Here is a 72,089-nt window from a genome sequence, read left to right on the forward strand (position 1 = left end):
AAACAAAGTGGTCAGCTTTGCTCCACTTCCAAGTAATGCTGCCAAAGCTGGATATGCCATCAAGCAATTTGACCTCAAAAACGGCACCTGAACCACAGCCATAGGTTGAGCAAAGCCCACGTATCACCATCATATTTTCTTAGGGCAGGTCTGCACACCGTCCCTCCCCGAACATGCACCCTTAGATATCTGCCCCTTCTCAGGGTGCTTGAAGCTGATGGCCTGGGATACTAAGAAGGAGCTACAGCAAGGGCCACAGCCCCCAGACAGCAGGATGTACCTCTCCCCAAAGTCTAAAGGCAAGTTCAAGAATGTCCAGTGTTAGGACTCACCCTCCATATCTGGGATCAGTGATTATTGGGAAGGCTTCCTAATGACATGCAGGCATGTTCCTTGTAGACTCTCAGGAGTCAATCAACCCAAACTTTACTACAAGCCAAAGTTTTGAAATACAACACAGTGACAGATGGATGTAGTATAAAAGAAACTGAAAATGGAGAGTAAGAACTTTTCATTTCTTTGTCTCCATAGTTTTCTGGATGGGAGACACTTGCCATCTACCTTTCATCTTTATTATGCTTTTGTTAAGAAATTGATATTTGGGAGTTCCTGTCATGGCACAGTGGGAAAGGAATCCAACTAGGAACCATGAGGTTGCGGGTTCGATCCCTGGCCTTGCTCAGTGGGTTAAGGATCTGACGTTGCCGTGAGCTGTGGTATAGGTCGCAGATGTGGCTCAGATCTGGCATTGCTGTGGCTGTTGTGTAGGCTAGCAGCTACAGCTCTGATTAGACCCCTAGCCTGGGAACCTCCATATGCTGCCAGTGCGGCCCTAAAAAGATTAAAAAAAAAAAGAAAAAGAAAAAGAAATTGATATTTGTACAGTGTTTCCAAATAAGACTTTCATCTCTTAGGTTCATGAGTATGTCCAATGCCTCACCATTAGAAGAGTTTTCATTCATTTAATCAGTCTGTATCGTGTGCTGAATGGTTGCCAGGTACTGTCCTTGGCTAGGTTTTCATTTCTGGAGTAGTTTCCTTCATATGCAAATAAGATGCAGATGATCCCCATTTCTACCCTGGGTCCTTTGGGTTGTTTTTCCCAGGAAGATGCCAGACTTATTTTGAACCACCTATGCTTTTCCACTTGTGACCGGGACCAGACATTTATAAGATCCCTGGTCCACGTTTGAGATGGTCTGTGTTCAAAGACTAGAACTTTCTTCTTCAGAATAGAGCTTAACTCTGTGCAGTGCTGGAACACTAGGTTGAGCTTTTAGCTCTGTGTGCTAACAAAATGAGATCATCATTCAGAGGGAAGACACTATATCTAAGTAGAAATGATAGGGCTCTTCATCTGAAGTGGAAAAGATTTCTGCAGGTCATAACAATGAAATAACAAATGTGAGGGGGTAGTCCTGCAGGGATGTGGCCACTGAGGTAGCTGACGTCCTGGGAAACAGTAGGATGGAGCAGACTGTGGGCTGGTCCAGAGTCAGAGCCTGTGGTGCTGGCTTTTCAGCCATTGTCCTGAAAAGATATATTCTTTCTGGCTGACATAGTCCTTCTTGTGGGGGGAAAAAAAAAGTATGAGGTGGTTGCCACATAAGAACCTTGTTCTAAAGTGTTGCATGTACTTAATCATGTTTCCATGGAGTATTCACAAAAGCAAGATTCATTAGGTCAGCTGAAAGTGGCTGCTTTCATTTTCCTAGTTGACATCAGAGTACTGATCTGCCATTTCTCTTTGGAAATATTTTGGAAGGGAAGATCATGAAACAAACATTCTTTTCTCTCTGCTGTTTTCATCCAAACTTCATTCTGAGGCTTTTCAAACAAGGCGTGAAGACAAGGAAAGAAAAAAAAGAGACAGACAAGGGGAAGGAGGGATGTGACACCTCATCAGAGAGAGACGGAACCAGAAACCATTGCCCCACCCAATCAAGAGAGTAGACTTCAGTGTCTTATGTACTATGACTCAATATTCCCCTCTTTGTAGATGACAATGACAAAGCCAGCTTACCTCCTTAGGGCATTAGGAGGTACACTGACACAACTTAAAAACCCCTTGTCAACAAAGTACGGCTTGTGTGCTAATAGTCACAAGTAATATTAGTTGCTTCTTACAGGAGTGGTAGCGGTCCCCAAATAAAGGTCTAAACCCATTCTTCCTGCAGGAGCTCTGCCCGAGCAGCCCTGGCTCGGGAGGCAGGGTGGTCTGCCCCAGGGTTCATTAGTAAGAGGACCCAGTGAGCCTCTAAGGCTAAGTTGAGGCTGAAGGCTGGCCTCCAGTTTAAGACGACTAAGCAAGTCAGCACGGATGCTCTAGTCCAGACAGTAAGGAGCTCAGGAAATGGCAAGATAGTCTAGGAATTCTTGAACAAGATGGCTCATGGGCTGGGGTTCAGGTTATTTCACTAATTGGGGCCACAAGTCAGAAAATACCGTGAGTGTGTAGGTTTCTTTATATTCATAGACTATCCATATACTATTACTAACACTAATTTATATTTAGATGTATCACAGCCCCTGGAGGGCTGACCCTACTTCTAGCCCTCACCTGCCATTTGTCTCCAGCAGAGCTTGGAAAACCAGGGCTTATTTTTGTGCAGCCCAGGAGCTGAGAATGATTTTTACATTTTTAAAGGGTTGTAAAACACACACACACACACACACACACACACACACACACACACACACACACACACACACACACACAGAAGAATGTGCAACAAAGACCTTATGTGACACACAAAGCCAGAGATATTTACCACCTGGTTCTTTGCAGAAAAGCTTGCCCACCGTGGTCTCAAGGCCTTATTGGTCTGTTGAGTACAATAACATGACTTAGACAGCTGTTCTTTCATTTCAGCCTGACAGCCACCTGTGAAGTAAGTTGGACAGTTGTTGGGATGCCCATTTTAAAGGTGAAGACACAGAAACCTGGAACGGTGGTTACATAACTACTCCGAGGTCACGGTCACGGTCACGGTCACGGTGGTGAAGCTGGGAATAGACCCGAGGTCCATAATTTCCCATCCAGGACTCTTATGAGGAGTCCTCAGAGAGAATCACTGACCCCACTCACCTTCACGGGGTGACGGGGGGTGGGCAGGTTGAAGTGCATCCAAATTTGTTGAAGGGTACTGGGTCTGTCCACCCTTTCCTAGCAGGCAGCTCATTGGGGGAAAATATCATGAACAGTCTTTGGAAATATGAGGAATGTTTAACTAACCTCACTATAGATTTTGGCAGATCGGGCAACAGAGGTTCCTACTCCCTGGCAGCCGATGGCTCAACTATCCGAGCTGAGGGCAGCCCTGCAGGCAGATCTGATGGCTGCCTTCTCCCCTGCTTTCCCCTCTCCCATTCCTTCACCCCCTCTGTGCCCAGGAGCCCACACTGTGTGGAGCAGCTGGAGGGATGAATGCCCACATTATCCGCCCCCAGCCTGTCAGCAGCCACAGACCCCGGGCAGCTGGTGTGAGCCTCTGTCCCCATGTAAACAGCCGGCCAGCCTGAGTAGCGGCTTGTTCTCTTTGCTGTGCCTGGGCCAGGTCTCATCGACGCTGGGACCCCCCCCCCCCCACCACCACCACAGCCCTGCCGCCCCAGGGCTGAAGAGGGGCTTTGTGCCCTTAACTCAGACCTTAATCCTCTTGAATGCTGCTAAGGTAGAGACCCGAAATAAAGACACAACGCCCGTGATAGGCCTCTGAGTCACCCACAGGCAGGCAAGGCTGGGGGCTGCCAAGATACAGCCTATCTGCCTGTCCGGGAGGATTTAGGAAGTTTAGGTACAAATGGTCGGAGGCTGACCTGGGTGCCTTTTAGGGCTCTTCTAAAAACTTAACAAGTCCTAAATATCTTCCTGCCAGCCTGCTGGGGAGTGACAGAGTGCACTCTTAGAGACAGGCCACCAAGAGGCAATCTGCGTGGTCACTATGAACTTAGTCATTTGGGTCATTTGGTAATTTAGTCCTTATTAGGCAGAGATCTTGTTTCTGGGAGGGAATTCAGAGAGGGGAAAAGGATGAAGACAGGCAGGAGTCAGGCTCCGCTAAGTCAGAGCCTGAGAACCCTGAGACGCCCAAGAAGACCAGAGGGGGCGGGGTCAAGGTCAGAGAGGGGAGGCCGCAGCTCGGAGGGGCTCTCCTTATATCCAGCTTTGATTTTTCCTCCAAGATCCCTTCACAGTGACTCAACCCTAAAGAGAGCTTGTCCCTGCATCCTTGTACGTGCCATCGTCTTCCTATTGCATCCCAGCCACTGCCCATCCTCCATCCTCCATTGTCACAAGGGTCCTCTGACACATACCAGTTGCAAATCTGCAAGTCTTATCAGGTAGAGCACACTGATCTTTAGCTTCTTTTGCAGGACTTGTCCCTGCCTTGCATTTCTCATGGCCCTTCCTTCTTTGGTCCTTGAATTATAGTTTTCAGAGCCCTGTCCTACTTCCATCACTAGTCTGAGAGGCACTGAGGGAGGGACTCTGTCTGACTCAGCAGCACCAGCACAGTCCCTTGCCCCTGGGAGACGTGCAATAAATACAGAGCCACAGCAGTATTCCCTCGTCATTCTTCCGGTCAGATGCTAAGGAAAAGCTTTTAAAACCCTAGGTAAGGGCCAGCTAGGGGATTCAGGGCAGCTCCAAATCTAAGAGAGACACTCTCTACACTTTGTAGTCCAGAACTTTTTTTTTTTTTAATTAATGTTATTTGGGACACCAGGTTGCATCAGACGCTAACAGACATTTCCAAACTCCTTGGCAATCCACTCATCCTGTAGTTCTGCCAGTGCAAACACTGCCAACGATGGGGGAGAAGAAAGAGCCTTCTTTTCCTTTCAAAGTCATTCACCTCTAAAGATCAGTTAGGACTGACAGAAGACCATGCTCACAAAGGTGCTCACGATGCTTTAGCTCCAAAATCACATTTTTCCTTCTCAGTCCTATGCTCTGAGGGTCCCTGATACTACCTGCCAAGAGAAAACCTGCTAGATCTGCTTATTGGCTGAATCACTGCTGATTTAAACTCAGTAGACAACAACAAAAAGCTGTTTTAATGAGATTTGAATGTCAGCGGTGAAAATTGAAAATCGGTACATCAGACCACACAACACCTGAAAATATTGCACAACAATATTCTTGTCACTTGTAGGGATTCTATTTCTGGTATATACACCAAACCTCCTTTATCCATTCATCCACTGATGGACACTTAGCTTGTTTCCTTATCTTGACTATCGTAAATAATACTGTGATGAACGTGGGAGAGCAGACACATCTTTGAGATCCTGTCCTCATTTCCTCTGGATGTACACCCAGAAGAGGGATTGCTGGATCATATGGTAATGCTATTTTTAATTTTTTGAGAAATCGCTATACTATTTTCCTTAATGGCTGCACTGATTTACATAGAAAGTGTCTCTTGATTTCCAACTAAATTAGGTTAAGATAGGAACGCCCCACCCTTCTCCCCATACCCTTCTCATTTTCTGACATCTGGAATTTGTTTTCACACTGTCGAGGATGATCATATTACATTTTTTTCCCTATAACCATATGTAGGTCTTCTGTGTTCTATTAGGCTGAGTCTCAAGGTTGGAAACCAATAAACTTTATGTTAATATAACCTGAAATCAGTAATACATTAATCAGTTCTTTCCATAAACACTGAGGAAGGCACCGAGCTAGGAGTATACTATGGGCCCAATGTCAGGAAGCATGTGCTATGTCCTTAAGTTAAATGGATTCCATTCCTTACTCTGCAGTGGTATCCTCCATGCCACCATTGAATAGGGCTTGTTGATAGGAGGCTTCACTTTAGTTGAGTAGAAAGAGGAGTCTGACTAGGAGGTTCTCAAATGTCAAAGAGCTGTGGGTGGTGGGAGTTCCCGTTGTGGTGCAGTGCAAACGAATCTGACTAGGAACCATGGGGTTGCAGGTTCGATCCCTGGCCTCACTTAGTAGGTTAAGGATCTGGTATTGCCGTGAGCTGTGGTGCAGGTCACAGACGTGGCTTGGATGCTATGTTGCTGTGGCTGTGGTGTAGGCTGGCGGCTACAGCTCCGATTAGACCCCTAGCCTGGGAACCTCTGTATGTCACGATTGTGGCCCTAAAAAGCAAAAAAAAAAAAAAAAAAAAAAAAAGGCTGTGGGTGGTCACACAGGAGTCCAGAGTCCTAATTCTAAAAGAGAAAGTCAATGACTATAGAAAAAAGAGCTCTGATTTTTGCCTGGAATTTGGCTGCCAAGGCTCCAAACGCAGGGGTGGGCGAGGAGAGCGTTTGTGCCACCAACTGGCCAGTGCATCTGCAGTTAATTAAAATTGTCTCTTCAACCCCACCCCTCCACCCTCTACCATTCTGGAATATTGTTTCCAGGACCTGATTATCCATCGATGGGCTTTTATTTTCTTTACTTGTTCTGAAAATAGATTGGGGTCTCTCCTCCACTGTCTCCTCCAATTATCTTGACTGTTGAGCTTACCCGCCATGTTTTTATTTAACTGGGATCTCTGGAAAGAGGACAAAGGCACAGTCATCTGCATATTTTATTTCATTCCTGATTATAACACAGTTCAGTTTTATTATAAAGAAAAATTTTGAACAATCCAGAAAAATATGCAAAGCAAAGGAAACTCCATAAAACCCTGCAATGTGGGGGTAACCCCTATTAACATCTTGATGAAAATCCTTCCTGAATTTACTAGCTTTTCCTGCTCTGTTGAATTTCCAGAGGGAGGTCGCCTCTGCTTTAATCTCTGATTCTTCACTCCTCAGGGATCCATTAAGCCAAAGGTGGAAACAAATAGTTAGAGGGGAAAGCTCGTTACTTTTCAGCCACAAACCAGAACTTTGCTGAAAAAGGAAACAGTCAGAATAGGCAATTTTTACCAAGGATTCTTCCCTCCTTCTCTACTTTTCCTGCTTCTGATTTTTCTGAGCATTTTATAGTGGAGACATTGCATCCTCTAAACATTCTTTGCAAGGACAATCTTCTTCGAGCAGAGTCTTTTGGATTCTTCTTTCTCCGGGTAGGCGTGTGGGCATATGAAAACTCAGATTTGTTGTTTATGAAATTCATGTTTCACAATTGGGTCAGGCTCCGGAGTCTTCTTGTGATCTGATAAAACATGCCCCCAAACATTGCCCATTTCTCTTCCTTTTTGCTGTTTCCCTGAATGTACAGGTCCTGGAGTGGAAGGGAGACAGCACAAGGAGAGCTTTTCCATCCTTCTTCCTTTTAGGAACAAGTTCGTTCTCTTTTTCCTATTTTTTGCTAGAGTTGTGTTTGCTTGCTTGCTCATGAGCATGAATTGTTTTGAACATGAATTAGAAAAGACAAGCTGGGCTCTTTGCCAATGGATTGCTGCACCAGCAAGAGTTAAGCAGGAACAAATTTTGCCTTCTGCCGTGTGGGGTGGCCCCCAGGGTCAGAGATGAGAGAGTGCTCCAAGGGCGAAGGCCTGACAGTCTCAGCCCTGCTGATTTTCTCATAAGGGGTCCTCACAAGCACCCGATTGGAGCATCACATGGCTCTGTGTATCTCTGGGCCATCAGTCCATGCGTGGAGTCTGGCCTTTCCTCCTGACTTGGCCCAGGCTCCTAGCAGAGAAGAGGCTGGTGGAATGGGGGTGGAGGGGGAGGGCTTCATCCCTCAGCCACAGACAGGTTCAGAGGGACAAAACCATCACATTCCTTCTCTCAGGAGGACTTTGGAGCTTGCTCTAAGTGCTCATTCTTTTTTCCTTCTCCCCTTTGTGAGACATCTTAGACAATTGGTGTCACCATGATGTTGAGGTGCCTGGGCAGTGAGAGTGCAGAGATGGCCTGAGGGTGACAGCCTGGAAAATGGCCTCTTGCAGACATTTGATGATTGTCATGGGGATCTGGAGGCAGGAATCACTGACCTTTCTTAACACACAGATAAGATTTTTTAAGACTTTAATAAAATCACATTTTGTTTTGAGTCCTAGTCCTTGTGGAGATGGACCATTTTATGATTACTTTGGAAGTGACTTTCTCTATAAGAAACATGACTAGGAGTTCCCATCATGGCTCAGTGGAATACTGAATCTGACTAGTATTCTTGAGGATGCAGGTTCGATCCCTGGCCTCACTCAGTGGCTTAAGGATCCGGCGTTGCCGTGAGGTGTGGTGTAGGCCACAGAGTGGCTCAGATCTGGCATTGCTGTGGCTGTGGTTGGAGGAAAGTGGCTAACGCTGATTCAACACCTAGCCTAGGAAAACTCCATATGACATGGGTGTGGCCCTAAAAAAAAAAAAAGACAGAAAAAAAGGACTTCCCATTGTGGCACAGCCGAAACTAATCCTACTAGGAACCATGAGATTGCGGGTTTGATCCCTGGCCTTGCTCAGTGGGTAAGGATCCAGCGTTGCCATGAGCTGTGGTGTAGATTGCAGATATGGTTCAGATCCCATGTTGCTGTGGATGAGGCCGGCGCTGTAGCTCTGATTTGTCCCCTAGCCTGGGAACCTCCATATGCTACAAATGTGGCCCTAAAAAGCAAAAAAAAAAAAAAAGAAAGAAAGAAAGAAAGTGCCTTTTCTGAGACTGATCAAAAATTCTGTAGCTAAAGGCTGGCAGTGTACTCTTTCCAGCTTTTTTTTTTCCTGGCAGTGCATCGAATAGAGAGATCAAATATGGAAAGAGGAACACAAAAACAAAAGTCACCTTGCCTAGCTCCCCACACCCAGAAAAGAACTAGTAATAAAACTAGGGACCCTGGAGAACAATCTTCTATACTCAGCTCCCTTATTCAATGAAATTTTCTTGGACCCTGAGAGACAGACTTGAACTCACTGGTCTTTGTGTTAAATAATATATTTCTTCCCAGATCATTTTGCCATGATTTGTTTATGTCCTTCTTCGCTATTAGAATCAGAACTTCTTCAGGGTAGGGACTTTGTATTTTTGTACCTTTACCACTGAGTTCAGTCCCTTAAACATATTAGCTTTTACCAAAAGTATGTGAAATGAACAAAGGAATAAATAAATATCAGGTGAGTCAGAGAATTTTCTTCCCAAGTCACATGTCCAAAGAAGGGTGTTGCCCCCTTGAAGCACTATCTCCAGGCCATTAATAATAACAAAAATAACAGCAACAATGTATTGAGCACTTACTATGTGCTACAGGCCATGCTAAAATCTTTACACAAAATATCTCATTTAATCTAGATCCTCCCATAAATTCACATATAGTATATGGGTCAATGTGACCCCAGAGTGTCTTGTGCTTCCCCGTCTTGCTACCCACTGCACTTAAAAATAATGATTCACTCTCTGTCTTTCCTTGTATTGAAAGCCCCACAAAGGCAGAAATGTTGACTTTTATTATACTACCCCAGATCCTCCAACATGTAGCCTTTATGATATGTGCCATGTAATACTTACTAAACTAATTGTTTTTACTCTAATCAATTCTTATAAATCTTTGTTAGGTGGTATGGTAAGTACTTTCTAGCATAACTACAGCAATCCTGAGCACTCTGTTCCTTTCCCTTCCTCAAACAAAACATAGGGAAACTGGCAGATTTTCCTTGTGGCAGCTGGAAACACTGATGACCTCTATTGTCACTATTAGGTCACTCTACCTTAAACTTTGGGAGAGGCTCTTCCCCATCCCTTAGTTTATACTTTCGGTCTCCACCAAGACATTGTGTCAGGGCATTGCCACTATTGCTTTGGGATCCCAGGTACCAAGTGAACCAGAATGAAGTGGGCACATCCAAGGGCCAAACAGGGCAGGGCAGGGTTCAGTGCAGAAAGCTGCAAGAGTCTGACATTGAGACCACCTGTCCTGTGTGTGTCCCCAGCTTAGAAAGCTTAAGGCACCTCTACTTCCCTGGAAGGAGAAAGATAGGTCCGCATTTCTCCCAATCAAAGGGCATTTTCCTTTGCCACCAACTAGAAGGCATCCCCAGCCCATTTCCCCATGTTTGCCACATCCAATGTTTCTGTCCTAACAGGATTTTCCACATTGTGTCTAGAGGTTTGTTTTGCCTATTGGGGCTCCTCACTATCTCCGTGGACCCCAACCTTTCCTCACTGGTCTACTTCCAAGGACAGCCATCTCCTTGTAGTTTGTCCCCAGGGCTAGGAAAGAGCTAGGCAATTTCCACAAAGTAGGCTAAGAATATTCCCACTCCACCAGGACACCAAATCCATTTTCTGAAAATGGCACATTCATTGGACACTCTTTACCCTCTCACCTTCATAAATACCAAAAGTGAAGATTCTCACCACAGATCTTGGTCAGACACTCTACCAGCTTCTGGAGTTGTTACCATTCTGGTCTGGGGCATCCAGGATCTAACCTTCTCAGAAATACATTGGCTGACAGTCAGGAGTGTGATTTCCACTGGCACTGGGCTTGTTGCTGGGATCACGTAGAAAAACAGTGGAGACTCACAGTTTCCACTATAATAATAAATTGCAGATGTCTATTTAAAGCACCCAGACACTTATTTCAGAGCTTGGGAGGCAGCGCTGGACAGTGGAAACAAACTGGACTGGCTGGGAGTCTGGATCACTCACTCTGTGTTCTCGACAATCACTCCTTCTTCTTGGCCTTGCTGCACCTATAAAATGAGAGGGTTGATGGGATGAAATGAAAAAGGGATCCCAAATATCCAAATTCATCTTATGTGAAGGCTTCCCATCTCCAACAAGCAATTTTCAGACACCAGCAGGGTATCTGAGAATTCAGCCCAATCCTGACATTATCTACCCAGAGGTAGAATCAGATTTTGCAGGCAAAAGTCTCAGTCCCACAGGACACCCTCCACTTCAGATGCCCGTCGCAAATCCAGGTTGCTACCTGTGCTTCTGACCAACTGACTACAGACTGGAGACTCTGATGATCTCCTCTCACTCAGGATGCCCATTACTCATCCAGGCTGTTACCTGTACTTCTGACCTACAGAATGTAAATCAGAGGTTCCCACAACCTACTCCTTGTGTTTGACTAATCTGCTAGCTTGGCTCACAGAATTCAGGAAAACCCTTGGATTCACTATTTTAAGAGAATATTAAGGGGTATGAATCAACAGTCAGATGAAGAGATGCATAGGGTAAGGTTCTGAACCCAGGAGCTCCTATTCTCATGACACGTGGGGCCCAGCACAGAGGCCCACAGAAGTGTTCTGGCTCCCCACTGCAGAAGCTCTTCAAAGAAAAAGCCCCCAAACTGTCCTTTGGGGGTTTTACAGAGGCTTCATTACATAGTCATGATTGACTAAATCATTGGCCAATGACAACTGATTCAAACTCCAGCCCACGGAAATCAGGAATGGGACTGATTCCAACCCTCTAAAGGTGTGGTTGGTTCTCCTGGTGAGCAGCCCCCACCCTGGGATGGAATCCAAGATTCAGCTTGGTTCACATAAATCCAGTTGTGTCGGCACAAAATTCCAAGAGTTTGTGGAGCTATGAGTCAGGAACTGTGGATATGTGTATATCCACGGTGTATATAATACATACACACTCTGGAACTATCATTGTGAGAACCACTAAGTTTGCTGTCCCCAAACTAGTGTTACTCCTAGTGCAGCAGGGGACACTGGGGTCCCTGGACAAAAACTGCATGATCGAATTGTGGTTTTGAGCTTATGCTTTCATTGCCACCTAATTCAGGAAATAGCTGAATGAAGACAGATTCCTTATAGAAGTTTAGGCAAAGTTATCATTGTTTTACAAACCAAGGTCCAAAGCCAATTGCCAGTATTAGGTGTTTACAACCATATCTTCTTATTCAAGCAAGATGGAAAAGTCATGACTAACACCGCTGTCCAAAAGAATGAGGTCTGAACTCTCCTGCTTAGTGCTGAAGATCCCTCTAAGCTTGTCCAGAGCCTGCCTTCCCATGCTCACCTCCTGTCACAGACCCTCATGGGCCCCCTGTCAAGTATAATCCATTGTACCTCATTCTCTTCAAACAGGGATTTCACCCTGGCCCTGCTAGAGCTGCTGGCAGCTTCCTCTTCCTCCTTTGAAATCCAGCCCAAATGTCAGTTCTTCCTGGGTGAAGCCTTCCCCTCCTTCCCAAGCACATTCCTCAACCTTGGCCCTGGCTGAGTTATCCAGATGCCCACGTTTACTACCATGTCAGGATATGTGACTCACATGGCTTATGAGTACAGAAGGTCCTCCTTCTCTGGCAACTCCAGCATAACACAGAGTGAGTCAGATCCTTCCAAAGTGGGGATTATTTCTGCAGGCTTCAGAAACCTAGAGGGTCGAACCCTAATACAAACATGTGATTGTTCTTCTAAGAAGATAGTGTGAAGGAAAATGTAATATCACATTGGCATCCCATTTGGTAGCAAAAGCTATCTTAAATAGATTGCCATGCCACAATCATTATTTATGTTTTTCTCCCATGGTTACAATGGGAATCCATGTTTTTTGTCTTTGGAACCCCAATGCCTAAGGCAGGGTGTATTAGTACGTGCCCTGCTGTCCATTGAGTGCTCTCACTGAATGAATGTTACCATGTCCAGGAATGTGCTGAGAGCTCAGGTGTGTCTCCTGCCTTTTCGGCTCAACTCAGATCCAGCCCCAACACTTAAGCCTTTTCAACTCCAGAGATGGTCACTGCCCAGGTTGCCGTGGAGTAAGGACTGAGGTCCTCAGAGCTCTCTGCAGTCCTTTGCAGCCACCTTCCCCTTGTGTTCATTTCAGTTTCAGGTCACTCCCCTCCTCTCTGCCTGTCTCAGCTCCGCCAAGCTTAGGCAGATCCCCCTCTTCCTGAAGTTTTCTGGGGACTTTTAGGCTCCCCAGTACAGTTTCCTCTGTTTTACTCCTGTGGTTTTGTGTTTGCCTGGCTTATCACCTCTCTCAGACTCTAAACCCCTTCCCAGGGGGGTTTCTTATCTTCTTTTAGACTCTTCAGAGCACTTAGCAGATGGCTAGGTACATAAAAGTCACTTAATAAATAATTCGTTCATTGCTACCGGCATTCTTCACGTTCCAAGAGATGAAATTGGGATCCTCTAATCTTGGTATTTTTCTTTTTTCTTTTTTTTAAAAATGATTTTATTTTTTCCATTATAGTTGACTTACAGTATTCTCTCAATTTCTACTATACAGCAAAGTGACCCAGTCCTACATATGTATATTCTTTTTCTTACATTATCCTCCATCATGTTCCATCACAAATAACTAGATGTAGTTCCCTGTGTTATACAGCAGGATCTCATTGCTTATTCACTCCAAATGCAATAGTTTGCATCTATTAACCCCACAATCCCAGTCCATCCCACTCCCTTCCCCTCCCCCTTGGAAACCACACTGCACTAAATGACACTAATTGCTGAGTTCTTGAGCTTTGCTTCTTCACTGGGTTCACTGTTTCTGCTTCCCCTGGCTTGTCCTCACATCCTCCCCACCCCCTTGGCTTCCCCTCTCTAGAGCATCACTTTAACCATTTTCTTCCCAGTCTCCTCAATTCTCTCATTCCTTGAGACATATCCCATCTACAAAATGCCAACAATTCATTTCCTCCATTTTTTTCTTGTTCTTTGAGCCCTTGGCACCTACTGTGCTATGCTGTCTCTTGTTTTGTTGACTCAATACATATCTTGCTCATCAAATAGCTATATAAGAGTGATTCAGCCAGAAATCTATACCCAATCTTATCTTGAATGGATTATAGCTCTTTTTGCATTTTCTGTTTATCAACTCACTCTTAACAGAAATTAAGAACTCATTGGCCCACAAAAAATGTGAGGTGGCAGGGAAATCTGTGCTTGTCCTATTATAGGCTCAGCTGCTAAAAGGAATTTGAGAATTAAGCAGTCTTCATTAGTTAAGCCTAAACCTTCAACTCAAAGAAAGGTATGCCTCACTTTAAGACGATTAAACATAGAAAACCATACTTAGAAGAAGGAATGCCAGGGTTTGCTTTAAACCACAATTCTTCCACTTAAAATAAAAGACTTCAAAGGGTCTTTAGTAATTTTGAAAGTCACATAGTTGTTCACATCTTGATAAGAGCACAGGTGTCTTGAAATTCAGGGGAGACATCTTCAGTTTGAGTTGTTGTGCTTTATATGGAATCTAGGAAAAAGCAAGTTTGGGGCCTGAGTTACAAAGAAACTTACCTCAATTCTCCATTCCCATCTTCTGTAGCAGGAATTAAGCATTTAAGTACCACTGCTGAAGATCATTTTACTTTTGGACTCAGATTTCCTACCTGAGGCTTGATTTGCAATGATAATTATCTTTAGACATTTTGAAAAGTGGTTGTTCATAAAGAAAAGAGATATATTGGACAGAGCCTTCCTTAAGGCCAAGGGCCAACAATAATTAGGTCGTTTGATTTCTATTCATTTTTCTTAAATCTCTGATTGCTTGCAGAATAACTTTCTTCTCCAATCAATTAGTGTAACAATTCATATCAATATTTTATTTTTAATGGTTGACTACTCATTTCATTAAAAATGTAAGTGCATTTGCTCTGTGTAAAATGATTCCACTGGGACAGGCTTGTTTAAATATTCATAACATAAAAATTAATAAATCAGAGCTCAGTGTTTGCATTTTAAAAAGTCAGGCTACAGTCAGATATATTTGGTCTTAGATGAGATTTACTAAATTAAAAACTTTGAACATCATCTTTTTATGGATTCTTCTTTACAATAAGATGGTACAACAGAAATGCTATGAGAACAGTATATTACTACCCAGAAAATCATGGCTTATTTCCACTTCATCCACTTATAACCAGCTTCCCTTCTGTCTTCATGCTACCCTTCCTCCTATCATCTAGATTCTGATCACTAAATCAGCCTCTCTGATATCAAAGAGGTTATATGCTGGGTATGCATAATATTTACATCCAATTCCATCTCTCTTTCCACTCCTTCCCCACCCCCTGTCAAAAAGTAAATAAAGCTAATGAAATCATAATAGTGTACAGCAAGAATGCTAGAAGAAACTGTGTCCACTGGGATGCCTCCCAAATGGAGGAAGAAACATACACTTCACAGAAGGTAAAGTCTCTTCACTTTATGTCAGTTCACAAGCTTTAGAATCAGCAAACCTGACAAATCTATACATTGGGTTAGGAACTGGAAGACTCCAACTAAAGCAGGAACCTCTGATAAGCTACCAACGTCTTTAGAATGTCATTTACATTATTCACAAAAATGAACTTGAAATAGAATCCAGACATAAATATAAGATCTGAAAAAAAGACCTCATAAAATGCCTAGAAGAAAACATAAGAAAAAAGCTCCTTGACATTGGTCCTGGCAATGATTTTTTGAATACGATACCCAAAGTATAGGCAACAAAAGAAAAAATTAACAAATGAGGAGTTCCCTGATGGCCTAGTGGTTAAGGATTTAGCCTTGTCACCACCATGGCTTGAGTTCAGTCCCTGGCCCAGGAAATTACATACACATACACACAAAAACACCCAAAGCAAATGCGACTATCTTAAAGTAAAAATATGGACAGCTAAGGAAACCATTGAAATAAAAAGGCAATTTACAGAATGGGAGAAAATATTTGCAAACCAAATATCTGTTAAGTGATCACATCAATATCTGAAATACAAAAGGAATGCATTCAACTCAATAGCAAAAAAAAAATTAATCTAATTGAAAAATGGGCAAAGGTCTTGAGTAGACATTTTTCCAAAGAAGATACACAAATGGTCAATAGGTACCTGAAAAAGTGTTCAACATCACTAATCATCAGGAAATGCAAATCAAAACCACAATGAGATATCATCTCACATCTGTCTGGATGGCTATTATCAAAAATACAAGAGATAATAAATTTGTAGCAAGGCTGTAGAGAAAAAGGAATCCTAGTACATTGTTGGTAGGAATGTAAACTGTTACAGCCACCAAGGAAAACAGTATGTAGTTTCCACAAAAAGTTAAAAATAAAATTTTCATATGATTCAGCAGCCCCACTTCTGGATATAAATCCAAAGAAAACAAAAACCACTATCTTGAAGATATACCTGCACTCTCATGTTCACTGCACTCTTATTTACAATGGCCAAGATAAAAGTATCTGTCTATGGATGAGTGGATCAAGAAAATGTACACACACACACACACACACACACACACACACACACACACCAGAATATTATTCAGCCTTAAAAAAGAAGAAAATTTTACCATTTGTGACACATGAACGAATCTAGAAGGATTTTTTATAAGTGAAATGAGCAAAACAGAGAAAGGCAAACACTGTGTGATATCATTAGTATGTGGAATCTTAAAAAAGAGAGAGATAAAACTTCAGTGCAAAGAACCAGAGAGTGGAGTGGTGATTGCCTGGGGGTACTGAGGAGTGAGAGAAATGGGGAGACATAGATCAAGGGTACAAACTTCCAGACATTAGATGAAAATCTCCTGAAGAGCGAATATCTAGCACAATAATTACAGTTAATAATACTGTACAGTATAGTTGAAATTTGCTAAGAGTAAATCTACCGCACATGCACAAAAAGGTCACTATGAAGTGATGGATACAGTAACTTGATGATGGTGATATTTTGCTATGTATAAAAAATCAAATCATCATGTTATTCATTTCAAATATATGCAATTCTATTTGTCAAATATATTCCAATAAAGCAGGGAAAAAATAAAAGGAAGTGGGGTAAATCCAACAAATGCAGGGCATCATTGATGAGCTACCAAAGTCTTGGAATTTGCGCTTGGAAATAAGGACACTGGGGATTCCCAGGGATCTCCAGTAACCTAGTTTGAGATGACTATTTTCTCATATTCAACCTCAAATCACTACTGTTAGCAGAGCTTGTCTGGATTAGACAGAAAAGGCCTTTGCTACAAAGATGAACAGGCCATCCTGAAAAAGGGGACTCGGGGAATGACATTAAGCAGCCTCCAACAGTCCCACCTCACCCTCATGGACAATGTTTTGTAAACTGGGTTATTGGGAAGAACATGGAATTTGGAGTCAGGAGATTAAAGTTCTACCCCTTAGCTATCAAATCTCTAAGTTCTTGTCCTGTTCTAAAATGACACATACAAAGAGTAGGTCTTTGAAAGAGAAAAGCCAGAGCTGGACTACAATCGCAATCCCATCCTACCCTATAGGGGCTCAGGTCATTTGAACCCGTATAGAGCCTCAGAATCCTTCTTTGCTCAGCCTCTGCAAAGTGCTCCTAATCAGCTCATGAGTAGAAGCCTATTTGCTATCCCTGGAGGTGAACGATTAACAGAGGAGAAAAAAAGGTCATTTCTATTTGGGTTGGGCAATAATAACTCCCTAGTGCCAGAGCCTCCATAAGCCATCTGACTTTGGAGGTTAAACCCCAGGGTTGAGGCTGAAAGGAAAGAGAAGCCATCAGAATAGCAAAGACGAGGCGTTCCCATTGTGGAGCAGTAAAAACAAATCTGACTAGCACCCATGAGGTCGGGGATCTAGCGTTGCCATGAGTTGTGGTGGAAGTGTTGCCATGAGCTGTGGTGTAGGTCGAAGACATGGCTTGGATCCAGTGTTGCTGTGGTGTAGGCCGGCAGCTGTAGCTCCAATTCAACGCCTAGCCTGGGAACTTCTATATGCTGTGGGCGACGTCCTAAAAAAAAAAAAAAATAAATAAAGAAAAGAAAAGAAAAAAAGAAAAGAACAGAGATGCCCACATTTGTTTGTTTGGAATGGTCCCTGAAGTCGCATACACAGATGCTTCTGTATTTACTTCTCAGAGATGTGGGGTTTTGTTTGTGATTCTGGTCATCCTTTAGAAATGTAATTCTGCTCTTGGGCCAAGTAAGGAAAGAAAATACTCAAATTCACACACTGTGTATATTTGATTTTACCAAAAACTTACAGAATTCAGTTGTTCTATTATAAATGAGGTACATGTGGAATCTATATACACTTTGGAGAGACAGCTGGTGTATAGTCTCTCCCAGCTTGTGTACACAGAGGCTAGGAATGTGTAAGATACACAAAGACCCGAATGTTTAGAGATTGTGTGTATTTTACATACAGCTGAAAAATCCTGGAGCCATCTACTCCAGAGTTCCTCAAAGCGTGCTCTATTACCTACCAGAATCAGAACCTCCTGGGGTGTCTGTTATATTTAGAATGGTGCCCCCACTCCAGGCCTCTTGTGTCAGTCCCTTCATACCTCCACCATGACTGATTCTGGGTCAGTGATGGATAACTGGATGGCAGGAATCTTCTTGGAGCCACAGATGTTATTCTGTGACTCTGAGGACAAAGGTGTGTGTTTCTAGTCATGACTGTATTTCACGGGTAAATGTAACTGCATTTTATCAGTGTTTTCAATATTTTTTTTATCTCTCCTTTCCTCTATCAGCTAATTGTGGCTTTAATTATGTCTGTGTTGCTTTTTTTCATTAGCCCTTCCTTTTGGGTTTGTAGCACATTATACTTAACTAAGGCAAAGCTTCTAGAATCATCCTTTGTTACATCTGGACTTGCTTCTTCCCCCTGAGTCATTAGGGCCTCTTTGTAGTTTTCCTACTGTGCCCTTGACACAATTAAATGGTCTTGATTTCCTGAAATCCAGTAATTAAATGGGCGAGAATGGGCTATGATAAAAATGAACAACAGCCATGCTGCATCTTTATATCTTTCTCCTTTTTTCTGGAGGCAGCCCACAAATTTAAGGTAATATGATTAAGGAGGAATATAGTGGATCTCTTCATCATTACAGAAAAGCAGGGCCATTGGAGGAGTAAATTATGGCACCTGTTTCACTGCATTCAAATCACTATCTAAAAGGTACAGACAGTAATTAAGTAGCAGACCATAAGCAATAGAAAACAAAGGAAGAATCTTAGGAGTTATCTGGACTAAAGGTCTCAATTCAGCCAGGGCTCTGAGCACAGAGGCTTCATTTGTAGATTCCAGGGTTGGCTGTACATGGTAAAGGACTGAGAGGTTGGAGAGCCTTCTAGCATCAGTCCAGGACCACAGGATGGAAGGATGCTGTCCTCCGAGGAATTACCTGGATCATCCCACACATATGAGGTGGGCTGACAGCCCGCTGTGAACAAGTCTGTAGCCACAGGATGCAAAATGCTAAGCCAAGCTCCTGAAAATGTTGATCGTGCCCCGCACTGCAGGGCAGAGAGCAGATTTTCTCCCCAGAAGAGCTTATTTTCCCTTAGAGTAGGCAGCCTCTTCACTGTCCTTTGGGAAAAGAGCTACTGTCAAAATTTCTATTACGGGAAGAATCTTGCAGATTTTATTACGCTACAAATTGTTACACACCGCCCTCCAGGAAGAATTTATCGTTGCTCTTCTGTAGGATGGAGGAGTTGGAGATACAGGATAATGTGGATGGTGGGGGCTGGGAGCATGCTGTAGTGCTGCAGATGCTGAGCCTCTGACGTCCTGGGACTGCTGCGGTGGAATGTGTAAAGATCTAATGAGGCTGCAAGCTCTGCTCTGAGCTGTGTGGATGGCAGATGTGGAGAAAAAGGTCAGTGGACCTAGCCTAACCCCTGGGTAGAAATAGGAAACCACAAGTCCCCCTGGCACAATGGAAATACAGTTTTTGAGTACCTTGCATGTGCCAGTTACTGTGTGAACAAATTTTATGATTACTGCTACTACCACCAATAATAATAATAACATCCAAGTACCTAATATCACCTGGCATAATCCCCATGAGAAGCTGATGAGGTTCACATGATAATTTCTGCCATACAGATGAAGTTTAGGGAATTAAATCTCTTGGTCAAGGTCATGCGGTTTGATTCCCAAGGACCCTGCATTTTCCACTCCTCTTCTCCATGTCTAATGTCTCCAGTGGGTGATGACAATACTCCCAAGACTCTGTATGGTGGGTGGTGTTACACACACCCACCTGTTTTATGGATGAGTAATTGGAGGTCTAAGAGCTTAGATGAGATCCTGCCTGGAGGAACACCTTGTAAGTGATGGCTCCAGGACTCATGCCCAGGTCTACCCCACACTAAAGCCTGCCCCTCCAGCCTGGGGAGATCAACCTTCAGGGCAACCACAAACAATGGCTAAGACCAGCGAGGGTCAGACCATGACATTTTGCCTTGCCTGGTGCCACCTCAGCCTAGAGCTAATATCATCCAACCTTGGCTACAACTGTGCAGACAGGACTCTCAGACCTTAAACTAGAGTTTATATTCAGACAGAACAGAATTGCATGACGAAATACATGGCTCAGACAGTGAAGGGTGGTCAGGAAGGGCCAGAAGTGTGAGCCAGAGTGATTGGGGAAGCTCTCCTGGAGGAAGAGGATTTGAGATGCATAGAAAGTATATGGTGTATTTGGAAAAGCAAAGAGTCATTTAATATTCACCACTTAATTCAATGCCTCCAAATGTTCTCATTGTGCTAGACATGATGGGGAGCCTGAAGAAATATGTGATACATTTTCTAGTCTTAAATGGCTCGGAGTCAGGTTGGTGCAATAGAACACAGAGGAAATGACAGTGATCAATACTAGCCAATATCCAATTAAGCGCTAAATTATGTTCCATTATCTCCAAGTACTACTGAGTTTCAGAGAATGAGAGATCGACAAGGGGGAGGAAGGTTAAGAAACGCTCCTTACAGAAGGTGGGACTTGAGCTGCACCCTGGAGGATGCAGAGATCAGGTGGAGGGTATTACATCAGTAAATGCAAGGAACAAAGAGAATATGGTGCTTTAATAGGTTGGTGAGTGTTGAAGCCTTGGGAGATGCTGGCCAGCCTCAGTAGTATCTCCCTATTTGGAGGCTGGAATCAACTGGATTCTCAAAGCAACCCAAATAATTTGAAATTGAGGTTGCTACCTTATGGGTTAAACTATTAAACATGCACAGGGTGGATGAAAGCAAGAAGTGTAAGACTATCTAAGAGAGACTGCTTCCAGCCCTGCAGGACACAGTAATGACGGGGACGTGGAACTGTTTCTGCATCTCTAAAGACTATGGCCATCAGAAGAAGGGACAGTTGACCACAGAACTAGGAACATCATGGCGTGAGTGTCCACTGTGCCCTTCACAGCACTTTCCAGGGAGGATGTGGACAGACCAGGCTGTCCACTCTGAGTGGCTGGTGTATTTCTTTTTTTCTGTCTTTTCTTTTTTTTTTTTTAGGGCTGCACCCTCAGCATATGGAAGTTTCTAGGCTAGGGGTCGAACCAGAGCTGTAGCCACTGGTCTACACCACAGACATAGCAACACCAGATTCAAGCTGTGTCTGCAACCTCCACCACAGCTCATGGCAATGCCGGATCCTTAACCCACTGAGCAAGGCCAGGGATTGAACCTGCATCTGTATGGATACTAGTCAGATTTGTTTCTGCTGAGCCATGATGGGAACTCTTCTTTTTTCTTTAATAATTTCTGTACAGAATTATATAAATTGCACATGTACAATATAGTGATTCACAATTTTTCAAGTTTATATTCCATTTATAGCTATTAGAGAATATTGGCTCTATCCCTCGTGGTGTGTGTAGTTCCCATTTTGGATCACAGCAGCCCCCTGAACATGGCTAAGATGTCCCTTCCTTAAGAGAGGCCTCTATTTCCCTCATAAATGAAGTGGATAAATCTCTGAAACTGATAATCCAGCCCAGACTATTGCAAAATTTCCCCAAAAAGCCATTCACTGGGGACCTGCTTGTCTCTGCAGGACCCCAGGGCTGTTGCACACCTCTCTGGCTGGGCACAGCACCACTCCTGGGGTGTCATCACATACACCACTGCATGGGTGCCCTGGCCACGCTCTGTGACCTCATTTACACCTTAAGAAATATACTCAGAAGGCCTCAACAAGCCTGAGGGCTGGGGAGCTGGGAGGGCTAACTTGGAGCTCTTTCCCGAGCAGTGTGGCCACTGGTGTCAGGTACCACATATTTAACGGGAATGAATTCTCCTTTCCCACCATCATGAGGGGAATACTCAGCATTCACCTCCTATCTCTAACAGAGCCCCGGGTTCTGGCAACTGTCAGAAAATCATCAGTGTCCCCAGGCTCCCACATGAGACAGACAAGATTGTGGAACCAGCTCCTGCAGATACTTAAACATTCCTGGCTGTGCTTATCTGACCCCACATTGACCTGATTTTGGAGACAGTGTTGTTTCCTTGGTAGTTAGTTTCCTGCCAAAATATCCTTGTGTTTTATAAATGACCGAGCCTCCCTGGGCCGAGCAAGGCTCTCAGTGTCAAGATTGAGGGAAGTGGCCCCAGGAATCTTGAATGGAAAGGAGGTTGGGCCTGACAAAGAGGAGGCAACTCCCGAGAACCTGAAGGGTCTTTCTTCAGAAAGCGGGTTCAGTGATGTCCCATCCGTCAGCCCAGTGGGAGAGGCGCTACCATATTGTCTGAGCCAGGGATATGCTCTGCGCCCCCACCATCCCCTGCCCCGAGCAGATGAAAGCCAGAAGTCCTTCCAGGCCAGATCACCCAGTCAGATGTTGTAGTTGCTCAGAACCTGGAGAGGAAGAGAGCAGAGCTTGATGACTTTAAAACAGGAAAGGGAAATGTACCTGTGTGCGTGTTGGATGGTGGGGGGCAGGGGAGTGATGAGAATAAAGAAAGGTAAAGGGTTTGCTCTGAATATTGAAGCTGTTTGGGAATTAGAGGGCTCACACATAAAACCCATCTTCTCCACCTGAATTCAAAATCCACAGAAAGATGCAGGCAGTCAATGGTTGGAGATCCACATGTCTACTTTATTACAAACTAGCTGGCTGTGAGTGTGGTTGCAGATCTGCAGCCTAAGGGTTGTGTGCACACTTGGCCTCTGCCACGGCCAAGAGTTCGGCAGGTCTTCCCACAGGGCTGGCCCTCAGACTGCTGGAGCACAGGAGGGACTGGCTGTGTCCGCAGGCAGATCTGGAACAGGGAAGAACCAGGAAGAACTGAACCACGCAGGCTCAGGTTCCCTCTCCATACTCTGACCAGACAACTGACTTCTCAAGACTGAATGGGTGGCTGGAGACTCAGAGGTTACCTTAAAAGAGTTCCTCCTCAGAGTTCCCATTGTGGCTTGGTGGGTTAAGAACCTGACCTAGTGTCCATGAGGATGAGAGTTCCATCCCTGGCCTCACTCAGTGGGTTGAGGATCTGGCATTGCTGCAAGTTGTGATGTAGTTTGCAGATGTGGCTCAGATATGGTGTTGCTGCGGCTGTGGTGTAGACCAGCTGCTGTAGCTCCAAATCAACCCCCACCCCAGGAACTTCTTATGCTGCGGGTGCAGCCCTAAAAAGAAAAGGCAAAAAGAGAGTTCCTCCTCATGGAAGCACAAATCCGGGGTGGGGAGGGTCCCCAGCCCTTAGCAGTTCTCTGCAAATACAAAGCAACAGCTAGAATCTACAATCATTGATATGTAAGATTTCCCTTAACTGATCAGAAACAGGCATCTCTCTGTGTCTGGTGGACTTCCAAGATGTGCATTGATGCTTCTGTGGTCACCAAGCCCAGAGAGGCCAGTACGCTGTGATAGGGCAGCATGAGTGGTGGGCCCAGAAGAAGAGTGTCTATGCCCATAAAGAGGCCACCTGGAAAGCTCCCTGTACCCCTTGGGCTCCTTGAGTGTTCCTCTTCCCTCCAGGCAGGCACACTTGTTCCTTGAGAGCAGGGCACATGCCCAGTCCCTCCCAGAATAACCCCTTTTCCTCTGCAGTTTGCACTCACTGATGCTTTGGTGATCTGATCCCCACCTGTCCTCATGTGACAGAAAACTGGTAGATCTAGATATTAACAAGGATTATTCTTACCAATCCTGGTTTTGGAGACTATTATAATCAACAAATTCTACAGTTGGAAGGTCATCTTGTTCAATCTCCTACCCCCCTGAAAAACTTCCTTAAAGAACTGGAGGAGGGGAAATGAAAAGGGTAAAGGGGACTAAAAGGTACAAACTTCCACTTAAAAGACAAATTAAATCCTGAGGCTGTACCATACTGCGTGGTAACTGGAGTTAACAATACTGCATTGTAAGGGAGGAGACCCTAAAAGTTCTCATCACAAGAAAAAATAGTAACTATGTGAAGGACGGATGTTAACCAGCTTACCGTGGTCATAATTTTTTAATATTTACATATATCAAATCAATGTGTTGTACACATAAAAAATAATACTATATTATATGCCAAGTATATCTCAATAAAACTGGGAAAGCAAACTTTATTTTTTTAATTTTAATTTTAATTTTTTTTATTTAAAAATTTTTTTTGCTCGGGCCGCTGCCGGGGCATGTGGAGGTTCCCAGGTCAGGGGTCTAATCGGAGCTGTAGCCACGCCAAAGCCACAGCAACGTGGGATCCGAGCCGCATCTGCAACCTACTCCACAGCTCACGGCAATGCCGGATCCTTAACCCACTGAGCAAGGCCGGGGATCGAACTCCCAACCTCATGGTTCCTAGTCGGATTCGTTAATCACTGCGCCACGATGGGAACTCCGGGAAGCAAACTTTAAAAATCAAACAATTTCCTTGGAGTTCCCATTGTGGCGCAATGGAAACAAATCTGACTAGTAACCATGAGGTTTTAGGTTTGATCCCTGGCCTCACTCAGTGGGTTAAGGATCCAATGTTGCTGTGAGCTGTGGTGTAGGTCTCAGACGTGGCTTGGATGCTGTGTTGCTATGGCTGTGGCATAGGCTGGCAGCTGTATCTCTGATTGGATTCCTAGCCTGGGAACTTCCATGTGCTGTGGGTTCGGGCCTAAAAAAAAAAAAAAAAAAAAAAAAACTCAAAAAACAATTTCCTCACTAATTCCTTTTAGATAGGTGTTTGCATAGCATATATTTTCCATAACCTCTTTTAGTACCTGCACTGAATCCTGTGTTAGTTTTTGGACTGTAATCTCATTTAGTGGGATGCTTTGTGACAGGATGATGTTTAATTTCACGTTAAATGTAACCAATGCCTTGCCCCTTCTTTTAAAATACTTGTGATGTTAGGAACCTTTGACAACACATTAAAGGAGATTAGGCACAGTCACTGCAGTGGGATTAATCTAAGACAGGGCTAGGCTGATGGGAGGGGGTGAATATTTAGATGTTGAGGCCAGGCCAAGAACATAGTGGAGCAGCTCAAGGTGCTACGCCACAGGCAAAAAGAGAAGAGATCAGAGTTGGGAAGGGCTTCCCAGGAGGGTCCAGGGTTGGGAAGAGAAGGCAATTAGGGCAGTTAGGGATCAAAGATGACTTGAGCCCCAACTGAATCCTCCTCACTCACTGAGTTTCAGAGAGATCTTTAGTCTTCAATATTCTGCTTCTTTTTAAGATTCCAGCATCCTGCTCTATAAGCACAAGAACCTGGACACAATGAAGGGCTTTGCAGCACCCAACAGAATAATTCTGAACCTAACCATCCTACATGGAAAGACCTGACATATATTTAAGACATTAATTACTTCCCTGAAGTACTTCCATGCACATAAAAATGGTAGTAAAATCATACTAAATGATGTAGAGAACCCAGAATACAGAAGGAATGGAAATGAGGGTTATTGGCACCCAAGGTTAGTGCAATGGTATTTAATCTTACTTGCCTGCCATCATCTTGGACACTGTGGTCATGGTCACAAAAATTGGGAAGCTCTTCCTGCAAAGCTCCACCCAGATCTGCCCTCTCCCTGATAAAGTAGTTGAGGCCCATCTTGCACTTCTGAGTGGCTTTGGAGGGTATACAAGATATAGTGCTATGAGTCCAGCTTATTTTTAGACTCTTGAGGCTTACATGTTAACCAGAGTCAAATAAACATACATGTGGAAACTCTGAGTTGCATTCAAACCACTGTTTCCATCTCTTTCTCTCTGCCTTTTTTTTCTTAATATTATTTTAAATTTCAAGTTACTGCCCCCTTTTCTCAGAACAAGTCTCCCCTGCTCAGCCTTGCTGGGGGCTGGGATCTGAGCTCAGGTGTCATGTCTCAGAAGGCAGTGTGATGCCTCTTCAAAACTATGGGCTTTGACACTAGACCATTTTGGTTCAAATCCCAAACTGTTTGTGTGTGTGTGTGTGTGTGTGTGTGTGTGTGTGTGTGTGTGTGTGTGTTTAGGGCTGCACCTGGGGCATATGGAAGTTCCCAGGCTAGGGGTCGAATCAGAGCTACAGCTGCCAGCCTACACCACAGCCACAGCAACACGGGATCTGAGACACATACGCGATCTACACCACAGCTCATAGCAACACTGGATCCTTAACCCGCTGAGCGAGGCCAGGGATAGAACCTGTGTCCTCATCGATATTAATTGGGTTCATTACCTCTGATACACAATGGGAACTCTCTCTCTCTGCCTTTTAATATAGTTGAAATATCCCAGTTTGAGCTAGAAAATAAGTCTGTGTTTGTCAATGAAATCCAGTTATCTGGATAGGATGGTATTCATAAGTCCTCTGCATTTAGTCCATTGGAATTTTCCCAGATTGAAATCAAATACCCACACTCCTGCCTGACTTTCAAATTCCAAGTCAGTAGTATCTCCCATCGCACACAGCCTGACTGTGACATTTGGGAGGGAGGTTATCACAATATAAGGACTGTGTGAGTACTCAAGCCTTATCTAATCAGGTTTTCTTGACACTTGTTTTATTGTGTTCAAATCCCACTGGCTTATCAAGTGACTGGACTGTTTGGTGAGACGTAAGAAAAGAGAGAGCTTCCTTACAGATGCTTGCCCTCGTTTTAAACCCATTCTCCTGCAAGTCTGAGGAGTTTTGACTCACAGCTTGGGCTACATCTTCGCTGACTGATCACCGACTTGGAAACTTGAGCTTCATTCCTCTCTCTCTCACATCTTAGGAAACATTGCTGAGTGCGGTACATGCTTGGCTAGGCAGATTCTTAAGGTCTCTTCCAATTCTTGGTGTTGTGGATTTTAAAGTCTTGTTGCCACAGCATTGGGCACAATTCCTCTTGGCTCCCTACAAAATAGGCATTTGATAAATATTTGTAGAATAAATGAATACGTGAAAAAATGAATGGATGAATAAATGAACAGATGGACAGAATGGTCAAGTGACTGTTGTCTCCAGCTCTTCTCCCAGTTCCTCCCTGGAAAACTTTTTTTTTTTTTCCTTTTTAGGGCCACACCTGCAGCATATGGAAGTTCCTGGGCTAGGGGTCAAATTGGAGTTGCAGCTGCCAGCCTACACCACGGCACAGCAACACTGGATTCAAGCTGCATCTGCAACCTGCACCACAGCCTGCAACAACATCAGATCTTTAAGCCACTGATCAAGGCCAGAGATCTAACCCACATCCTCATGGAGACTATGTCAGGTTCTTAACCCACTGAGCCACAATGGGAACACCCAACCATTTTGCCTTGGATTAAAAACTTTTGCAAAAAGCAATCCTGGTGCCAGATATGTCCCCTGATACTCCAGAGTTCCATAGGTAGACAGGCAACCTTATCAACTCTGGAGTTTCTCACCACATGGAGGTATAACTGATGCCCTTCAAAGCAAATGGGGTTACCATTTGCAAAATTAGGAGGCCATTATTTTTTAAAAAAGGAAAATAACTAGTGTTGGTGAGGATGTGGAGAAATTGGAACCCTCATACATTGCTGGTAGGAATATAAAAATGGTGCAGTTTCTGTGGAAAGGCTTGGAAGTTCTCAGAAATTTAAATGTAGAATTATCATATGATCCAGCAATACCACTCCTAGATGTATACCCAAAAGAACTGAGAGCAGGAATTCAAACAGACACTTGTAATTTCATAGCAACATTATTCATAATTGTCAAAAGATAGGAACAAGAACTGACAGATGAATACACACACAAAATGTAGTGTATCCATACAATGGGATGCTAATTAGTCTTGAAAAGGAAGGAAATTCTTACTGGTGTGACAATATGGATAAACCTTGAAGACATAATGCTAAGTGAAGTAAGCTAGATAAAGGAATGAATATCATATGATTCCATTTATATGAAATATGTAGAAGAGGCAAATTCACATAGACAGAAAGTGGAACAGAGATTACTAGGAGCTGAGGAGAGGGGAGAAGGAGAGTTATTATTTAAGTTACTGGGTCTCAGTCTGGGATGATGAAATAGTTCTGGAAATGGATAGTGGCGATTGTACAACACTGTGTATATATCTAATACCCCCGAATGTACACTTAAAACTAGTTACAATGGTAGATTTTCTGTGTGTGTATTTTAGTGCAAGAAAAAATAGTAAAAATGAACAAAATAAAGGGGGGACATGAAAGACTGGAGGTAAAAGAAGGCTGTCGGGTCAATTATGCCTCGAAATTCTGCTAACTACAGAAGCTAGCATTTCACGGTGCTTGTAGCTTGTGGGTGCTCTCATATGTCACTCCCTCAATCCTTGCAACATTTTTGTAGGGGATTATTATCCCATTTCACCAATGAATAAACTGAGATTCAGAGGTATTGACTCACCTGACATCATATCATTAGCCAGTAGCAGAGCTGCAATTTGAAACCTGTCTTCATACTAGAAATCCTGTACTCACCCAGCCTCCCTGCAGCTACCTGTCCAAAGTGGACACCACGAAGCTTGTAGAAACACAGCCCACATTGCAGGCCCAATGAGTAAGGCAGATGAGGGGGTAAGGGGAGATTACCCAGAGGACAGCAGCCTGACCTGCCCTCCTGACTGGCCTCACTCTCACCCTCTTCTGGGACAGGAAGAAGGTCACAAAGCTTGCAGTTGGATTGATGGTACTGAAATGCACTTGCTTTGAACATACGTCTTTTTTTTTTTTTTTTTTTTTGTCTTTTGTCTTTTTAGGGCCACACCCAGAGCATATGGAGGTTCCCAGGCTAGGGGTCAAATTGGAGCTGTAGCTGCTGGCCTATACCACAGCTACAGCAACATCAGATCCAAGCGGCGTCTGCTACCCATACCACAGCCCAGATCAGGCAATACCAGATCCTTAACCCATTGAGCAAGGCCAGGAATCGAACCCATGTCCTCATGGATACTAGTCGGGTTCATAAACCACTGAGCCACAACAGGAACTCCCTGAACATACATCTTGACTGTAAAATAAACATAACCCCCAACCCCATCCCTTCCTTAAAGCTTATGTATTCAGGGACCTCTTCAAGGCACTGACATCAAATTCTAATCTTCTGCATCTCAGAATCCAGCACTTCTCCTTAGGTCATCTTTCAAGAACACTTTGCTGTCATTTGACATTTGAATCCAGCATCTTTGGCATGAAATCAAGCACCATGAGGAGTTTCCCCCACTTGGTGAAATGCATGCATATCATTTTCACTTCCTATGTGAGGTTAATCTTTTCAGGGTCCCATTTAGCACAGAGATGGCCATACATCTCCTGATTTTATGGTTGCAGAAGTTACTACATCAAACCATCGACTGGCCCTTTCTGAGCAAAGCGATCCATCTGTGTAATTAATGTAGCTCACCCTTCTGCTAAAACTGGGCCAGTTCATTCTGCCTGTTGCCATTTATAGCAGCTTGAAAGATGGCAAAGATGGCCCCTCAGTTCTGACTTTCACCCTCAAGTCTTTCACCCATGGAGTTCCCTTTGTTCTTGGCATTCCTGCAAGTAGGCTGTTAATTAAACTCCCCAAATTGTTATTTACAGATAGTGGCTGCCTCAGGGTGGTAAGGGCAGGCCACACACACCCTGTCTACTGTCCATCTGTCCCTGATTACTCGGATCCTGGCTCTAGAACAGTGAGCCTTGGACTCCCAGGCCTGGCAGTGTGCTCACCCAACACCTGCCCAATTAACCAGTGATGCCTGGTGGTCAGGAATATGGGCCCTGACCAGACTGCTAGGATTTCAATGCTGGCGCCACCATGAACAAGTTCTGCACCACTGGGAGAACCTCTTAATCTCAGTGCCTCACCTCAGGACCTCAGTTTCCTCATCTATAAAATGGGGATAGTAAAAGCACACCCACCCCTTAAGTAGTTGAGATTCCATATCCTCTAATGTGCAAGCTACTTAAAATATCATTGGAAGCAGAGTAAGACTTTAATATAGGTTAATCCCTACCATCCATATTTTACAGAGTTCCCTGGTGGCCTAACAGTTAAGGATATGGCATTGTCACTGCTATGGCTCAGGTCACTGCTGTGGCACAGGTTCCATCCCTGGCCCAGGCCAAAAAAAAAAAAAAAAAGTACATGTTCTAAATAGATATCAAACCCTCAAAAATGAGGCATGAAAGAAAGGAAGGTAGATAGAAAGAAAGAAAGGAGTCACACATGGCAATGTGAAAGGGCCAATGACCCCCCAGAATCTGGCCAGAAAGACTGGCTGGAGATGTGGGGGTGGGAAGAGAGATGACGATAGCCCACCTGGGGCTCTCCCGCCCTGAAAGCCAAGGCCATGGTGCAGCCTGGAGTTTGCATTCTCCCTTTCCCCTGCCAGATGCCAGCTTCCAATGATTAAATTCTCACATTTCATACTGTGATCCCAACCTCAAATGTTCGACAAGGCCAATGCCTCCCCAGAGGTAATCAGAGAGGTGCTTCCTGCTCCTCCACAGACCATCAGCTTCCTCTCCAGGCAGAGGGCTGAGGCAGAAGGGAGAAAGGCTCCTCCCTCCTCGGAAGAGCCCTTGGAGGGTGACACGACAGGGAGAGGCGTGCTCTGCAGACTCCCAAGAGCTGCCGTTCTAGTTTCTGGACATGGGGACTCTGCAGAGGAGAGTGCCAGGTCATGTCTACAGTCCAAATTCAGTCACAATAAATCATCAGGGAGACTTGCCTTGGCTCCCCAAATGACAGATAGGGGACCATGAAGAACTAACGGTTTGGGACTCCCAGTGAGAGAAATTCCTAGAGAAATCGCAATATTTTTCACACAGGAACTTATGATTTAAGGTAACGATGGCAACACAAACATAGGTGTGCTTCAGTTTAAGCAAACCCAATTTTAAAAAAACCTGGATTTTGGAACTGGATGTTAAAAGCATACTGAATACAATTTTTAAGGTTGCTTTCTACTTACAGTCATTACAAAACACTGGCTATATTCCCCACATTATACCATATATCCCTGAGCCTCTCTTACACTCAATAGTTTGTACCTCCCCTTCCCCCACTCCATCCTCTCTCCCCTGTAGTAACCACTGGTTTCAGTGCTCTACCTGTGAGGCTGCTACTTTGTTACAGTCACTAGTTTGTGTATTTATTTATTTATTTATTTTTATTTTTTGCCTTTTTAGGGCCACACTCACAGCATGTGGAAGTTTCCAGGCAAGGGGTTGACTCAGAGCTACAGCTGCAGGCCTACACCACAGCCACAGCAATGCCAGATCCAAGCCACCACTGTGACCTACACTGAAGGTCACGGCAATGCCGGACCCTTATCCCACTGAGCGAGGCCAGGGATCAAACCCAAATCCTCATGGTTCCTAGATGGGTTCATTAACCACTGAGCTATGAAGGGAACTCCCTGTATAATTTTTTAGATTCCACAGGAGACAGGACTTGTCTTTCCCTGTCTGAATTATTCACTTAGCACATGTCCTATACAATACTGAGAATATAGCCAATATTTTGTAATAACTGTAAATGGAAACTAACCCTTTAAAACTGTATAAATAGTGTTTAAAATTTTTATTTATTTATTTATTTGTTTGTTTATTTATTTTTGTCTTTTTAGGGCCACACCTGCAGCATATGGAAGTTCTCAGGCTAGGAGTTGAATCAGAGCTAAAGCCACCAACCTATGCCACAGCCACAGCAACGCTAGATCTGAGCCGTGTCTTTAACCTAAACCACAGCTCACGGTAACACCGGATCTTTAACCCATTGAGTGAAGCCAGGGATTGAACCTGCGTCCTCATGGATACTAATCAAGATTCGTTTCTGCTGAACCACAGCGGAAACTCCTGTTTTTAAAATTTTAAACAGAGTATACTAAATAAAGTTTAGGTCTCACCAATGCCTCTCTGGCCCTGTCTAGTTGACCTTGAGCGAATCACTTCACCTGTCTGAGCTTCAAGTTTCCCTTTAGATCTGCAAGGTGCATTTCAGCTTTTCCCTAACTCTAGCGGCATCTATTTGCATTTTGAAGGCTTTCTTGATTTATTCATCAATGCTCTGTTACCTGTTATCCTAAAATATGTTCAGCATCAGTTCTCAAGATGCTTCTGGCTCACTGAGAGGTGGGTGGGGGCAGGGCGGGGGTAAGGGAGGCTCTTCCTGCTCAATCACCCAGAGCTGTAGACTTTCAAATACCATCGAGGTGGGGGCAGATTTGTTTTGCTCTAAGAACATGTCTGCTGCTGGCTATCATCACAGGACCAAAGGAGGGAGGTTCTGTGATGGGGACCCTTTACGTGGCACCAACAACCTCCTCTTGCACAGGAATTTGTTGATATGAAAATCACATTTCTGATACTGCTTAGCAGATCAGCACTTGTGTGTGTCAGTTTTTCAAAAGCTTCTGCTGATGGGACCTCAGCTCTCGCTTGCTAATGAAGATCTGAAAGTGGTTTGAAATAACGTGAACACATTTTTCAAGATGTTCTGCCTTTTAGGAATATCCAGCAGATAGTAAATATTAAAATTAATTGTGCCAAACATACTCTCACAATTTAAGCTGAATTGTCAGAAGTGCACAATAAAAGATTGAAATTATGTGTCATACAAGGAATAAATTTAACCAGATTATTTGACTCAAAATTAAATTAAAGACTGAAGGCACTTATTTTTTAACATATTTTACATTGTTATATGACCTCTCTTAGAGTCACTTATATCCAAGCCATATTTCTTTAGAACAGGTAATGTAAATTTGCTATCTCTAGTGTCTTTTACATCACCAAAGCAAGAAATATTTCTTCTGTGTAACTCTGTTTTCTGGTGACGACAGTAGATGCATCTTAGTATTTCTTTTTTCCTGGTTTTTTTTTCATTTGTTTGTTTTTTTTAGGGCCTCACCTGTGGCATATGGAGATTCCCAGGCTAGGGGTCCAATCAGAGCCACGGCAACTAGGGATCCGAGCTGTGTCTGCGACCTACACCACAGCTCATGGCAATGCCAGATCCTTAACCCACTGATCAAGGCCAGGGATCAAACTTGAAACCTCACGGTTCCTAGTCGGATTCCTTTCCGCTACACCACGATAGGAACTCTGCATCTTAGTATTTCTTTTTTTTTTTTTTTTTGCCATTTCTTGGGCCGCTCCCACGACATATGGAGGTTCCTAGGCTAGGGGTTGAATCGGAGCTGTAGCTGCCAGCCTACACCACAGCCACAGCAACTCAGGATCCGAGCCGCGTCTGCAACCTACACCACAGCTCACAGCAACGCTGGATCCCTAACCCACTGAACAAGGCCAGGGATCGAACCCGCAACCTCATGGTTCCTAGTCGGATTCATTAACCACTGAGCCATGACGGGAACTCTGCATCTTAGTATTTCTAATGTCTGTCTCTGATTCATGTAGAGAACAATCTATTTTCTCACTGTTTAATTTTGTGTGACTCCATTGGCCACAATAGTAAATGCTAAAGATACTGATCCTTACTCCCCTGTCCAACATTCCCTAGAGTAGAATGGCCTCGTAAAACGAAGCACTGGGCATCTATTTTTATTTGGTAAATCTGGCAACCCACTGCCAGAGCCCTTCTAATTTCCTCAGACCCCTTCCTCCACCCAGTTCTCCCTCCCGCTCTTCACCCTCTACTTATCCCAGCTTTTCAACTCCCCAGCTCCCTGCCCCGACTCCTGAGCTCTTACCTGCTTGCTTCCATAGGGCGCCCACCCACACTCACCCATCCTGAAGGGCTGAACTTGTAGGCAGGGTGCCCCCCACCATGGAGACCCATCTCCAGCTTTGGGTGGCTAAGCTTCCCTCTCACTCCTCGAGTTCAGTCTTTGGCCAAATGTTTCCCAGGTCTGTCATGTCCATGTGCTCAGCTCCTTCCTGAGGATGGAAGAGGAATTCACCCTGGTTCTACAGCATCTTTTATTCATGATGAAAGATGATCAAAGCATCATCTAAATGAGACTAAAAGGAGAGAGGATTAAAAGACCATCACTCTGGGGGTGGGTTCCTAATGAATAGGAACTTCTTAACATGAGAATCTCGAGGCCACCTAGACCTTAAAGGATGTGGCTTCTGCTTTCTTATTACTGAGTCATGGTTTCATTAAATGAGTAGAACTTAAAAGAGTGCAAGCTGGAGTTCTCACTGTGGTGCAGTGGGTTAAGAATCCAGCTGCAGTGGCTTGGGTAACTTTGGAGGTACAAGTCTGATCCCTGGCCCAGCACAGTGGATTAAAGGATCTGGCATTGCCATTTCGGCTCTGATTCAATCACTGGCCCAGGACTTCCGTAAGCTGAGGGTGCGGCCATAAAAAGAAAAAGAAAGAAAGAAAAAGAGAGAGAGAGGGGGAGGGAAAGAGAGAAAGAAAGAGAGAGAAAGAAAGAAGGAAAGAAAGAAAGAAAGAAAGAGAGAGAGAGAAAGAGAGAGAGAGAGAGAAAGAAAGAAAGAAAGAAAAGAGTCCAAATAGAAAGCAATTACATTGTTTTTTCTGTGCTAAGTCAAATGCTTCTCTTTGCTCCTGGATAAAAATCTCAGGCAGGTCCTATGGAATTAACAAAGAGGCTCATTTTTCAGATGATAAAAATGTCCAGTTCAATTCAGAATTCAAATTTGTCATACCATTTAGATTCCTCTTCCTGCCAGGTTGGGCCCGATACAAGATTAGGTGCTGGCGGTGATGTAGGAGCTGGTTGGCTTCATCACTTTTTTTTTTTTTTTTTTTTTTTTTTTGTCTTTTTAGGGCTGCACCAGTAGCATATGGAGGTTCCCAGGCTAGGGGTCTAATCGGAGCTACAGCTGTCAGGCTACACCACAGCTACAGCAACTCAGGATCCAAGCTACATCTGCGGCCTACACCACAGCTCACGGCAACACCGGATCCTTAACCCACTGAGGGAGGCCAGGGGTCAAACCCGAAACCTCATGGTTCATAGTCAGATTCATTTCCGCCACACCACAATGGGAACTCTGGCTTCATCACTATTTAAACTCCTTCTTGGAGTTCCTGCCATGGTGCAGCAGAAACGAATCTGACTAGGCACCATGAGATTTCAGGTTCGATCCCTGGCCTCGATCAGTGGGTTAAGGATCTGGCATTGCCATGAACTGTGGTGTAGGTCATAGACGAAGCTGGGATCTGGCATTGCTGTGACTGTGGTGTAGGCCTGGGGCAACAGCTCTGATTAGACCCCTAGCCTGGGAACCTCCATATGCTGGGGATGCGGCCCTAAAAAGACAAAAGACAGAAAAAAACAACAACAAACCTCCTTCTCTAACCAGGCTTCTCCAGACATGGAGAAGAGTGAAGGGAAGGGCGGGAGCAAGAAATGACTGTTGCAGTCTGGGGCCTGCTTCCTCCCCTCCTTAGCATTTCCATGGGTTCTTTTGAGTCTTCCCTTGGGATCTCATCTAACATCACAGGGCTCCCCAACCTGCAGTTCTTTTAACGAAGCCAAAGCCTATCCAGCTGGCCACTCAGCCCCTACCCTGTGGCCTCTAGAGCACCACTAAGTCAGGGGACCTTCCATCCCAAGCCCTGTCTCTTTACTCTGCTCCTTGGCAGTGGCAGCTGCAACCACACCTCTTCTTTGGGCTTTGCAGATGGCAGGCAGATACCAATCTGCAGCCACCCAGTTCTGAGCCTCACAGACAAAGCTCTGTGTGGTGTCTGAAGTCTCTCTCGATTTGCTAAGGGTGATGGGGAAATACCCACCCCTCCTTCCCAAGCAGGGTGGGTTGGGGTGGGGACAGGAGTGGTGGGAATGCCCAGCTCCTGCCAACTCTTTACAAACTAATCCTTGCCATTGGCTGCTTCAAACTCCTAATAAATTCCTAGCCTCCTCTTTTAAGCTCTTGAGGTGGGTGACAGAACAAGTTTTGGACCATTCCTGTGCCAGCTCTACACAGATGATCTCACACCCTCTAAGGTTAGTTCTCAGCTGGGGGACCTCCCCCAAATTTCCACACAGGAGGAATATCCCATCACTACTTAGGAAACTGTCCTCAAGTAAGAGTATACTGAAAAGTCATTTTTGGTTGGAGAGCTTCTAGAAATCTAATTGTGCTAAATGTTGTCTTGTTTTAACTCCTGGCTTTATTTCTCAGAAGAGCAAGGGAGCAACACGAGGACCGTGCTCTGAGCCTAGTGCCAGCACTCTGAAGGAAAAGCTGAGCGTAATGAGATGAGCTTCTATTTTTAGGAGGGAGATGTCAAAGGGGGATAGTGTATATTTCAAATGTACTCACGGGGAGAAACTAAAATGGGGTCAGGGCATGAGGAGCTCGGAAAGCAAAACTGTAACGTGGTTGTAGTGTGGCTACAGTCAAGTTGGGGGCTAGAAGGACGTGACAACAAGCTAGAAGGAAAAGACCATGCCCAGAGACTCATGCAAAGGAGTAGCCTGAATCTGGAAGGCCAGTGGAACGAAAGTTAAAAGCCAGGCTGAGCTGAAGCTTCTAAAACACTAAGGACAGAAGAATGTTTGGTGTTTAATGCAAATAACTCCACTGCGTGCTAGGTTCTCTTCTATGTAACTTGTATTTGAACTCGTTTGATCATCAGAATAATGAACCCATTTTACAGGTGGGGAAATGGAGGCGCAGAGAGTTAAAGCAACTTGCCCAATGGCACGCAGCTGGTAAGAATTCAAACCCAGGCACCAGGCTGCCGAGACTGTGGGCCGAAGCCCCACCCCCTGCTACCCAGTTAGTCCATCCACTTTGAGCTCTGTGGAAGCTCTGAGCCTTCCAGGGTGTAGATTATGTTTTGCTCACATTGTAATCCCAGCATTTAGTTCAATGCCTGGCAGGCAACCTACACACGCTTTGTTAAATTGACACAAACAAGAGTAACAGGTAGAACAAGACTCCTTCTGTGTCCTTTTTTTACCAAAGCCTCCAAACCAAGGACAGTGGATGCTAAGGACCGTCCACATTCTGAAGGGAGGGGCCGACCACATCCATTTTGAACTTAGACAGAGGAGACCAAGCAACCTCCTATGCCAATGAGGAGAGAAGAAAGATTACTCTGGAGAGAATGTGCAGCACCAGAGAGAGCCCTGTGGTTTCCCCACACCTCCCCAACTCCCACTGCCTCCATGATAAGAGAAGAGGGGCCTTAACCACTGGTGGAGAATTGGGTTGTTTTCAGGAAGAGGGACTGACAGCCCATTCATTGACCAAGTGCTAGCTGAGCTACCCAGACTCTGGAGCCTTCCCCTCGCCATGGCTGAACAGGCACAGGAAGGCTCCTGGGAGAGCTTGAAATGTAACCTTGGGTTTGCTGGTTATGAGACTTGGGCCCTCACTCTCCACCAAAGCACCACCTAAGGTCGGATGCTGGCTGAGGCTCCCACTGAGGGCAGGGAGAAGAGAGAGGCAGTGGGAGGGATGCCCACAAGGGCCACATCCAAGGGAACTCCCCATAGCAAGTGAAGAAGGAAGAGCCGAGGGGCCTCCTAAGAGGGCATCTCCAAGTGCATTGCCCCCGATGGAGACCAGGTCCTCGTGCAGCATCAACGTGTATCTGGGAAAGAGGCTGGGAGTGAAGGTGGGTCAATGGCAGTGGGAGGTTCACCTAACAAACTTACAAAAGGATCCCAGAGGAATTTTCCAATATGGGTACTTCAGCAAAGAGAGGGACTGTCACATAGCACAGAGGCCTTTCCCTGCCCTGGCTCTGGCCATGGGGAACTCAGAAGAAGCAGAGAATAGGAGAGGGGTCGAGGTGGGGGTGGGAGAGAAGGAGAAGATTCTGTTGGATGAGGGAGTGAAGTTTTGACTTGGATTATACTGGACTTCATGAGACTTGAAAGGGACCAGGGCATCTAAAATCTGCCCACGATGACACGGAGGCCTGGAGAGAGGAGAGTTGACTGGATGGGTTTGGAGGAGGAAACACAAAGCTCTTCCCTAATTTCGCTCCAGCCTGTTCAATAACCAGTTATACGAGGAAGTCGTGGCAGGGGCAGAACAAATAACATTGAGTTTCCCTAATCCTAAGACACACTTAAAATTTTTTTTAGATATTTCTGAAATATAACCCCTTGTAAATCCAAGTGCACATCGATTAATTTTTTTCCCTGAAAAAGTTTTTGAATTGATGCCATCTTTAAATACATTGCTTTTTAAGGGTGAGAATATTTTGTAATTTCAGAGCCATTTCAAAGTTTTACATGTTTTTCAGTGGTGCTTTCACTTGTGTGATTGCAAGCTCAATGTCACTCTCCGATTTTCCCACTCTAGGACTCTGTGCTGTCCAGCCTGCTGGGGGTGTCAGGAAAAGGGCAGAACAAGAGTGAACAGGTGTTGGCCTGAAACTGCAAGCAGAAAGCAGAGGGAACTCCCAGCCATGTTCCTGGCAAAAGACATCCAGGAAACCACAGGATAACCCAAGGTTTCTAGTGCATGGGGTGAGGCAGGGGCAAAAATCTGATAAAGAATTGGCCAAACAAGGAGTTCTCATCATGGCTCAGTGGTTAATGATTCTGACTAGGAACTCTGAGGTTGCGGGTTCAATCCCTGGCCTTGCTTAGTGGGTTAAGGATCCAGTGTTGCTGTGAGCTGTGGTGTAGGTCAGAGACTACACCTCTGATTGACCCCTAGCCTGGGAACCTCCATATGCTGCAGGAGCGGCCCTAGAAATGGCAAAAAAAAAAAAAGACCCCCCCCCAAAAAAAAGAATTGGCCAAACAAGATTGTGGGAGTAGGTGAGTCTGGAGAATTTTTTTTTTTTGTCTTGTGTCTTTTTAGGGCCATACCCACAGCATATGGAGGTTCCCAGGCTAGGGGTTGAATTGGAGCTACAGCTGCTGACCTACGCCAGAGTCACAGCAACACCAGATTCAAGCCGCATCTGTGACCTACACCATAACTCACAGTAATGCCGGATCCTTAACCCATTTACCGAGGCTGGGGATCGAACCTGCAACCTCATGGTTCCTAGTTGGATTCATTTCTGTTGCACCAAGACAGGAACTCCGAGCCTGGAGAAATTTTAAAGAAAGAAACATTTAAAGTTTTTTTAAAAAATGGATATCTGGTCATCTGCTGATGGACATTTAGGTGGTTTCACCATCTTGGCTATTGTGAATAATGCTGCTATGAACAGGGGGTGCAGATATCTGTTCAGGACAGTGATTTCATTTCCTCTGGATAAATACCCAGGTGTGGAATTGCTGAATTGTATGGTAGTTTTATTTTTAATTTTTTGAGGGAACTTCATCCTGATTTCCACAGTGGCTTCACCAATTTACATTCCCACCAACAGTGCTTAAGGGTTTTTTTTCTCCACATCCTCGCCCACACTTGTTATCTGTGTGAGGTGATTGATGCTAACTAAACTGACTGAGGTAATCATGTTGCAATATGTACATATATCAAATCATTGCGTTTTACTCCTTGGACTAATAAAATGTTACTTGTCAATTATATCTCAATAAAACCGAGGAAACATAAACTATGGCAATAATTTTTTTCAAAGGGTAATGATCCATGGACAGAAAGAGAATTTAAGAAGACCAAGATGGTATACTCACAGCTACATAAAATTAGCCTAAGAAAGAATTAAATTGCACACTATAAAGTAGGGTTAAGCAATTCGTCCAAAGTGACAATAACTGATAAAAAGCATAAATAATTACCTCCAATTTTTCTTCACTTTTATTCCTTAATATGAAGTGCTCACAATGAAAAGAGTAAAACAAAGATGCATTGAAGGAAAAGAAAGCTTAGGATGGTAAAGATATAGTAAGAAAACACTGGCTCGAAGTCAGAAATCCTGAGTTCCCACATAACCACTCTTCTCACTGGGGCCAGTGATAGACATGGCCACAGCATGATGGCATGACTTCCTGCTGAGCCAGGACAAAGTTTAAGAGATCTGCCAGCAGGTGCCTCAGGCAGTCAGCACAACTGAACCTGTCTCTCCCTGAGAAGCTGTCTCTTCGTGAGTTCCCCCCTCCCTAGTCCAGAAGAGACCTGGCAGAGTCTGGAGAGAACTTAGAGGCAGATCCCAGAACCCCGGGCATAATTGTTGAGATGTTCTTTGGGGAACAGGATCTCTCAAATTTCAAAAAAGTGAATTTCGAAAATGGGAGCAGGAGAGTTTGTATTTCCTGACACAATTCAACAACTGAATATTAAACAGAAAAACGGAAGCTTCTTAGAAAGTAAGGATCTAAGAGTTCACAAAAGCAGCCGTGCAATACTAACTGCATTATTTTTCATAGCATTCATATCCTAGCACATGAGGGGAACCACAAAGTAAAGTGTTTACTAAAGTTCCTTAGAAACAGGTAGAAGGCTGCTAATTGGATGAAATATGGTTTGGTAAATTCATACATGATTAAAAACGTGCATCAAAAGAGAATAAGCAGCTCCGTGAGTGGATATTAATAAATCATTGTCAAAAGAGGAGAATTTATTTATTATTTACTAAGGATTTATCTTATTGCTTTCATTGCAGTCAGAAATCTTATTAACGATTTGGAGGAATAGAAAAAAATCTATTGGTGGAAAGATAGAACAAGCCCATGGTTATTTGGGTAAATACCATATGTATGATCTTTATTTGTGAGTCAGGATAACTTAGACTCCTTGTTTATGAAGAACAATGGTTTGCAGAGCATTTTAATTTACATTCGAAGTACTTTTTGGGAGATGGGAGCCAGGACTTGCGTGCTGGGGATACTGCCTTAAACTATCTCAGGTCCTTTGGTAAAAAATTATGGATAGTGCTTCACAGTAAAAATTTTTATGAATTATAAAGTGTCATCTAATCAATCTCAGTGTCACTCTTGCTTGTCTCTTCTAGCTAAAACGTCTGAGATCTTTCAAGGCATAGGCCATGGTATTTAGACTTTTAGCCCCTGTACCCTCTATCCTCTGAACATCATCTAAGTTTATCAAAGGCCCTCTTAATATGTGACACCTAATTATTAACTCAAATACTCTAGGTAGGGTTTAATCACCTAAGATCACAGTGTAGTGACGTCCATCCTTGAGCTAGAAACCATTCTTCTATGTAAATGGTCTAATATCACAACCCTTCAGTACATGCTTCATACGTTTGGCCCTCACTGAGTTGTAAACTAAAGCTCTCACATCTATTTCAGCTGAACTGCTGTTAAAACAATATACTCCCTCTTGTCCCTGTTGATTTTTTTGGAAACTGAATACATGGCTCTACATTCACTCCTGTTACATTTTAACATTAATTTCAGCTTAATACATTGGTTAACATTTTTTAACAATTTAAATGTATCATCAGTATATTCAACTAGGACAGATCCTCTGCATTCATTCAGCAAAAACTTGAGTGCCTCCGAGGCACTGGGCATGGCACAAACAATAGATTTAAGTCCTGAGTTCCAGATACATGCGACCTACCATGGAAGAACCAATAACATTTAGAAGAAACAATCAAGAAATTCTAGATAGCAGATTTCTCTCCAAGCATCATTTTATTTGGGGAGCAGTGTCCTGAAACAGAGCACCTAGGCTTCCCTGGTGCTCTGCTCCCCAGGTCCCAACCCTGCTTATTGCAGATAAAGATTAGACCCGCATTTTCTAAATAATATAAAAAAACTTTTCAGAATAGGAGACAAGATGGTGGAAGAGTAGGGGGACACGCTCGCCCTCTCCCACAAACACAACAAAAAAAACCACATCTAGAGGATAAATGACTCGCACAGAACACCAACCAATCGCTGGCAGAAGAACCTAAACTCCAATAACAGCAAGAAGTTCGTGACATTACTAGGTAAAACAAGAGAAAAGAGGAGAGTGAGAGAAGGTGAATCCGAGCTGGACGGGCGCTCCCGAAAGGGAACTGTGGAGGAGAAAGGGATCCTGCACCCTGGAAAGTCACCTACTCGGGGGAAAGATCAAACAAACCGGAGGAATCTCCAGATGCAGAGAAGAGTGTAGCAGTAATTGGAGTTCTGAAAAGAAGATCGAGAACTGAACGGACTGTCTAAACTATGGGCACAGTCACCAAAAATTGAGATGCCTGGGTGGGGGCTGGGCACCGAGACCTCGGCTTCGGAGGTTAGTCCCCTGGAAAGGGCTGGGGGGGGGCAGGGTGGAGCAGAGACAGCTTGGGAGGTCTAGAAACCGGTCTGTCAAGTTTGACAGGGCAGAGACTGCCTGGGAGACTAGAAAGCAAAGCTGTTGCAGGGGAAGGGAGCAATACTCTAGGGGCGGGGAAGTGGAAAGCCACATCAGAGGGAACCTGGGAGAAGAGCCTGGTCTGCGTCCATGCTGGGGAGGGGAGAGAAGAAGGGTGGGTCCCCATAGAATACTCCCCACACCACAGCAAGCTTACCTGCCACTAGCTAGCAGAAAGCTGTGCTTCCCAGTGCATCCCCTCCCCCTACCCCCACCACCCCCTACACACTCGCCCGACCTGGGGCTGCCTGCCATCTGGGAGGGCTGGCCTCAACAATTGCCTGAAGTCTACCACTGCAGGGGCTGTCCCTGCACAGGCCTGCTTGCCCTTTGGAGGGGCTACACCCGCAGAGCAGCACCAAACACCACCAGCCCCCGAGAAAAGGCCTGCAGCCCAGAAAAGCTAGATCAAGACTAGCCAGGCCGTGAAAAGATCTGCCTAATTCTCAGACAGTATTTTCGAGTTGGCCTGCCCTGGGGAAAAGCCTCTTGGGTTCACAGTGGCACAGCTAGCCGTTCCAGGTCTCAGGAGGAGCCACACTTCCGCAGAACAATGGCACAGGACTGCCAGCTCCCGGCAGGACCCCCCCGCACCCCAGAAAAGCTACAGCAAGTCTGGCCGGGCTGTGAAAAGATCTGCCTAATTCTCAGACAGTCTTTCTGAGTCGGGCTGCCCTGGGGAGGAGTGCCCAGCTAGCCACCAAAGCCCTCAGGGGGAGCCGAGCTCTCGCGGATCAGCTGCATAGGACTGCCAGCTCTCTGCAGGACCCCCTGCAGCCCAGAAAAGCTGCAACAAGCTTGACCAGACTGTGAAAAGATCTGCCCACATTCTCAGACCATCCTTCTGAGTTGGGCTGCCCTAGGGAAGAGCCTCTTGGGTTCTCAGTGACCCAGATAGCTGCTCCAGCCCTCAGGGGGTGCTGAACTCCTGAGGAACAGCTGCCCAACACCGCCAACCCCCTGTAAGACCCCCACAGCCTAAAAACACCAGAGCAAGCTCTGCCTGACCGAGTGAAATCTGCTACCATCGTGGTGTGGACCTCCCAGGCCTGTCTGCCCTCAGGAAGTCCTCCTTTGCTTCAAAGAGACCCTGTTAGCCCCATCAACACTCCAGAAAAGCCACACTGACTCAAAAAAGACTGACCAACAACACCACCCCTCAGGAAACATTCCACGGCAGTGACAAGGCAAACACTGCCCGGTCATGGAGAGTACAACTCCCTCAGGAAAAAGAAAACAATAAGTAAGATGAAGAAGCTGAGAAACCACCCCCAGTCAAACCAACAGGAGAACTCCCCTAAAACAGTCAACAATGAGACAGAGCTCTGCAGTCTGACAGGCCTGGAGTTCAAAAGAAAAATAGTGAAAATACTGAAGGAATTAAGAGAAGATATGAACAGCAATGCAGATACCCTCAGAAAGGAACTAGAAATATAAGGAGGAGCCAAGAAAAACTTGAAAATTCATTTGCAGAGATACAAACTGAACTAAGGGCAGTAAAAACCAGAATGAATAACGCAGAAGAACGAATCAGTGATATGGAAGATAGATAATGGAAATCACCCAATCAGATCAGCAGACAGAAAACCAAATCAAAAAACATGAAAGCAATATAGAGACCTATGGGATAATATAAAGCAGGCCAATCTACACATAATAGGAATTCCAGAAGGAGTAGAAAAAGATAAGGGAATGGAAAATATATTTGAAGAAATTATCACTGGAAACTTCCCAAATCTAAAGGATACTGGGCTCAAGATACAGGAAGCACAGAGGGCCTCAAACAAATTGAACACAAATAGACCCACACCAAGACACATAATAATAAAAATGGCAAAATTAGTGGTAAGGAGAGGATCCTAAAGGCAGCAAGAGAAAAGCAGAATGTTACCTACAAGGGAACCCCCATAAGATTATCAGCTGATTTCTCTACAGAAACACTACAGGCCAGGAGGGAATGGCAAGAGATATTTAAAGTGCTCAAAGGAAAAAATATGCAACCTAGAATACTCTATCCAGCAAGAATATCATTTAAAATAGAAGGGGAAATAAAAATTTTTTCCAACAAACAAAAACTTAAAGAATACAGCAACACAAAACCCAGGCTAAAAGAAATACTGAAAGGGCTTCTCTAAACCAAAATGAAAAGAAGGAAAGGGAAGAAAAAAGAAAAGAAAAAAAAAAAAAAAGAAGAGGAAGAACTAGGACTGAGAAAACCGCAATCAGAGAGCTGTCACTCAAATAAGCCAGCATACAGATTTAATCATGAACATGCTTCAAACAAAATGAAATTAAAAAGAAAAAAAAAGAGTCATCAAAATCATAAAATGTGGGCAAGGGATGTTAGGAAATAAATAGACCCTTTTGTTTGTTTGTATGTTTCTCTTCTTAATTTTAATATAGTAATGAAGTGTTTGAACCTACAGGACCCTCAGGCTAAAACACACAATTATAGGAAAGGGTTAGCATACTTAAAAAACAGGGCAACCACAAGCCAAAACCAAATATTGCATTTGCAAAAAAGGAAAAAAATATACACTCAAGCAGATAATAACAGGAGACCATCCAACTAAAAAAAAAAAAAAAGAAAGGAAGAATGGAGAACCATAGAATCAACTGGAACACGAGGTTCAAAATGGCAATAAATAATCATCTATCAATTATCACCTTAAATGTCAATGGACTGAATACTCCAATCAAAAGACACAGAGTGGCTGAGTGGATAAAAAGGCAAAAACCTTCAATATGCTGCCTACAAGAAACTCACCTTAGGACAAAGGATACATATAGATTGAAAGCGAAAGGGTGGGGAAAAATATTTCACGCCAATAGACATGACAGAAAAGCAGGAGCCGCAACACTCATATCAGACAAAATAGACTTTAAAACAAAAGACATAAAGAAAGACAAAGAAGGACACTACTTAATGATTAAGGGATCCATCCAAGGAGAGGATGTTACTATCATCAACATATATGCCCCAAATACAGGAGCACCCAGATACATACAACAAATATTAACAGACATAAAGGGAGAAATCAATGGGAGTACAATCATAGTAGGAGACTTTAATACTCAACTCACTCCAATGCACAGATCCTCTAGACAGAAAACCAATAAAGCAACAGAGATCCTAAAGGAAACAATAGAAAAATTAGACTTAATTGATATCTTCAGGACACTGCATCCAAAAAAATCAGAATACACATTCTTCTCAAATGCTCATGGAACATTCTCAAGAATCGACCACATATTTGGACACAAAGCTAACCTCAATAAATTTAGGAGCATAGAAATTATCTCAAGTATCTTCTCTGAATACAATGCCATGAAATTATAAATCAACCATGGGAAAAGGAAAGAGATAAAACCTACTACATGGAGACTCAACAACATGCTACTAAAAAACCAATGGGTCAATGAGGAAATCAAGAAGGAAATTTAAAAATACCTTGAAACAAATGATAATGAAGACACAACCTCTCAAAATCTATGGGATGCTGCGAAAGCAGTGCTCAGAGGGAAATTTATAGCAATACAGGTCTTTCTCAAAAAAGAAGAAAGATCTCAAATTGACAACTTAACCCTCCACCTAAACGAATTAGAAAAAGAAGAACAAAAAGACCTAAAGTCAGCAGAAGGAAGGAAATGATAAAGATCAAAGAAGAAATCAATAAAATAGAGATTCAAAAAAACAATAGAGAAAATTAATAAAACCAAGAGCTGGTTCTTTGAAAAGGTAAACAAAATTGACAAACCCCTGGTGAGACTCACTAAAAAGAGGAGAGAAGGAACCCAAATAACCAAAATTATAAATGAAAAAGGAGAAATCACAATAGATACAGCAGAAATACAAAAAACCATAAGAGAATACTATGAACAACTATATGGCAACAAGTTTGACAATCTGGAAGAAATGGACAATTTTCTAGAATCTTACAGCCTACCAAAACTGAATCAAGAAGAAACAGACCAACTGAACAGACCAATCACTAGAAATGAAATTGAAGAGGTCATAAAATCACTCCCTACAAATAAAAGTCCAGGACCAGATGGCTTCACAGGCGAATTCTATCAAACATATAAAGAGGAATTGGTGCCCATCCTCCTTAAACTCTTTCAAAAGGTTGAGGAAGAAGGAATACTCCCAAAGACATTCTATGATGCCACCATCACCCTAATTCCAAAACCAGAGAGAGATGCCACCAAAAAAGAAAACTATCACCCAATATCATTGATGAATATAGATGCAAAAATTCTCAACAAAATCTTAGCCAACCAAATCCAACAACATATCAAAAAAATTATACACCATGACCAGGTTGGGTTCATCCCAGGTTCACAAGGATGGTTCAACACATGCAAATCAATCAACATCATATAGCACATTAACAAAAAAAAAAGTCAAAAATCATATGATCATCTCAATAGACGCAGAAAAAGCATTTGACAAAGTCCAACATCCATTCATGATCAAGACCCTCGCCAAAGTGGGTATAGAGGGAACATTCCTGAATATAATCAAAGCCTTTTATGATAAACCCACAGCAAATATAATACTCAATGGGGAAGAACTGAAAGCCTTCTCACTCAAATCTGGAACAAGACAGGGATGCCCACTCTCACCACTGCTCTTCAACATAGTTTTGGAAGTCCTAGCCACAGCAATTAGACAAACAAAAGAAACAAAAGGCATCCATATAGGAAGAGAAGAGATCAAACTGTCACTGTATGCAGATGACATGATACTATACATAGAAAACCCTAAGGACTCAAGCCAAAAACTACTTGAACTGATTAATACATTCAGCAAAGTAGCAGGATATAAGATTAACATTCAGAAGTCAGTTGCATTTCTGTATACCAGCAATGAAACATTAGAAAAGGAATACAAAAATACGATACCTTTTAAAATTGCACCTCACAAAATCAAATACCTCGGAATACACCTGACCAAGGAGGTAAAGGACCTATATGCCGAGAACTATAAAACTTTAATCAAAGAAATCAAAGAAGATGTAAAGAAATGGAAAGATATTCCATGTTCCTGGATTGGGAAAATCAATATTGTGAAAATGGCCATACTACCCAAAGCAATCTACAGATTCAATGCAATCCCTATCAAATTACCCAGGACATGTTTCACAGAACTAGAACAAACAATCCAAACATTTATATGGAACAACAAAAGACCCAGAATCGCCAAAGCAATCCTGAGAAACAAAAACCAAGCAGGAGGCATAACTCTCCCAGACTTCAAGAAATACTACAAAGCCACAGTCATCAAAACAGTGTGGTACTGGTATCAAAACAGACACACAGACCAATGGAACAGAATAGAGAACCTGGAAATAAACCCTGACACCTATGGTCAATTAATCTTTGACAAGGGAGGCAAGAACATAAAATGGGAAAAAGAAAGTCTATTCAGCAAGCATTGCTGGGAAACCTGGACAGCTGCATGCAAAGCAATGAAACTAGAACACACCCTCACACCATGCACAAAAATAAACTCCAAATGGCTGAAAGACTTAAATATACGACAGGACACCATCAAACTCCTAGAAGAAAACATAGGCAAAACACTCTCTGACATCAACATCATGAATATTTTCTCAGGTCAGTCTCCCAAAGCAATAGAAATTAGAGCAAAAATAAACCCATGGGACCTCATCAAACTGAGAAGCTTTTGCACAGCAAAGGAAACCCAAAAGAAAACAAAAAGACAACTTTCAGAATGGGAGAAAATAGTTTCAAATGATGCAACCAACAAGAGCTTAATCTCTAGAATATATAAACAACTTATACAACCCAAAAGCAAAAAAGCCAATCAATCAATGGAAAATGGGCAAAAGACCCGAATAGACATTTCTCCAAGGAAGATATACAGAGCCAGAAAACACATGAAAAAATGCTCAACATCGTTGATTATAAGAGAATGCAAATCAAAACTACCATGAGATACCACCTCACACCCGTCAGAACGGCCATCATTAATAAATCCACAAATAACAAGTGCTGGAGGGGCTGTGGAGAAAAGGGAACCCTCCTGCACTGTTGGTGGGAATGTAAACTGGTACAGCCACTATGGAGAACAGTTTGGAGATACCTTAGAAATCTATACATAGAACTTCCCTATGACCCCGCAATCCCACTCTTGGGCATCTATCCGGACAAAACGCTACTTAAAAGAGACACGTGCACCCGCATGTACATTGCAGCACTAGTCACAATAGCCAGGACATGGAAACAACCCAAATGTCCATCAACAGATGATTGGATTCGGAAGAAGTGGTATATATACACAATGGAATACTACTCAGCCATAAAAAAGAATGACATAATGCCATTTGCAGCAACATGGATGGAACTAGAGAATCTCATCCTGAGTGAAATGAGCCAGAAAGACAAAGACAAATACCATATGATATCACTTATAACTGGAATCTAATATCCAGCACAAATGAACATCTCCTCAGAAAAGAAAATCATAGACTTGGAGAAAAGACTTGAGGCTGCCTGATGGGAGGGAGAGGGAGTGGGAGGGATCAGGAGCTTGGGGTTATCAGACACAACTTAGAATAGATTTACAAGGAGATCCTGCTGAGTAGCATTGAGAACTATGTCTAGATACTCATGTTGCAACAGAACAAAGGGTGGGGGGAAAAATGTAATTGTAATGTATACGTGTAAGGATAACTTGATCCCCTTGCTGTACAGTGGGAAAAGAAAAAAAAAGAAAAATAAAGAAAAAAAAATCTCCAGAACCTAGATCTTCACATGACTCTAGTCATACCAAGTTTCCTGGGTGTACATGGCAGCTCTCATCCCTTTGATACTGGTGGCTTGAACTTTTGGCCCTTCCATAATTCATAACCAGAATTAGCACATGGGAACAGTTGGGCATTACTTGAAGGGCCGGGTCACAAGAGCAAAATTCCTGGAGTGAAGAGAACTGGATTTTACTCAAAGTAGCTGTGTGATAGAGAGCAAGCCACACTACCTCTCCAAACTTTGGCTTCTTTCTTTGACAGTGAAGGGGCTGGACTTATAGCTCTGTGTCCTGACCACAGGATCAGCAGAATAACTGCTTTTTCTTGTGCATTAGGGATGTTAATATGCTCTGGTTTGGGATGCTTGGGAAAGGGAGCTGAGACTCTCCTTAGGATGATGGTAATATCTTGAGTTTGCAGATGAGGACAAGGAAGAGGAAGCCTGGCTTAAGCCAGAAGTGCTCTACTGGCTAAACTGAAGCTTCCAGGTTTAGACTGACCTTGGCCACAAGGACAGTCTGCATACCCAGCTTTCAAAATTCATTTTGAAACCTGTGGCCCCTTTCAGAGAAGTTTTCTCTTAAAGGAGATAAGAGATGGGGGAAAGAGAGACCCTTTACGTGTGTGTGTGTGTAATAAACATTGAGAAAAAAGAGGACAGCTGAACAAACAGTTGTAAAGAGAAACTCATGTAACTACCAGGAGATCCTATTGAAACTTATCATAATCCTGAGACTTAAAGTTCGACACCAAAGAACATTCACTGATTCTAGGATGTCAGCCCAAGGCCTCCATCTGGCTGATTTTTCTCTCTCCCAAGCCTGGAAAGGGTAGATGGCCCCCTCAGTGCTGGCTGGTGCCACTTTCCTCCAGTTCTAAAGAAGCAAGATGGAGAATCCTCCGGAAGGACCAAGAGAACAAGGGGCTCGCTGAAGTCACTGCAGACTTCAGCTGGAGTCCAGCCCTGTCATCTGTCTGGCTGGGAAGATCAGCCTTGGGAAACCTATGAAACAGGGACACACACCTTTGGGGCTCTCCCATCTGCCTCTCGGCATTCCCTCCAGGTACCCCATCAGCCACCTGGTTGCCCTCCTTACCTTAAGGACAAGAATTTAGATTGCCATCACCACCATCAGCACTCCCATAACACCCCAATCCAAGAAAACAGGGACTGAGAGTCGTCTGATAAGGGTTTACAAAGTAACCACTGGAGAACACCCTGCCAGGTCCAAAGGAAAGAAGCCCTGAAGTTGGAGCAAAAGGAAGAAGAGGGGAACGTTCCCCTTTGCCCCCTCCTCCCTGCCCTCTCCCCCTACTCTCCCTGGGAATGACCACAAGGTCGCTCTAGAGCACTGACCTTGCAGCCAGACTCACCTGCAATAACCTGCCCTCCTCCTCCCTGCTCCAGGCCAGGTCTATCTCAGAGGCCCCTGAATTCTGTTCATGGACACAGAAACACACCTAACAGGAACAGTTATCTAGTAAAAACAAAACAAACCCAAAAACGCAAGTTTGCTGCTGCTCATCACACAGAGATGGCCATCAGATGGTGGATAAATTTTAGTGCGTGAGAAGTTCACAGCAAGACACCACTATGTTAGTACCAGCCCTTACTCACTGTTGTTTTTCCCACCAACAACAATTTAATGCCACATCTTCTAACTATTAGAAGATTTAGTATGCTCTAAGGATCCTGGATTCATTTCTAGAAACAGAAGATGCTACTGAAAAAGCAAAGGGTACCTTTCCTGTTCCACCCATCTCAGCCGATGTTTCTCTCCAAAAGCTAAGATGGATTTGAGAAGGGGAGGTGATGAGGTCACATTCTCTGTCCTTCTGTTGGCCCCTTTACCTAGAGATTGTGGTCCTAAGATGCCAGAGGGCTTCTCCCCTCTCTCCACTGCCCCTGCTGACTTGAGAGCCTTCAGGTCCAAAGCACACTGAGCTTCAAAGAGTGTGTCCTCTGGAGCTTGATGGGCTTCCAGTCCAGCTGTGTTAAAGCTTCTTCTATGCCTCAGTTCTCTCATTTGTGAAACAGAAATAATAGCAGAATATCCCTTATGGAATTAAATACATAAACACCATTGTTCCTGACATGTCCATTGGGGCGTCTCTGCTCATCACTTCTCTGAACAGCTCTGGTTAGGGCCACAGGAGGTTTCCCCAAGGACATTGGTGACACCTCATCTGGTTTAACTTACCCACAGCACTTGATGTGGTTGATGGCTCCCTCTTTCTTGAGCACCTCCTTGCCTGGCTTCCAGAGTAACCGTTGATTCTGGCTTTCCTTCCCCATCACCAGTAACATCTCCATTTTAATTCTGGATCTCTCCTCCTTTTCTAGACCTTTGTGTTCCCCAAACCTAGGTGCTGGGACTCCTCTTCTTCTTCTTTTTTAATTTTTTTGTCTTTTTAGAGCCACACCATGGCATGGAAATTCCCAGGCTAAGGGCCTACGACATAGCCACAGCAATGCCAGATATGAGCCACGTCTGCGACCTACACCACAGCTCATGGCAACGCCAGACCCTTAACCCAATGAGCAAGGTCCAGGATTGAACCCTAGTCCTTATGGATACTAGTCGAGTTCATTAACTGCTGAGCCACGATGGGAACTCCGGGACCCCTCTTCTAACACCACATATGCTCAGTTCATCTAACTGGTCTGTGACTTCCAACACCATCTCTGCCCATTTTTATATTCTTAGCCTAGAAGACTCCCTCAAAAGGCAGACTAATACCAAAATGCCCACCTCCAGTTATTACCCGAGAGAGTCATGAACATCTAAAATTTAACAAAACTGAATTCCTCATTCCAGCCCTTACCCCAGACAGCTTCTCCAGAAGTTCCCCACCTCAGTAAATGTCAACTCCATCCTTGAAGTTGCCTACAACAAAAATCCCTGAGACCGTCTTTGACTGCCCTCTTGTACACAGCACATCCATCAGCAAATCCTGCGAGCTCTGCCTTCGAATGTAACCAGCAACTGACCACTGCTCACCATCTCTGCTGTTTCTGCCACAGCCTACAGCGAGCATATCCTCCAGCCTTGATTGCTGCATTAGCCATTTAATTGGCCCTTGATTTTTCACCCTGATGGTCTACAGTCTATTTTTTAGCACAGCAGCTGAAGGATGCTTTTAAAGTAAGTCATTCCCCTGGTCAAAGCACTCTAGTACATTCCTGGTCCAACTCAGAGCAAAAGCCTGTGTTCCTCTAGAGCCCAGGAGGCCCAGCTCCCCCTGACCTCGTGCCCCCTGCCTCTTATTCCTGTCACCCCTTCCTTCCTTGATTCTTCTCAGGTAGGCCAAGCACACTCCCACCTCACCATCTGTATGCTGGTGTTTCCTCTGACTGATTTTGTCATGTTTGCTCGCTCTCTGCTCAAATGCCACCTCATCAATGAGATGTAAATATAGCAGCATCTGCCCCAAGCACTGCCTGTGGCCTCAACCAGTTTTTCTCCATTGGACTTAATAACGTCACCAGATACGCTGTATGTTTTCTTGTTTATTTGTGCATTGCCTGGCAACCCTCAATAGAGCATCATCTCCATAAAGACAGAGGCTTTGCTTGGCTCACCCTATAGAGCCTAGATCAGTGCCTGACACACAGGAGGCTCTCAGTTAATACTTGTTGAATCAGTGAATGAAAGAAAAGCATTTATAACAATACGTGACACACAGAGGACAAACACTGGATGAATGGATGAATAAATGGCATTTAGAAGTGATTGACCCATAGGATGCATTCAATAAATACTTGAATGAATGAATGAATTAAAGCATTTAGAACAGCAGCCACACTTAATAAGCCATTGGTAAGTTTTAATATTTATTATTTGAAAGTCAAAACTCCAACATCAAGGGGTGCTCCTTCGCCCTGCATTCCCAAAGGACAAAGATGTTCATCAATTGGAGCTGTGTGTAAGGAGGAAAAGAGAATAAAGAATTAATAAGGGTGAGAGGCTAGTCCCTGAGAATCCCTATCTCAGGAGGCCCCAGGATAAGAACCAGGAATGTGAGGACGCCCGTGTGGGGGCACTGTTCTTTTCTTGTATGTACAAGGAGGCTTCCATGGTTCTCATCTACTTTGACTGTGGATTCTGAATATTGGGGGATTAATAGTATCATCTGTTATTAGATGAAACATTTCCTTATTATTAGATTAAACAATACAAGGGAAGGGAGGTAACTCTTATGATGTCAAAACTTCTTTTTCACCCATTGTCTTATTGAATGAAATGCCACCACTCAGAGGTTGACTTTTTTTTTTTTTTTTTTTTTTTGGTCTTTTTGCTATTTCTTGGGCCGCTCCCGTGGCATATGGAGGTTCCCAGGCTAGGGGTCGAATTGGAGCTGTAGCCACTGGCCTACGCCAGAGCCACAGCAACGCAGGATCCGAGCCGTGTCCGCAACCTACACCACAGCTTACGGCAACGCCGGATCGTTAACCCACTGAGCAAAGGCAGGGATCGAACCCGCAACCTCATGGTTCCTAGTTGGATTCGCTAACCACTGCGCCACGACGGGAACTCCAGAGGTTGACTTTTAAACCCTGAAGCTGTACAACTGAGATACCCAAATTCATAAAAAAAGTGTTAGGACTGTTCTAAGAATGTATCAGCTATTTGCCTTTTAATGTAAATTAGTTCACCCAGTGTTTTCCCTCTAAACTCCTTACTGATACCATTCTGAACTCAAGAATGGGAGTTTTGCCTGAGACAGAAGAAAGACTGAGGGAGGGGAATTTGATAGCTACATCACCAGGGGAAAGAACAGTGGAGTGGACTAATTTTTGCAAATATATGGGCCCCAGAATGATAGAATGAAGCAGATAGGAGGGTAGAAGTTTGGGGGCAAGGGTGGGATCAAATGCAAATTTCTTCCAAATGAAAACCAGGCAGCTGCCATATCAACTGTGCTCATTGTATGGGGCCAGGAAAACCAACCCTCACGAACCCTATTCCCAGGCAATGGTTTGATGCTAATTCAATTGGGCAGCTGGAACCCAAGGGAAACCTCTATGTAAAAGTTCTTCTAAACTTATTTTTTATTTTCACTCCTTTGAAGGGTCTCAGTTTACAAGGCTATGTCAATACTCAAGCAATCCAGCTGAAGCATCTAAGTACAGGGCTCTGTGGCCTGGGACTGGCGTCAACTCAGTTAATGCACAGAACTGGCAGCCATTTTTGTCCTTCTCCTTCCTACTTGCATGAAAATCGTATTCATTTTATAGCTTCTGCTGTTAGCTCTGCAAATGTTGGCTCTTATGTACAAGTAGCACTGCTGCCTCCTTACCTTGACTTTACAGCCACAGGGCTGGGTGGAGGAAACATCTGCTACCCTCCGCAAAGATCAGGGGCTAGGGCTTTCCCCAGGAGACGCACAAATAGAATTTATACCCAGGAAGCATGTTTTGGAAAAACTTGCCAAGGAAAACCTAAAAGTTGATCAATCAGGGGCTTTCTTCTAGCATTAATTTATATATTCTCAATTACTTGATGGGTAGTCTGTAAGACCAAAGAAATGTGACGCAAAAATGACAAATTACCAGGGGGGCTTAGAGAGCTATGAGGTACATTTGGAATTTCAGAAAAACTTTCAGTCATCAACACAAACCATTACCAATTCTTCAATGTCCTCTAATATTGGTCTTCTTCCCCACCCTTAATCCACCCCTGTTATGATGATAGTCCCTCCCACCACTGAAGTGACCAGTCCAACTTTGGTTAACTTTATCAGTCAGAAAATTCTTTGTCATTGATAATAATGGGTAGCTCAAATTACTAATATATTCAAATTTACAAAATTAAATCAGATTTTTTTTTTCCTTTTTAGGGCCATACTTGTAGCACATGGAAGTTCCTGGCCAGGGGTCGAGTCAGAGCTGCAGCAATACTTGATCCGAGCTCTATCTCTGACCTATACCACAGTTTGCCTCAATACCCAATCCTTAACCAACTGAGCGAGGCCAGAGATCAAATCTATATCCTCACAGAAATAAAGCTGGGTCCTTAACCCACTGAGCCACAACAGGAAGTCTGAAATCTGATTTTTTGAATGACAGTAGGGATAGCTGTAACTACTCCTAGTTTAGTTCTTGTAAATCGGTGGTAGTCAAAATCATTGTTCCAGGCATTCCCACTGTGGTGCAGGGGGTTGGGAATCTACAGTGGCTTGGGTTGCTACAGAGGCATAGATTCAATCCCCGGTCCTGCACAGTGGGTTGAACGATCCAGCGCTGCCATCAATTCCTGGACCAGGAACTTCCATATGCCATAGCTGTGGCCACTAAAAAAAAAAAGTCCCAATGTCTATGAGACTTGCCCCCAGATGTGCATTACATGCTCTGGGCCTTTAAAACAGGAAGGGCAACATGGCTTTGTTAGTGATGCTCTTACTAACAGCACTAATGATGCAGTGCTAACCATGAGATAGGCATTATGCCAGGTATTAGCACATATGTGGATTATTCCATTCCCACCTCAGCCCTAGGAGGCATCACCTCTATTTATCAGATGAGAAAACTGAGTGGTTAGATGACATTTAGGGTCGGTAGCAGAGCTGAGAGTTGAACCCTGGGGGTTTTGATATCCCATGATACCCATGATGGTACCTGAAGGTGGTCCTTAGCCGCCCTTCATGGACCCTGCAGACTGAGCTAGACAGTAGTGCTTGAAGAGGACCTCTCAGACTACGGCAGAGAAGCCTGCTGGAGGCCAGCTCAAGGCCATTTCCCTTCCAATTTCTCCTCAGTCTAGTGGAAATGTGACCCCAGCTGTCAATGCCTAAGAGAGAGTCTAAGAAAGCACTAACATCCAATGACATTTCTGGAATCCCTTAAAACCTGTGATGCATGCCTTTCTCCTTTGTATAACATTAAGTTATATAACAACAGAATCACAGAATTTCAGAGTTGTTGGAAATTTGAAGATGATATAGTCAAGACTTCCTCCTGATAGAGATGTCATGAATAATCTTACCAAGAGGGAACTAAAGGGTTACATGGGGGGTGGGGGCAGTAAATAAATATGAGTAGAAAAGCTTTGATATGCACCCCTTTGGGGAAAGAAGGAGTATCTGAGATGCAGTCTTTGCTTCTGAAGAGTTTGAAGGGTGGGGAGATGAATAGGAGTCAAGTCAGCGAGTACTACTGAGCCCTGGTGGTCTATGCCTCAAAGTTGCCATGGCCCAACGCCAGCTGCACATCTCTCTGTGTTGAGGCAGAAGACAGAGAAATACTCCATGCATAGAGAAAGTTCCCTGCTAGCTACACGGGCCTAAGAAAAAAACTAACCATTTCCACACTTTTCCTAGAAGCCATAAAGGACAAGAAGGGTGGAGTCCATGGACATCCCTACTATGTGAGGCTGACCACCAGGTTTTCAAAAACTCAAACTGTTAGGGTATTCTTCCATGCATTCAGCTACTACCTGCCCCCACCCCCATAAGTTAGTTATCGTCTCTAAGCCCCAAGTTTTTTTATCTGTAGAAAAAGAAAAAGAAAGGCACCTACCTCCTAGGATTCCCATGAGAACTCAGTGGGATAATCTTAGTAAAATGCTTGGAAATCACCCTTTTCAAGCCTCTCTCTTCCTTGTTCCATTGTCCTTGGGAATCCATTGTTGCTCCAGAGACATCTGAAGCCTCTCTGGTTCTTAATCCTTCATATCATGCCTAGGTTTTCTTCTGGAAACTTGCAGGATCTTCTCTTTATCCCATATTCTGAAACAGACATGCCTAGATATGAATCTGTTTTCATCCATTGGCTGGACGTGGGATGGGACCTTTCAATCTGGGGCTGTGTGTGCTTTGATGTTGGGAAATAATTCTCAATTCTTTCATTTCCTCCCTTCTGCTTCCTTTATCTGGATCTCTTACTATTTGGATGTTCATCCTCCCAGAGCAGTTCTCAATCACTCTCCTAGACTAGTCTTCAGATTTTTCTCTTTTACCTTGTTTTCTTTGTGTCTTTTTGCTTCACTTTTAAGTTTTTTGTTGAATTCTTCATTTCATATTTAAAAAATTTTTAAAGCCCATTTTTATTATTTATAAATGACTCCTTTAAAAAAATAATAACCTCTTCTTGTTTCATGGATGAAATATCTCTTCTTACCTCTCCAAGGGTATTAATATTAGCTGTTTTCCAAGTTTAATTTTTTCCTGAATAATCTTTTTCCTCCAAGATTGTTATCTATTTCAATTTAGTTTGTCATCCATCTTTCTTTAGACAGCTACTCATCCTTGATTGTTTGTTCATATTCATAAGGAAGGGAAAGTGTGTTCCCAGAGCAGCAGTTCTTAACTTTAACAAATACTTGGTGCGGGGGGTGCTGCTTCTTAAAGTAGATCTCAGGGCCCCATTCCAATGGTCTTGATTCTGTAAGTCTGGAGTGGGTGCAAGAATCTGCATTTCTAGCAGGTTCCCAAGTGATGCTGGTACTGCAGGTGTGGAGACCACACTTTGGGAACCACTGCTCTGACTGCTGTTTTCTTGGAGACTCCCTAAAATAGAGCTCTTTAGATATTTCCATTTGGGATGGTCACATTCCTCAAAGAAGCATCTTCCAATCTCATGCTCAGGGTCTCAGCTCTGTTGCCAGCCTTTTGCTGGCTAAGAGGGCTTGGAGGGAGGGGTCTCATCTTTAGAGGTATAAGTGTTCATTTGATCCCCCTGTTGTATTATGGTAGCCTTGCCATCAACTGCTTCTAGAATCCTTCAGTCCAGAGACCCTCTGATCCAGCCTCTCAGAGGTAAAAGGTTTTTGACTTGTGCCAGTGGAAATGAGTGACAGTTCATTTGCTGGGGATCTAAATGCGTCCTAGGCAGACTTTCAGCTGACCCTTTTAGAGGCTCAGCTTTACCCCCAGTTCCTTGAACCACCAATTCTTGACTACTTTGAGACATTGAGGTGCAATGAGTTTTCCTCTCCCTTCTAATTCCTTTGGCTTAGGATTCTGGTTCTTGGGTTTGGAAAGTCAATAGTCCTTGTCCTTCTGCCTCAAGCTGACAGGATTTTGCTGCTCTGATCTCCTCCTTCATTTTCTTTGTCCTTGTGGGTTTCTACCCTAAGTCCTGGTTGCTGTCATTTTAGTAGGTTTTCTAGAGGAAAGAGCAATAAATGAAAATGTTCAATCTGCTCTCTTTAGCCCAAAGTCCCTAACAGCACTATAAAAAGATTTGGCTTAGTATTAATTGCAGAAAATTCTGAGCTATTTGTATTTGTAAAGACAGATGTGGCCTCATTGTGACTATTTCAGGTTTATGGACTATTTTTTCTTTCAGAGCTAAAGAAAGCTTCCTATTTCAAAATGATTTTTTAAAACACATCTTCAGTAATGACCCCCAGAAGACAATATGGAGACTCTCACTTTTTCTTGTTTCTCAGACTTGCATTAATTAGAAAATGCCCTCAAGAAACAGTAAAGCTCAAATCAGATTCATTTCAATATTTGATGTAACATATTCAAGTTGTCAGGATTTTTACAATACTCCTAATGAAGTGCTCAACATAATGAATTGTACAATTATAATGAAATGGGGTTCTAATGAGCAATTATCATTCCAAGCAAGAACGTTCCAGGTTTGTTTGTTTTTTTTTTAATTTTCTTTCTCTCAAACTGGAGGCTAACAAGTACTTGTGAAAAACATTAATGCAGCGTATGTTTAAGTAGCACAGCACTCAGTCAAAATGACTCTTAAAAACCCAGTTTTCCTCTGTTTGTAGGTGGCAATATAGCTTAAGGAAATGGGTTCCCTGGACCCTTTTGCACTGTTAGCAGGAATGTAAATTGTTGTAGTCAACTATGGGAAACAATATGAAGGTTTCTCAAAAAGTTAAAAATAGAACTACCATATGATTCAGCAATCCTGCTTCTGGGTATATATCCAAAGGAGATGAAAACAGAATCTCAAAGAGATATCTGTACTCTTGTGTTTATTCACAGTAGCCAAGATACAGAAACAACCTAAGTGTCCATCAGTAGATGAATATATAAGATGTCCATTCAGCCATAAGGTAGAAGGAAACCTTGCCATTTGTAACAACACAGGCAAGCCTGGAGGCCATCATGCTAAGTGAAATCAGTCAGAGAAAGAAAAATATTGTATGATATCATTTATAGGTGGAGCCTAAAAATGCTGAACTCACAGAAACAGAGATAGAATGGTGGATACCAGGGACTAGGGGGTGGAGAAATGGGGAGATGTTGGTCAAAGAGTACAAACTTCCAGATATAGGATGAACGAGTTCTGGGGATTTAATGTACGGCACAGTGATTATAGTTAATAATGCTGTATGATAGACTTGCAAGTTGCTAAAAGAGTAGATCTTAAATATTCTCACCAAAAAACAAATAGTAATTATATGATGTAATGGAAGTGTTAGCTAATGCTATGGCTGAAATCATTTTGCAATACATAAGTGTGTCAAACCACACGTTGTACACCTTAAACTTACACAATGTTATATGGCAATTATACCTTAATAAAGCTGAGGGGAAGAAAAGAAAAGCATTTTCAGGTATGGTCCCAGGATCTTTCCTGATCCATAAGAGCTTTCATATACACGAGATTGGAGCTGTTTGGATGTAGGTGTCAGGCAGGAAGTGATGACTCACTGATCATAGCTGTGAATTGTGTGTCATTTGTGGAACACCATCCTTCCCTTCTGTCCCATGAATTTGTGGTGGCAAAGGACAAGAAGAGGGTAAACTGCCCCAGAGGTTCTGGCTACCATCAAAGATCTGAGGGAGAAAAGGCTGGGGAGTCATCACACTAGTTAAAATAAAAGTTGGCTTTACTGAATGCTCATCTTGGATGGACTGTAAGCACTACGCTACATGAATCATCATGCATTATTTTGTATTCTCACAACAGCCTGCAATGCGTATATCTTACAGATGAAGAAAGATGAGGCTTCAAGACACTGAATGAAGTGGCCCCAGTTTATGGGCAAAAGGAATCAGAGCTGGGTGTGCCTGGCTCCACACTCCAGCTGGCCTTCAAGGAGGAAGCTGCTATCTTGGCTGCATTCTTCCTGGCTTTCTTCCTGATCCCCCCTGAGACTCAGATAAAATAATTTGCTCACCGCCTGCTTTCTGGAACCTGCTTTGTACACCCCCAGGACCCTGATTATGTTATAGCCTAGAGTAATGTAAGTGCTGTGCTTTGACCATCTGCTTTCCTCACTGGGATGGTAAGAAATACTGCAAATTACCATAGTTATTAATTACAACACTTCTGCCACAAGTCACAGAAAACTCCAAATCGATTAGCTTAGAAAAGCCAGGAAAATGAATCATCTCACTTAAAAGGACACCTCTGGGCTTGGTTAAGCTGGTGACTTTGAAATGCCACCAGAGCCCCAGGCTCCTCCCATCTTCCTGGTCGATCATTCTCAGGATATTGGCATTGCTCCAGCTGGTCTCTCCAGGGACTGCAAGGTGGCCCCTGCTGTTCCAGGCACTGTATCTTGACACAACATCAACCAGTGGAAGAAGAGGGAAAAATACTAGCATCAGTGCTCTTCAAAATCAAGGCAACATTTCTAAGAACCCCCTCAAGTGGACCTGTACTCAGGAGTGATTGTCCAGACTAGGTCATCCCTAAATCCGTCACTGACAAAGGGCACAAAATCACTGTGATTAGATTAATTTGGATTTATCCCTGAGTCAGGCTGGGAAAATGTCCAGGACATCTGGACAAAATAAGGGCTTTGACAGCAAGGAGTAAAGAAAGAACTGGCTATTGGCTAGAGAACCAACAGAGACTTCTACTCAAGTGAAGTGTGCTAAACTTCTCTGAAGAAAGATGACATAGGATCAAGTTTTCCAATGTTTCTGTATTTTTGACTGTTCTTCCTATTAGGGATGTGGGAAAGAAAAGGGTTGGTTTGTAATGAATAGGGGGGTAGATATCTCTTTGAGATAGTAATTTTATTTCCCTTGAATTTATGACCAAGAGTGAAATTACTGGGTCATATGGTAGTTCTGTTTTTAATTTTTTTGAGGAAATTCTACACTATTTTCTGTAGTGCCTGCACCAGTTTATGTTCCCACCAACAGTGCACAAGGGTTCCCTTTTCTCCACATCCTCACCAATACTTGTTATCTCTTGTCCTTTTGATGATAGATATTCTAACAGGTGTGAGGCGGTATCTTGTTGTGGGTTTGATTTGCATTTCCTTGATGATTAATGATGTTGAATACCCTTTCATATACCTGTTGGCCATCTGTATGTTGACTTTGGAAAAGTATCTATTCAGTTCTTCTGTTCATTTTTTATTTTATTTTTTGCTATTGAGTTGCATAAGTTATTTATATATTTTGGATATTAACCCCTTATCAGATATATGATTTCAAATATTTCCTTCCATTCCTTAACTTGCCTTTTCATTTCGTTATGATTTCCTTTGCTGTAAAAAAACTTTTTAGTTTGATGTAACACGTTTATTTGTTTTTATTGCTTTTGCTTTTGATTTCAATACCCCCTCCCCCCAAAAAAATCATTCCCAAGACTGATGTCAATGAGGAGCATACCACCTATGTTTTCTTCTAGAGTTTTATGGTTTCAGGTCAGATATATAGGTAAATTCAGAATATTCTAATGTTGTAAATTACTTACACATCTAGTGTGAAGCTTAGACGAAAGCATTAAAGATAACTATAAATGCAACAATTTGTTAATGGACACACAATATAAAAAGATGTAAATTGTGAAATTAAAAATAAAGTGGGGAGAGCAAACAAATAAGAAAAAGGGCGGAGTTCCCATTGTGGCTCATCGGGTTAAGAACCTGACTAGTATCCATGAGGACATGGGTTCAATCCCTGGCCTTGCTCAGTGGTTAAGGATCCAGTGTTGCTGTGGGCTGTGGTGTAGGTCAGATGCTGCGATGTATCCCTTGTTGTTGTGGCTGTGGTGTAGGCTGGCAGCTATAGCTCCATTTCAACCCCTAGCCTGGGAACTTCCACATGCCACAGGTGTGGCCCTAAAAAGCAAAAAAAAAAAAAAAAAAAAAAAAAAAAGGGTTAGTTTGGGACCTTGGTTGAGGAGCTATAAAGAAACTAAAGAAACTTCAACTATGTTAGAACTTAAACTAAATTTTGATGCATTTGGAAAAATGCTGTAGTGAAGATACATTTAACTATCAGCACTACAAAGGAGCAGCAGGATTGAGATTGCATGAAAAGATAGATACTTATCTTTTAGGTTAAAGTTTAAGATATTAGCTGATTAGAAACAAGTTGAAAGCTGGAACCCAAAGGTACTGATTACAACAGAACTAAACTATTGCTGAAAATCCCTGAACTTTACTATTAGTATTCTGAGCTCCACTGAGGCATTGGCACATGGCTCTGGCTCTCCCAATAACATTTGGGCCAAGTTCTCAGAAAGGCTGACAGATGACACAACCTGTAATTTTTTTACATATCGTTTGTACCACCATCATGAGGTTTTCTCGGTTCAGTAAAATATGTGAGTCTTATAGGGATATTTGATTCATCTGTGCTACTCTTGAAGAAACTGAACATTAATGAGATTCTCCAGCACATATAAAGTGTTATCAATTCTTAGAGGAAAAGAACTACCTGTTATGAAACAGCAACATCCCCAATTATCATTCATTAAGCTCTCCACCTATCTCAGCCAACAACCAAATACATGGAAAAGAAAATATCTTTTAAAAACACAAATCTGATGATGTTACCACCACTTCAGAAAGCTTTCATGGTGTTCTATTTCCTACAGAACAAAATCCAAACTATTTAACTTTATACCCAAGACCCTTAGGAATCTGGTCCCTCTCTTTTTCCTCCACTCTTGTTTCCTCCAGTCTTATCAAATCCCTCACCTTTTCCAGCTAGAATGTACATTCACGGAGTTCCTGTCGTGGCTCAGTGGTTAACGAATCCAACTAGGAACCATGAGGGTTCGATCCCCGGCCTTGCGTAGTGGGTTAAGGATCAGGCGTTGCCACGAGCTGTGGTGTAGGTTGCAGCCGAGGCTCGGATCTCCTGTTGCTGTGGCTCTGGCGTAGGCCAGTGGCTATAGCTCCAATTCGACCCCTAGCCTGGGAACCTCCATATGCCACAGGAGTGGTCCAAGAAATGGCAAAAAGACAAAAAAATACAAATAAAAAAATAGAATGAGGAGTTCCCGTCGTGGCGCAGTGGTTAACAAATCCGACTAGGAACCATGAGTTGCGGGTTCGATCCCTGCCCTTGGTCAGTGGGTTAACGATCCGGCGTTGCTGTGAGCTGTGGTGTAGGTCGCAGATGAGGCTCGGATCCCACGTTGCTGTGGCTCTGGCGTAGGCTGATGTCAACAGCTCCGATTAGACCCCTAGCCTTGGAACCTCCATATGCCGCGGGAGCAACCCAACAAATGGCAAAAGACAAAAAAAAAAAAAAAAAATAGAATGTACATTCACCTTTTTGTGCCTTGTCTAACTTCACTCCTTTATTTCATAGCTATTCATCCTTTAAGGTCCTGATAAAATCCAGTTTCTCTAGCAGACTTCCTTTATCAGTTATCCCTTAACGATTAAGCAGAATCAATCAATCTCATCTCTATGGACTCCCATCTTTGTTTTCATCTCTGTATAATGCTTTTAACAGTTGCCCCTAATAACCATTCTTTAGTGCATGCTGGACTTTCTAGGCAACTAAATTATGAGCTTCCTACAAGAGAGGCCAGCTATATATTCATCAACCCCATTTCTTTTTTCTGGGAACACAGGAAGACCTAATTTTCAGTCTTCCTTGCAGTTAGTGTGAAGCTATGTGCTTGGTTCTGACTGATAGAATGGGATAGAAGTAATACAAGCAACTTGCAAGACTGGCCTTTAAAAATATTTGATGAGCCTCCAGCCTGCTCTTCACCTTCTATGGATAGAGACCAGAATCAGAAGATGAAAAGATCCTGGATCTCTGAGTAATGACTTATAGGAGAGTTACCCAGGAGAGCTGCTGACCCACTTTGGAAATTGTGTGAGTGAGAAATAAACTACTAATACATTAAGCCACTGAGATTTGGGGATTACTTGTTACTGTAACGTAGCCTCGCTTACCTTGACTAATACAATTCCCAAGGTAGAGGGGGCCATACATTATTCAATTTTCATTCCCTGATGCCCAGGACTTTGCACATCTTTCCAAAGTGAGATGAAGAATAAATAAAAGACCTGTCGTATACAAATATTTTCACCTAAGGAAAGACTGAAATTCCCATTAAGAGCCACATCTTTATTTTCTGTGAACATCAAGTTAATGATTTAACAGACTGATATTTGCAGGCAGACTTTAGCAACAAGATTGAGGGGAGAGTGAGGTGGAATAAGTCACCAGGCATTCCCCCCATAGTTGGCTTGTCCCCTCCTTCTGGATGTGGCTTAACAATCACCTTCATAGCAAGGTCTTCAGGGCTCACCTTGCTACAGGAATACCCATGCGCTTTCTAATATTATTGTCTATCTTAGCAGTTACCTTCATAGAATTTACCTCAGATTGCAATTATTTGCCTGGTTTGTTTTCAGATTAGACTGGAAACTTCAAAAAGGAAAGAACCACATCATGTTCACTGTTGTTTCTAGGTACCCAGAGCATGTCCGACTCACAGTAACCACACTTGTGATGATGGGTAAGGTAAGGAAGGAGATAGAAGGAGGCTTGAGTTAAAAAAAAAACAAACACCGTAGGCCGAGGCAAATAACTCACATTTCTAAAGCCCCAAAGCCACAGTTGTACACAGTAAAATAATCAATGAACATGTAAAATTGTGTCCCATAAAATATATTTAAGAAGAAAGGCATAGGACCGATGCACTAAAAATAGGTCCCTGTACATGGTTAAAACCAGGTGACTTCACATCTATAGGAGGAAATCTTAGTTAACTGGAAAAATCATCCAACTCAATGAGATTCCACAAAGGGTTCAAATAAATGAGACATGACTAGTCATTCTTTCACCAATCCCTTAGTTCATTTCTCAGCAAATATTTACTGTGTGTCTAGTAGATATATTGTTCCAGAAGTTGCTGGGAATTCTAAGTAGCAGATAACATCCTCCTCCTCCTCTTCTTCAGTGACTTATACAATTATAAGTCACATAAAGAAAACATGAAGAAAAGTGCCCCCCCCAAAAAAAAAGAAAAAAAAAGAGAGACAGAGAAAAGTGGCCTTGCCTCCTGTTTACACCAGAGACCAGGTGCCATAGTTCCTTCTATTCCCATCCTGGGTCCTTTGTTGCACCTGACACAGAACTCCAAGGCAAGCAATGTTTCTACTAAGCACAACCCCTATTCTTCAATCCTCATTTCCATCTACCCACACCTTTTATAATCTTTCCATGACAAGATACAATGCATTTCACACAGTAAAGACTCAGTAAATGTTCGCTATGCAGATAAGCACCCCCCCCCCCGCCCCCGCAGGGTTCACTTGTGTGGAGTTCTTCTTTCGAAGGGAATGTATCTCCCCTATCTAGTCCCCCAAATGGAACGCCCCCTCCTTATTACTAGTTCTGCAGTCTGTGGGCCACAAGCCAGTAGTGCTTCCTGAAACTCTCATGATCACTGAGACCTTTCAAGCCTCTTCCAGCTTGTCTTCGGACTTTCCAAAATCTCTGCCTTCCCCCCTCACCTCCATCCTGAAACAGCGGTTCCATCGGAACCTGGGGCAAGGTGGGCTCTGAGAGATGGAGCATTTTTTCCCTTGCCCCTGAGAGCAGTTACTTTCAAGTGTAAACAGATTCAGTATTTCCATTAATTAAAAAAAACTCCAGTGATTCAAATGTGTTCCCTAAGAGGCAGCTGAGTGAAGAAGAAAGAGCAGTGAACCAGCAGCCCAGAAACCATGGTGGTTTTACGTCCGGGGTCTGCGCCTAACTAACCATGTAATCTGGGGCATACAGGGTCTTAACCTCTTTGGGTTGGACGAGAGGGTCATCACCTTTTACTCTAAAAAAACCTGAGAGTGTGTTTTTTCATCCTAACAGTATGGGTTCTATTGACCAATATATGGGATTATCTCTTGGGAGAAAACAGTTTGCTGATATGGCAGGTGTCTTAAGAGTTTTGCCTGTTGAGTTGTCTTCAAAGAAAGAAAGACTCCTACCATTGTCAGCTGTCCAATAAGGCTCTATGGAAATATCTAATATGATGAGATGTTTCTTTGATTGTTTCTCAGTCTCAGTCTTTATTTGACTCTTGGAGCTTTGTTTCTATGAAGTCTTTTCTAGCAAATAGGAATGTTTATATTAAGTCCTATGGAATTATTTAAATGAAACCAATAACACTTTTGAACAGAAGCCCATTTGAATGGCTAGAATTTATTTGCCTGTGAGATGACAATTAGCTGTAAAATTCATTCTTTGTTTGGGTTACTGCTGAAATCCTACATTCCTCAATGGTGATTAGGTTCCCTAATCATTCAAATGGCTGTTGAGAGATTATCTCCACTTCGATGCGGAGACAGGTAGGTGAAGGAGACTTTCTCATGATTCTTGAATACGAAGTAACAGTGCTTACAAATCCTTCATTAAATAACCAATTTGCTAAGCAAGGTCATGAAACAAAGCAATTAATCATTTAAAGACAGGTTTTATGTATTAATTTTTTAAAGCCATGTTCATTGTCATTGTCATAACTATTGCTAATGGGAGGGGGGAAATCACCACCTGGTTTCTTCCTGCCAAACAGAAATTCGCTTCAGCAGGTTCTGGATCCAGAATGCAAAGTTTTTACTAAGTTAAAGAGGCTGGTTCGGGGTAGGAACTCCCAGCAAGAAGACCACAGGTAATTGGGGAGATGGCTGCCCCATCCCTCTTCCCTCAGGTGGGTTGATCTGAGGACATGTTTACCCAGTGACCCTGTCCTATACATTCTTTTATGCCTCAAGCCACAGTCCAGGAGCTACTCATGATGCTGGTCCAGCCCAGAGGGAAATAATTCCCTTTCCATCAACACCCACCAGGCGAAATAATCAAATATCAATTACTTGGCTGAGTGAAGACAAAATAATTGAACTTAACCGTGTTGCTGGCTCAAGTTCTGTAGCTGGGGCTGGCATTTATCTAGCCCTGCAGCAGCAAGCTCTTTTCCCATGAATGGCTGTTAATCGGAATGGTTTTGTTTTCCTTAATGGATTAATAATTTTTCCTATTACATTTAAAAATAATTTTTAAAAGTTTTTTTCCTCGGGAGAGAAATGGCATAAACTGAAGAGGATCATGGTAAAAGTCAAGCACTGGATGTTTCCAACACAGGATTTTTCTAACAGCATTTTTCTAAAGCTATTAATCTATAAAGCCTCCAGATAGTCCACAGTGGCATTTCAAGGGATCTCACCATAGCCCATCTGCCTATGTCTCAGGCCTGGTGAGTCACTTAGCAATGCTTTTAGGAGGCAGACTTGCATGTTGGGCTGCTGTTTTTATATTTTCCACATGCTGTGTAATTGAATAAGGTAGTCACCCTCCTCTTCCTTTAATGTAGGACCCAGTGGGTCCCCAGCTACTCATGACAGCATGCCCAGATGATGTGATAAAAGCCACCTATGTTCACTTAGGCCTCTTCTTCAAACTCATAAAAAATTGGGAGGCTAAGAAGCTACAGTGTGTTGCCTTGTTTTCTCTTCTGTTCTTTTTCCTCTGGGAAATGGTATTTTAATGGCTTAATATGTGCCAGGAACTACCTCAAGGGCTTAACTCTTTTTTATCCTCACCACAGTCCCGTTGGGTAAGGACTATCATTGCTCCCATTTTTAAAATTTATTTTATGTCTTTTTAGGGCTGCAACTGCAGCATATGGAAGTTCCCAGGCTAGGGGTCTAATCAGAGCTACAGCTGCCAGTCTACACCACAGCCACAGCAACACGGGATCCAAACCATGTCTGCGAACTATACCACAGCTCATGACAATGCCAGATCCTTAACCCATTGATCGAGGCCAGGGATCAAACTAGTCAGGTTCATTATGGCTGAGCCACAACAGAAACTCCCTCATTGCTTTCATTTTAAAGGTGAGGTAGTAGAGACCCAGAGGAGCTAAGAAACATATCCAATTCTGTAGTAGATGGCAGGGTCAGGATTCAAACCCAGGCTCTCCGACTCCCATGCCCCTATTCTTTCCAATTTCACAAACTGAAATTAGTGAACGGACACTAAATTTCAGCTATGTGATGACAGGAGGAATATCAGTGACATAAATATCCTTGGGGGAAAACCATATGTATATAATCTTGAGCATTCAGTTCAGTTGCCTCTAGAGATTGCTTTGGTTTGTGTTAAAAAATTACCCCCCCCCAAGAAAAAACCTTAAAAACAAGCAAAGCTAGACTGCTTTGTTTAGTCCTTGAAACCTACCCTCTACCCTCAGCCTAGGTCTTTTGCTCCCTATTTATCTGGGAAGCTCACATCCTTCCATAGCTATAAACTGTATCTTCCATCAACTCAAGTTAGAACACAGGCTTTCTCCAGATTCCTGGTCCCTGAGAAAATGAGCTCATCTATTTGGTTCTTCAAGACCCTGTTCTGGGTTCTTTGCATCAAAGGCATGGGCAGCCCTGATCCTGTTCTGGGTTCTTTGCATCAAAGGCATGGGCAGCCCTGAGCCCTGCCTCTCTCTCCTGACTGGCGGCTGGCTTTGCCCTCTCGCTTCAATTTTATCCAAACTAAACATCTCACAAGTCTCTTTTTCTTTGATTAGCCCAAACACTAATCACCCAATCCAGGGCCCCTGAGGGTCACATGTTGGGGTCTATGACCCAGTTGTCTCTCTGCCTTCTGGGTCTCTTTGGTCTACATGCCCCACTGCCTCTCCCATCTGCAAGGTAGATGTCCAGCACAGTCTATGAAGGGAAAGAAAAGCTGAGCACTACCAGAGACCTGGATGAGGCATCTCTAAATGGGAAATTAGGACATCTTCTCAAATCTATGACATCACTGTTGCCACTGAAGAATAACCAACCCTTGTCCAAGATTCACAATCAGGAACTCGAGTGGAGTTTCTAGAACATGACACAGGAAGCTCATTTAATTCAGACAAATAGAGGCAAATGTTAGACTAAATCAGAGAATGTTTCAAGGAATAGATGTTTCATAAGCAATCTAACCTTATAGTATTTAAAACTGAACTAGTCATTTTCAATTAAAACACCAGTTTTCCCCCTCTGTATTTGCACTCACCAGCTTCCTTAATTTCTCCCTTTCCTGAAAATCCTATCAGCAAGTCCTGCTGGTGCCACTTCTAATATGTACCCTGAGTCCTTCCATTTACCTCCATCTCCATTTCTGCCTCCTCATCTGTGTCACCATCACTTTCGCCTGCATTCTCCCACCAGCCTCCTGACTGGCCTCCCTAGTCCTCCTTGCCTCTGCCTACATTCTCCACACAATAGCCAAAGTGATCCTTGGAAAACATGCATTGCATCTCATGACTTCTCTGTTTAATGCCCTCCCAAGTTTCCTGACTACACATGAAATAATTAACTCAGATTCCAGCTTGCAGGGCTCTGCCCTTCTGGATGCTGCCAATCTTTGTGACCTTATCACAGGCCACTCTCTGTCTTGGTCTCCAAACTTCAGCCACACCCGACTGTGTCTCCTTGTTCTCAGCTCTGGGTCCCTGCACTTGCAGTTCCCTTGGCCTGGAAGACTCTTCTGCAGGAATCCCCATGGTTGGCTTCACATCATTCATGCCTTAAATCAGATGGTATAGATAAACTCATGACATGCTACAGATTTGAACAATGCATTTCTCATCAGTGTTGGATGATGATATGAAGTGAGTTATGAGACAGTCTAAGAATTCACAAATGAATGCAGCTGAAGAGCATCTGCTCAGAGAGGCCTTCTCTGATCTTAACTCTAAATTACCCAATGTTTTATCACATTTTTGTTGTTTGCTTTCTTCATAGTACTTGTGGACTTGGAATGATTTATGAACTTATTTTCTATCTTTCCCACAAGGATGAGAGCTCCCTGGCTCTTTCCCACTGCTCTAACCTCAGCACCCAGAAGAGGACCAGGCCACGGGAAAGTATAATGCATATTTTTTGTGTGAAGACTATGAATGGTGGCAAGGTACACAAAGGCCCTGAGAATAGGGGACACTGAGTTTCCTTCTTGGCTTTCCATAACTAGCTGTGTCAGCTTGGAAATGCTCCTTCAACTTTTTCTTCACATTGTCTTGGTTGATAATGGAGACTCTTTCAAGGTCTACATTCCATAACAAGTGGGAAGAAATGGCTTTACTAAGTAAAGTAACTTGCTGCTGGCCCTTTCCTAAATAGATGAGAATAATTATCAGGCCCTGAAATGCTGCATGAATCAAGGGGAAATTAGCTTACATACTTATAGTATTAAAAGGCCTGGAGTTCCTGTTGTGGCTCAGTGGTAACACGAACCCAACTAGTATCCATGATAATGTGGGTTTGATCCCTGGCCTTGCTTAGTGGGTCAAGGACGCAGTGTTGCCATGAGCTGTGGTGTAGGTCACAGACGCAGCATTGCTGTGGCTGTGGCATAGGCTGGCAGCTATAGCTCTGATTCAACCCCTAGCCTGGGAACTTCCATATGCCGTGGGTGTGGCCCTAAAAATACAAAACAAACAAACAACAAAAAAAAGTCCCATGCATTGTATTCTAATTCTTTGTAAAATTTTCTTTGTGTAAGTCATGGAGAGTATCCCTCAACCAATGACAGAATTTTCTAGATTAAAACAAACTCATTTCCCACCAGCAATAGAGGGTGGAATGCTGGTTACAGCGAGTGCTAAGTTAGTCTGTGACTTCATCAATGAGCTTAAAAGCATAGTAATGAAAGGCCTTCTCACCCTATGAGTCTCTCATTTTCTGGGTGGGAAGCTGGGCCCCAGAACTTGTTATGAGATATAGTGGCAGACTAAGAATGTGAGTCTCTCCTTCCCTGGAGCTGTCCTTTCCTTTGTACCTCACTACACCAACCATCACCAGCAGAGCCACCTGGGCTCATGTCTTCTCAGTGGGCCCTGGGTGGGTGGGGGGGAAAGGTTCTCATTCTTTCAGCTAATAAAGGTTTGAGTGTCTGCTTCCCAAGACACTGTCCTCTTTCACGGTGTTTTTCTTCATGACAGAAACATCAAAGTGTCCAACTTCCAATAGCCCGTGGTTCTGTAATACATGAAGTGGCTTTTGGGCTCCCCTTCTTGAATATAAGCCTAATAAGCCCAGGAACTGTGCTCTCCAATCAACAGCCATTATAAACACAGAAGAGTCAGTCCATAGATTAAAAACCAAATAAATCTGCAAATAAATACATTGGGAGTGGGAGGCAAGTAGATCTTTTCAAAGAACTGATATGCCATAACCTTGGAAAAGCTGCACCTCAGAGAGAACTAGAGATTTTTATATGAAAGGAAAGATTGAAATTTGTTATTTTTTTAAATTTCTCCCCAAAGCCGATGAGTTTTCCAGCTTATTGCCTCTTCCCTAGTGTCAGGATGAAACTATATTTGATTTGATTATATAAGAAAAAGAGAGGAGAGACTGGCCTGAATAACAAACCACAGGACATTACTTATCTAAAAGTGTACCTAGAGATATTTTTTCATCCCTAAAATAAGATCATTTACACACACACACATAAAACCTGCCAGCGTGCCACGTGGCTCCTTTTTCCTGGTCCTTTGCCTCAGGATGCAGAGCTGACAGGCCTGGTCTACAGTGGTCAGAGACACTGAGAGAATCCAGATTTCCTGGGAACAGGAGAGCTGCTCTGTGTTGGCTCAACATCTCCAGCAGTTCAGCTGCCACACGTGGTTCCCTGGTTGTAATTCAGTCATGATTCTGCCTTTAGCTCTGTCTACAACAAGCAGTAGCTTTTCCAGGGCTCCAAAGATCTAAGGGACCTGAGACCTTAGCTCAACTTCTGGTGTTCTGTGTACAACCATGCAAAGAGCCCTGCTGCTCACCCTTGAAATACTTGTCCTGGGTTTAACCTTGTGTGACCCCCTGGGGACTTCAGAGTCTACCGGGATGGCAAGGTACACCTGGACCCTCTGATCAGTCTGCTATAGAAATGCAAGTTGGATGCAGAGACTAAGGTTTCCAAACCCATATCAGAACCTATGGTGCAGAACATGACCTGGTATTGGGTCCATCCTAA

General features: G+C 43.4%; 1 long non-coding RNA gene across 3 annotated transcripts; it reads right to left on the reverse strand.

The window, feature by feature from the left end:
* Positions 1 to 6,540: 6,540 nt before the first annotated feature.
* Positions 6,541 to 52,393, reverse strand: LOC146395901 (uncharacterized). 3 transcript variants are annotated; one of them, XR_014829980.1, is made up of 4 exons: positions 51,143 to 52,298; positions 26,705 to 26,902; positions 10,268 to 10,605; positions 6,541 to 7,917 (listed from the first exon to the last, which is right to left on the reverse strand). It is a non-coding gene; the product is annotated as an uncharacterized LOC146395901 (long non-coding RNA). The 3 variants fall into 3 exon arrangements; XR_014829981.1 differs by lacking the exon at positions 26,705 to 26,902 and having other exon boundaries at positions 51,143 to 52,376; XR_014829982.1 differs by lacking the exons at positions 6,541 to 7,917; positions 10,268 to 10,605 and adding an exon at positions 21,077 to 22,457 and having other exon boundaries at positions 51,143 to 52,393.
* Between the last annotated feature and the right edge of the window lie 19,696 nt (positions 52,394 to 72,089).

This window comes from Sus scrofa, chromosome 15 (genome assembly GCF_054392235.1).
Source record: "Sus scrofa isolate SSC_HxYL_T2T_F1_AM1 chromosome 15, Sscrofa_HxYL_maternal_Yorkshire_Landrace_v2.0, whole genome shotgun sequence".
NCBI classification, from domain to species: Eukaryota; Metazoa; Chordata; class Mammalia; order Artiodactyla; family Suidae; genus Sus; species Sus scrofa.